Source organism: Heloderma suspectum, chromosome 4 (assembly GCF_057233095.1).
Source record: "Heloderma suspectum isolate Gila_16-S chromosome 4, 16-S_ref, whole genome shotgun sequence".
NCBI classification, from domain to species: domain Eukaryota; kingdom Metazoa; phylum Chordata; class Lepidosauria; order Squamata; family Helodermatidae; genus Heloderma; species Heloderma suspectum.
In genome coordinates, this window is record NC_139461.1 from 298,460,549 (window position 1) to 298,532,637 (window position 72,089).

The window sequence follows — 72,089 nt, forward strand, 5'->3', positions numbered from 1 at the left end:
AACCCGTACTTTGGAAAGCAAAAGTAGGCAATGCTGCAGAAGACCGGATTGCGATCATTAATTCAATATACTGACTGTTGAGAATGATGGACAATTATACGTAAATATGCTACAGTAACCACGAAATTAAAGGACACTTGCTCCTTGGGAGGAAAGCTATGGCTAGGGATGGCGGAGAATTTCTCCCCGAAATTTCGGGGGGCTGAGCGCCAATGTGTTCGGCCCCCCAAACAAGTTTCGGGGAGAAATTCTAAGCCCCCCCGCCCCCCCCAGGACGGGACTTACCTTTGCCGAATGTCCCTCCCGGCGGCGGGTCCGGCCGGCGGTTCGGCAGGTGTTCGTCCTGGGCGGGGGCAGCAGCCGATCTTTCGACCGGCTGCCGCCGCCACCATTGCAATAAAAGAAAAAAAAACGCCCCCGTGATAGGCTACGTGACGATTAACGTAGCCTATCATGGCTAGATTTGCAAAGTCAGCCATGATAGGTTACGTCAATCATCACGTAGCCTATCACGGGTGACTTTAAAAAAAAAAGCGCGTACGGATAATGGCGGCTCCCATAGGGAGCCGCCATTCCCGTTCCTTATTTGGTTGCTGTAGTCTACATAAAGATTTACGTAGACTACAGCAACCAAATAAGGAACGCGAATGGCGGCTCCCTATGGGGGCCGCCATTAGCGTATGCGCTTTTTTTTTAAGTCACCCGTGATAGGCTACGTGACGATTTACATAGCCTATCACGGCTGACTTTGCAGATCTAGCCATGATAGGCTACGTTAATCGTCACGTAGCCTATCATGGGGGCGTTTTTTTTTTTTTTAACTTTCGAGTTCGCGGCTGGGCGAGGCGGGAAGCCTCCTCCCCAGCCTGAATTTCGGCCGGGCGAGGCGGGAAGCCTCCCCCCTGGCCTGAATTTCGGCCGGGCGAGGCGGGAAGCCTCCCCCCCCAGCCTGAACTTCGCAGGGGGAGCAGCGAAGCGCCTCCCCCCCACCGTGAACAAGCTTCGAGGACAGGTAAGTCACTTTCGTCCACCCCTAGCTATGGCACACCTAGACAGCATAGTAAGAAGCAGATTCATTACCTTGCCAACAAAGGTTCGTATCATCAAAGCTATGGTTTTCCCAGTAGCAATGTATGGCTGTGAGAGCTGGACTATAAGGAAGGCTGAGCGCCGAAGAATCGATGCTTTCAAACTGTGGTGCTGGAGAAGACTCTTACGAGTCCCCTGGACTGCAAGGAGGTCAAATCAGTCCATCCTAAAGGAAATCAGCCCTGAGTGCTCATTGGAAGGACAGATACTGAAGCTGAAGCTCAAATATTTTGGCCACCTAATGCGAAGAGAAGAATCCCTGGAAAAGACCCTGATGCTGGGAAAGACTGAGGGCAAAAGGAGAAGGGAATGGCAGAGGATGAGATGGCTAGATAGCATCACCAATGCAATGAATATGAACTTGAGCACGCTCCGGGAGAGAGCGGAGGACAGGGAGGCCTGGCGTGCTATGGTCCATGGGGTCACGAAGAGTCGGACATGACTTAACGACTGAACAACAACAACAACAACATGCTACAGTGAAGTGGACTGCAAAGCAGACATGTGCTGTGAGAAGGAAAAGCTTGGAGCATAATTTTATACAGCTCCTGCGATAAGTGATTTGCATTCTTGTAAAAATACTTCTGCAGGGAGGAAAGTGTTGCTAGGCTTGTTCAGAAGTTTGTTAAAATTGGATGTTATACAGCCTAACATGATGGATAGTACTAATCTCTGTTTGAATTTACACAACCACTGTTTTCGTTTGGAGGATGAGGATCAAAAGGGAATGGAACAGGGCTGTCAACTGGTCAGCTGGCATGGCCTGCTCCTGTGACTTTAGCAGAGGCCTGGTATGTTGGAATCAGTTGGTGAAGAGAAATATTAACCCTCTTTAGACATCAATGTCTATTTGTAGGGTGAAATTAAGGATAGCGAAGGGGACCATGGCTCCTGGCCCAACCTCTGACCAGGGCTCAGCGAGCAGTTCTCTTGTTACCCACAGCCATACATCCTCCAAGCGAGCCTCAATTTTAAAGCAAGATGGGACTCTGATTTTTCATAGATCTAATGTTGCACACAATGGCAGCCATAAAGGGCTGTTTTCCCAACAGTACAGCCGCCGTTGCGTGCAACACTAACATAAGATGGGGCTCTTTCTTTTTCATAGATCTAATGTTGAGCACAACGGTGGCGATAAAGGGCCATTTCCCCAACATCACGGCTGCCATTGTGCACAACATTAGATCTACAAAAATGACAGAGCCCCATCTTGTGTCAAAATAGAGGCTCGATTACAGTATGGGTGGCTGTGGGGTGTGAGCAGACAGCCCAGGCGAGTGTCGGCTGCTCATGCGGGGTGGTGGTGGCTTACTGAGCCAAGTTTGGGGGCATGAGTGGGGTGGGTGGGAGTGTGATGGTCTCCTGGACCCAATTGGGCACCCACACCATCCCTAATTTTAACATCATGTGTAGTTTCACCCTCAGATTATCACTGTACGGTAAGTGAACTTGTATGGGGGCAGGCTGGGGATCATGGCAGTGCATCTGTCCTGCCCTCAAACTATGGATGCTCAGTACATTACATAAACAGGGGCTATGTATGTAGAAATGGAGCAGATGAGACCTTCAAGCTGCTGTGACATCATTGAATTTTTACCCACTAGGCAAGGAGAGGTGGCAGACTGGTAGATTTTTGGCTGTCTGTCCGTGAGTGCATGGTGGCCTGGGCATTACCAGGAAGAGAAAGAGGCACTCTTACCATCTCCAAGGATGGCTCAGCCTTAAAATACTTTAGCCTGGAGCAAAACACAAACATTCGGGGCGGGGGAGATGCTCCCTACCATCTATACAACCCTTGTCTTGATGCCTATTATATAACCTGCTACCATTGCTGAGTGTGGGAGGAGTAGGGCCAGCAGCCCCCAGCACCAGGAAAGAAACAACAACTGACTAGAGGGAAAACCTGGATCAGCTCCAAGTCTCTCAATCCTTCAGCCAGACAGCAATACTATGTAGGTTACAAGATTTCATATAGCCACAACAAACTTGATATGGAGCCATTTCCTGTCCCTATTTTGCGTTTGACCTGTCTAGTTAACTGAATACAATGTTGGACTTGAGCCAAAAGCAGACCTGCTCAAAACACTGCTCAGTCAAGGTGGTTCTGGGCAAGACACTCTCTGCATGGCCTACCTAATAGGGTTTTTGTGAAGATAAAATGGAACATCCCTGTATATTCCACCCTGAGCTCCTTGAAGCAAGGGTAGGATATCAGTGTGCTAGATAGTTGGACAGATAGATATAGATGGATAGATGGGTAGCTAGACAGACAGACAGACAAACAGACAGACATAATTAAATAGATAGTTGGTAGAGATATGCTGTCCTGAAACCACATCAGTGTGTGTGTGTGTGTGTGTGTGTGTTTATGAAGCATGCTGCCTATTCCCTGGGACAAGAACATTGATGAGGGTGTCTGTCCGAAATGTGGGTGGGTCTACCATACCCAATACCCTCTTCATGCAACCAGTAATACGCCTGGCAATATTCAGGGTGAGGCTTATTAGCATGGCCATGAGTCCTCTTTTACAGAGGAGATTTCTCTATTTTAAGAAATCTGTCAGAGACTATCCTCTATTTTGAAGGCATACTTTAGTTGAAGACCTGTCCAGTCCAAGTCTGATATGACGATCAAGAACTATCAGAAGGAAGAGCTGGGCCTTGAAGTTGCCCATCAACAGCACCTGGACAGCAGACTGAGCAAGGCACAGAGATCACAGTCTGCCCCACTCATGGTGAGAGGTACTGTATGTCTATTTAAATTATAACAATTATAACTTAATGCAAGTATGCAAATTTTATGCAAATTGGAGTCCTCTTTTGTCTTCTTTTTTGCCTTTTGTCTTCTTTTTTGGTGATTCATGATCTCTTTTAGGGCAATTCATAAGTGACCACCTTCGACTTGGTTTTTTCTTGGCTTTCATCCCCAGGGCAAAAGTGATAGTGCTCTCTGAGCTGCCTTTATACTCCCTGAGCATTTGACCTCTCCCCCCTGCACATATCCTGAGTATCACCCCCTGATGGCTCACTAGTTTCAAGAAGCCTCATTGCCAGGATGTCCTGGGTTCTACTCCCCCCCACACACACACACAAAGCAGGAAGGCCAAAGCATTGTATCATCTCAGCAGCAGCTACTCCCCTGGGGTGTCTGGAAGTGCCACTTGGAGGTTCAAAAGTATGAATGGCAGAGGATACCTGGAGATCCAAGCCAGTTTCAGAAACGAATGGACAAGCCCAGATGTGAGGAAGTGCCTCCTCAAGTCTTCCCAACATTCTTTGGGCTTCCATTGCAGTTCCTCTTTTTTGTCACCTGAGGACATCAAGGGTAGGTATGGTCGGGCACCTGCTGAGGGCCCACATGCCAGCAGGGGCCCAATGACAAGAGCCCCCTGGAGTTGCTCCTCCTTTTCACCACTGCAACTTGCTTGTTCACCTGCCTCTCGCTCTGGTCTAGACAACGGTGGTGGTGAGAAGGAGGAGCAGGAGATGCCACAGCCCTCCTTGCTCACTGGCTCTTTGTCTGTCAAGCAAGCAAGTGCTAACAAGGATGAGAAAGAGGATGAGATGAAAAAGTGGCTGGTGACAAGGAGAAAGTAGACTCACTGAGGAAAGTGGTCGACGGAGGGTGTCTTGCCCAAGGCCCTCCAAAACTGGAGTTGGCACTGCCTGAGAAGGATCTCCAAGTGCTCTTCTCAATGTGCTATGGGTGAAATTTCAGAGGCAGCTCCTCTACTTTGAACTGGCACCAGAGAAGTGGCTGATTGCACTTTAGAAGCAGACACATGGCTTTTGTTTTGAGCTCGTCTCTCTTCCTTTTAGAAGTCTGCTGAAGAGGAGGCCGGTGCTTCTTCACACTCCTGGTCTGGCACTGGAAACTATTTAAAGTAGGCACTAGCAATAGAGAGATATAGGACACGCCCTTGCCAAATGTTTTCAAGTGTTCTATATTTGCTGAAATCTCTCCTCTCTTTTTTTGCCGGTTTAAATAAGAACCCCAGCTATGCCACTTATCCACCCAGCTGAGAGCACTTCAAATCTGCTTAGCTCCAGAAATTATTTGTCTGTTCCTTCTAATTTTATACCACATTCCAAAAGTCCATTTACTGCTTGCTGATTGTTAGCTCCTTGATTTAATAATGAAACATACGAGGAGAGGTAACATTACCTCCCTTTTAACTTGGGCCAATCATTCTAGGGTCGCCATCTTTTGGGCCAGCCAGCACAGTCTGATCTGCAGGTGAGAATAGCCCTCTTCAGATTAGGGATGCTGGGGAAATTTGAGACAGATTAAAATGAGCTCAGATTTCTAAGAATCTGATCTGCAGAATCTACTGCAGAGTGCCCCCCTCAGGCCATGCGGAGTCCGTGGACTTTCAGATGATTTGTTGACTTTCCCGAAATTTATGCATATAAATCCATAGAAAAATACTATGCTTCTGATGAGGAAATGTTGAATGGAATGGGGGACAAAACACTAAATGTTACATGATGAGGTAATTATGTAAATACTTACATAAATGCTTACGTAAATGCTTATGTAATTATTTCTGTAATTTTTCTCTGGATGAAAAAAAATAGTCACATCCGTCTGTGGGCGGATGACAGAACAGAAGGCGCCTGACAATCTGTGAAACACAGACGGAATGGATTTTACACATCCCTACTTCAGATGTTTCTGACCACATGTAGGATTGGACTCGATGGCCTTGTAGGCCCCTTCCAACCCTACTATTCTATGATTCTAGGATTCTAGGATGAAGCACATGGGCAGTGGATGTGACTGCACCTCGTACAGTGGTGGTATCATGTCAGAATTTGGGGGTAAAAGTCCAGAGCCCCACTCAGTAGAAGAAGCAGCAGGGCTAGCTTACCACATTTTAAAATAAGTAAAGTCATAGCATCTAAAGGGAGTGGGGTATCAAAAAACCATTAAGCCCAGAGTCTAAAATTACCCAATTGAACCACTGGCCTCCTAGCCACATGATTGATGCTGTGCACCCCCAGCTCTACTCCTTGGATGTCCATGTGTTGATCACAACAACTGCAAAGGGGGAACTTATGTATGTACAACTGGACTAGGGTGGACAACTGTCCTACTTTACAGAGGATAGGCCTCTATCTGAACAGCTGTCAGAGGACAGCCCTTTATTTGAAGGTGTCCTCTATTTGATGGGGTGTTTGGTCCAAATCTAGGGATGTATGGTTTTTGTAAACTCCATTTGGTCTGTGTTTCGCATACTGCCAGGTGCCTTTCATTCTACTGTCCGCTCATTGAGAGAATTAGATTATTTTCCCAATTTCCTGAATTTGTGCAAATTTGCATTTGCGTGATTTCTCATGTGCAAAAATGTGCAAATCCTCCCCAGAATGTGTATATCCCCCCCACACACACACAAATGTGCATTTTCATTCTTTAGCCTATGGGGGAAGTATGTATTTTTAGCCAATGGGGTTTTTGTTTGTTTTTTTTTAAGTATTTTTCTACAACTAAATTTCATAAAATTCCAGAACGTTTTTTTTTTAAATGGTCCACAAGTCCACGGAATCCATGCAACTCAAGAAAAGCTGGTCTGCTGCAGAATCAAGAGGTCAGATTCATAGAAATGTGAACTCATTTGATTCCATTGTGGATTTCTCCAACATCCCTATTAGGGATGGGGGAGAATTTCTCCCCGAAACTTCGGGGGGCCGAGTGCCAATGTATTCGGCCCCCCGAAGTAGTTTTGTGGAGAAATTCTCCCCCCCGCCTCCCCCGGGATGGGACTTACCTTTCCTGAATGTCCCTCCCGGCGGCGGGTCCGGCCGGCGGTTCGGCAGGTCTTCGTCAAGGGCGGGGGCGGCTGCCGCTGCCGCCATTCCAAGAAAAGTAAAAAAAAACAAAAACGCCCCCGTGATAGGCTACGTGATGATTAACGTAGCCTATCATGGCTAGATTTGCAAAGTCAGCCATGATAGGCTACGTAAATCGTCACGTAGCCTATCACGGGTGACTTTAAAAAAAAATAAAAGCGCGTACGGCTAATGGCGGCCCCCATAGGGAGCTGCCATTCGCGTTCCTTGTTTGGTCGCTGTAGTCTACGTAAAGATTACGTAGACTACGGTGAAAATAAGGGCAACACTATTTGCGTTGCCCTTATTTTCGCCGTAGTCTACGTAAAGATTTACGTAGACTACAGGGACCAAATAAGGAACGCGAATGGCAGCTCCCTATGGGGGCCGCCATTTGCATACGCGCTTTTTTCTTTTTTTAAAGTCGCCCGTGATAGGCTACGTGACGATTAACGTAGCCTATCACGGCTGACTTTGCAGATCTAGCCGTGATAGGCTACGTAAATCGTCACGTAGCCTATCACGGGGGCGTTTTTTTTTTTAACTTTGTATTTCGCAGCCGGGTGAGGCGAGGCGCCTCCTCCCCGGCCTGAATTTCGGCCGGGCAAGTAGGGAAGCCTCCCCCCCGGCCTGAACTTTGGGGGGAGCAGCGAAACGCCTCCCCCCCACCTCCAAGCAAGCTGCGAGACCAGGTAAGTGACTTTCTATTAAACTACAGTAATTATTTCTCATGGACTTGAGCACACTCCAGGAGAGAGTGCAGGACAGGAAGGCCTGGCGTGCTATGGTCCATGGGGTCATGAAGAGTCGGACATGACTGAACGACTGAACAACAACAACAATTATTTCTAGGGACGTCAGAGAATTCCACGACAGATCTCGGTGAGGCCGAATGCAAATGCATTCGGCCCCCCGAAATCCATCGCAGAACGAAGCCCCCACCCCCCCAACCCATGAATGTCATGCGAGACGGAGCACTTACCTGCTTCCGTCGGTGCCGACTTGTGACTCGCTTCTTCTTCACAGCCATGATAGGCTACGTAAATACATATGTAGCCTATCATGACTAACGCAGGGACGCCTTTTGCGTCCCTCTGGAGGCCGTGATAGGCTATGTAAGTATTTACATAGCCTATCACGGCAGGCTTAAAAAAAAAAGTGTATGCAAATGGCAGCGGCTATGGCGGCTGCCATTTGCGTTCTGTATTTTTCGCCGTTTTAGCCTACGTAAATATTTACGTAAGCTATTACGGCCAAAAAAAGAGGAACGCAAATGACGCCCACTACGTCATTTGCGTTCCCCTTTATTTCTCCATAATAGCCTACATAAATATTTACATAGGCTAAAACAGCGAAAAATACAGAACGCAAATGGCGGCCACTGTAGCCGCTGCCATACACATTTTTTTTTAAGCCTGTCATGATAGGCTACGTAAATATTTATGTAGCCTATCACGGCTCAGTACAGGGATGCAAGTGGCGGTGGCTATGGCCGCCGCCATTTGCATCCCTGCTGCACAGTGGCCGGATGTCCGGCCATGGGCGGAGCCGGCCGGCAGCTCTGCGGAATCACCGTGGAGCGGAGCTGGCCGGGCAGGATTCCGGGGGTGTGTGACCGGAGCGCCTCCCCCCCATCAAGGATTCCAGGGGGAGGGACAGATCGCCTCCCCCCCACCATGAATGAATCCGCAAAACGGTAAGTGACTTTCGTACATCCCTAATTATTTCTAAATTTGCATCTCTCTGTATAAATGAGCATGTGCAAGTATTATGCAACTTTGTCACCCGTTTCTTCCTCTTTTTTGATGATGCATTTCCTCTGTTTTTGGCACTGCATAATTGGCCACCAAAAGAGAACACATGTAGCTTTCAGCACCACCAGAAACCTTGTGCAACTGGAATTTGTGTGAAAGCCTACATGCATTCAACTGTACATGCTTAAGCTTCCCCTTTGCACATGATGCGCTCAATGCACCAACATCCAGGGCAAGGATGTGCACAATGTCAGGGGTAGGGATATATGAAAATTTCATTTCTGTTTGCAAATCATGTGAATATGTCCTGTTCGCAATCCTGAACAGGACCATGAGCAGGAGTGCTTCTTTTCAAGAAATGTTTCAAAATTCCCGAATTAGCAATCACATTATAACATTATTTATAAAAAAATGTGTGCTTTAAAGTGTGCTTTGAAGAAAGTAAGAAAAAAGCATTTCCACACTTTAGTCAATGGGGGGTGGAAAGTGTGTACTTCTGAAAAGTCTTGGATTGAACTGGGGACCTGATTCAGTCAGGGCCCAGTCAAAGTAGATTTTTTGGATTGCCAAGATGAAACAAAGCCACTTGCTCAAAAGGATGACAGTTTATTGATAGAAAATAGATGCAGAATAAATAAGCAAAGGAAGTTCACACCTCTCATCACCCAAAGAAGCTGTCATAGCTGGCTGTCTACCTGGGTCCCCAAGATAGACGAGAAGTCATTCTTAGAGCCACACATTTCTCCAGGCTGGTAGCATGCTTTCCCCCTTGGAGCAAGATCAAATGAGTTCACTTTGTGTCAGGGATGGTGCGGGCGCTCAACTGGGTCTCAGAGTCCAGCAGACTCCTCCATGTCTGCACCCACGAGCAGTGCCCACCAAGCCCCTGGCCCCACTTGACACTAGGGATGTATGAAAGTTCTGCCACGGATCTCGGGGAGGCTGAATGCCAGCGCATTCGCCCCCCCGAAATTGGTGGCGGAATGGCCCCCCACCCCCCCGGGACCGGACTTACCTGGGGCGGATCTTCCTGGCGGCGGCGGCTCCGGCGGCAGCTCTGGCGACAGTTCGGCGGTGGCAGCTGCGGCGGCAGGTCTTCCAACCGGCTGCCGCCACGGCCATTTCCAAGTTTTAAAAAAAATAAAAATGTGATAGGCTATGTAAAGATTTACGTAGCCTATCACAGCTAAATTTTAAAAAACACCGTGATAGGCTACGTAAATCTTTACATAGCCTATCATGGCTGATTAAAAAAACAAAAAACAAAACGTGTGTACGCAAATGGTGGCGTCCATGGGCACCACCATTTGCGTTCCTTATTTTGGCATATCTTAGTCTACGTAAACATTTATGTAGACTACGGCGAAAATAAGGGGAACGCAAATAGCCCTTAGTAGACGCTACGCTATTTGCGTTCCCCTTATTTTCGCTGTAGTCTACGTAAATGTTTATGTAGACTAAGACATGCCAAAATAAGGAACGCAAATGGCAGCGCCCTTTTCCATATGCCCATGTTTTTTTTTTCTTTTCAATCAGCCGTGATAGGCTATGTAAACATTTACGTAGCCTATCATGGCTGACTGCAAGGACGCAAACGGCGGCGGCTACAGCCGCCGCCATTTGTGTCCCTGCTAGCCAGCGGCCGGATGTCCGGTCGCTGGTGGAGCCGGCCGGCGGCTCCGCAGAATCACTGCAGAGCGGAGCCGGTCGGCCAGGATTTGGGGGGGGGGAGGGACGGAGCGCCTCCCCCCCGGCCAGAATTTCGGGGGGAAGGATGGAGCGCCTCCCCCCCAGCATCAGCATAATCCACGAACAGGTAAGTGACTTTCGTACATCACTACTTGACACCTCCATCCCCGCACTCTTTCCAAGCCACCTGCGCTCACCCGGGGCTGGGGCGCATCCTCTAGCACTGTGATCACCATTTGCAAAAACATGGCTATTATGAATACATGCACATCTAGTTGTACACAAAATGGTGCCATGAATCACCCATATATGCAAGATTACAGTTGTAGGTGGACCATTTACGCCTGTAATCTTGTGGATATGGAGATTCACTCTGTGCCATTTTGTGCAAAATGGCGATCGCAGTGCTGGAGGATGCATCCCGCATGAGTGCAGGTGGCTTGGCAAGTGTTGGGGAGCTCAACCGTGGGTCCAGGGGCATGCGAGTGGGGGCAGGGGATGGGCAGGCACCCGGAGAACCCAGACATGGGGGCGCCCTATTTTGTGCTAAGCCTATATGGTTCCCTCCTTCCCAAGGGTGTGTGAAGCAGCACAGCCTGGGAAATCAACCACCCTTTCCCTGAGAACAGGGCCCCAACATTCCAGCATGGAAGGGGAAGTTACTCAGCTCCTCTGTGAGAATCAAGACACAACAGCCTTATCTTAAGGATGAGGTAGCTTGGCATACACCTTGCGGCTGTATGGTAAGTTGACACATAGAGCTGTACTTGCTTGATACCAATTACCTTATGTGAGAGGCCCACTTTGGGTAGGTCAAGCCTGCTAAAATCGACTCACTATTTATTTAAGCAATGCCAGTCTCTATGCATTCAAACAGCAAATAAGGCATGGCATCAGTTCAAACAGCTGACTCATCGCCAGTTTCTCCGGTGTCAAACCAATGACAAATATGCACAGAGATGCACACTTTCCCCATTCAAACACACTGAACAACAGGTTGGAAAAAAAGGGAGAGAGCTAAAATGATCTTCAGAGTGATTTTTGGAGAGTGTATGAAGAATCCCAGGAAACAGGGTGACTAACATCAAACTCTTTGATATGTCCAAGAGCAGCCATTTTGATTTTAATTCCTTAAAAAAAAAGTTTAAAAACACCAACAACACAGGAGTTGCTCAAGTTCTTAAGTGGGCCTAGCTGACTGCTTACCAGTTAGCTGTGTAAATGGATTCACAGTCCTTGCTGCCTGTATGGGTCTCCGAATCCCACCCTCGTCGCCACAAGACGTTGTATTGGTAGTAAGAATGACTGCAAGAATCAGCCGGCCTCAAACACAATTGTCTTTTATTGATCTCAAACAGAACTGCAGAACTTAGCGGAAACTCCACCCACTGTTGCTGCTCCCAATTCTACAGGAGCTGCCAAGGTTCAAAAACAATAACTAACCCATGGTACCCCCTAGAATACATAGAAGTAGGCAAGCTCAAAAATTGCTGGTTCTCCCAAAGGGGATTGGGCTTCCCGGCTGAAGCAGGCAGGGGTAATGGCACCTCCTTGAGCACCCACTGAGCTTGGACAGGGGTGAGTCCATCCATCCCTAGCTCAAATACATCACTTGGAGTTCTTTATAAAAGTGTAATGGCAGCCACTGGAAAGCCCAATCAAGGAAAGGACCATGGCGCACAGGGAGAGGGGTGTTCTCCCACACCATGCCCCCAGTAAAAAATCCTCACTCAGAACACCTATCTGGCACATAGTTGCCAATGGCAGCTTCCCTCCCATGCCAAATAGCAGCTCTATGTATCCATGTTAGGGATGGGTAAGAATTTTGTTGGGCTTATTTTTTCATAAGAACTTAGCAAGTTTGCACATTTCTTCATAAATGGGACAGAAAAAAACCTTGAGATAAAAAATAATCAAATATGAGGGAAAGAGAAACTGACAAGATTCATCTGTCTAGGCTGGGGATATACAGATTTTGTTAAATCCATTCCTTCTGTGTTTTTGGGATTGTCAGATGTGTTTTGTCCTGTCATCTGCTCATTGATGGAAGCAGATTTTTTTAAAACCAGAATTTGGTTCTATTTGTGCAAATGCACTGATCTGCGTTAGTTAATCGGCAAGTATGCATTAATGTGAATTAGTGCCAATCCACCCCCCCTTTTTAAAAAATAGACTGCAATTCTGTAGGATCCTCAATAGAGTCACCTCAGTCCATCCTTGCCAGGCACTTGCCGAACCTCTGCCGTTGCCGCCCGCTGCACCTAGGGATGTTAGAGAATTCCACCATGGACTCCAATGAGGCCAGATTCTTTAGAATCCAGCCCCCCGGAGTCCGTGGCAGAATGGAGCAATCCCCACCACCACCCTGCGAAATTTCCCTGGGACAGACCCTACCTGTTGTTGGCCATCCGGTCCATCCGCTGCCCCGGTCTGCAGCCGCCATTTGCCTCCCTACTTTAGTTGTGATAGGCTACATAAGTATTTATGTAGCCTACCATGGCAAAGAGCAGGGACACAAATAGCGTCTGCTATGCCATTTGCTTCCTTGCCTTTTGCCGTGAGAGGCTACATAAATACTTACGTAGCCTATCACGTAAAGAGCAGGGACGCAAATGGCGTAGTGGGCACCATTTATGTCCCTGCTCTTTGCCGTGATAGCCTATGTAAATATATTCGTAGCCTATCACGGCTAACACAGGTACGCAAATAGCGTCCGCTATGCCATTTGCATCCCTGCCTTTTGTCATGATAGGCTACCTAAATATATACGTAGCCTATCATGGCAAAAGCAGGGACGCAAATGGCAGTCGCTATGCCATTTGTGTCCCTGCTCTTTGCCTTGATAGGCTACATAAATATATACGTAGCCTATTATGGCTAACGTAGGGATGGAAATGGTGACCGCTATGGCAGCCGCCATTTGCGGCCACAGCCTGGCAGCAGATGGAAGTCTGGCTGTGGGCGGGCCCGGCCAGCAGCTCTGCGGGCTTGCCATGGAGTGCAGCTGGCCAGGGAGGATTCAAGGGGGGAGGGATGGATTGCTTCCCCCCCCCCCAGCAGATGGCCCCACCCGGAACAGGGTGAGTAATCCATACACCCCTAGCTGCACCACACGAGCTGCTGGATGGCCTGGCGAGCACCCAGCAAGCGCCTGGCAGCCGCCCATCCCCTTAGTGAGCTGCCATTTTGCATGAAAATGGTGGGTCAGGTTTTCCTGTAAAAGGAATGTTGTGTAAATGACAGCTGTAAGGGCGCCATTTACACAACATTACAGGAGTAAATGAACCATTTATGCCTGTAATGTTGCACAAATGACCCCTTTACAGCCGCCATTTATGCAACATCACTTTTAAGGAAGAACCCAAGCCACCATTTTTTCACAAAATGGCAGCTTGGTGAGGGGACAGGTGGCCACCAGGCACTCACAGACTGTGCAGTGAATAAGCTAGTAAGTGAGTGGCGGCTTGGCGAGCGGGTCCAGGAGGCTGAGTGTGTGTGTGTGTGTGGGGAGTCCGCCCGACTCCACTCATCTTGGACTCCCGCAACATCCCTAATCTGCACCACTTCGAAAAGCTGGTTTGCTATGGGATCCGCAGATCAGATTCATAAAGATCCAAACTCATTTGAATCCACTGCAGATTTCTCTGACATCCCTACTCTAGGCAGAAGGTTTTGAGTGGTTAGCTCTTAAAAGTTTGGCTTTGAATCACTGTATTTTCAGCCATGTTTCTGGTGCTGGATTGCTGGATTAGGGATTGTCATCTCTTTTTCCTGACAGACTTGCAGATGGGCAAGAATTTTGTTCAATATTTTAAATAAGAATTTACCAAAAATCTGCAAATTTCTTCATAAACAGCGCAGAAAGAAGGTGTGTGTGTGTGTGTGTGTGTGTGTTTAAATGGAATGTGGGATGAAGCAAAACCAGCAGATTTTTTCCATTCCTAGTGTTTTTATTTTTTAGGACAACAACACTGGGGGGAAGAGTTAACCTCTCTTCCTTAGGTACTATGGTCATGATCCTAATTAGTCTGCACAGTGGCTGTTATTTGTACTTCTTACAATATTTGTGAAACTCCAAGTAACTCTGTTAACATTATGTGTTGTTTGTCCCTGAAAAAGACTTACGTTTCTGTCTTTCTAGGGAGAGAAGAAGCTGGGAATGAAAAGATAACGTATGACATGTTTTTCCAGTATTTTCCAACATTAGCTGTGTTCACACATAACTACAAAGAGGCAGAAGACATTTGCAAGATGTCAGCAATCATATTTGTGAGCTGCTGCAAAAGAGCAACCATACTGTTAAGAGAAATTAATTGGAGACAGAGAGAAATCTTTGTTCCTGTTGCCTTAGAACTATAGGCACAGTTACTTTTCTTTCTTTCTTTTTGGCAGATCCAGTCATTTTATTTTTGGCTATCTCAATTTTAGCAACAAAACTTTGCTTTTGTGAAAAATACAATAGCTGAACTCAGTTTCGAATGTTCAGCTTAGAGAACAGAGAGCTGTGGGTACTGCTGAAAGACATTGCCGCTATAAGTAGTTAGTTCTCACTCCTCGCTAAAAGGGGAGGAGGAGAGAAAGTCAGGAAATTAGGCCTTTTTTGTTGTTCTCAGGGGTTTTACCCCCTCTTGCTATTAACAAGTCGCTGCTTATAGAAAAGCTGCTTGCACAGTTTTATCCTATTAATAATCTCATATTTATGACATCACCTCATTCCCAGGATTACACACGGTGCTTCAATTACTGCATTAGACTCTTGTGGCACATTTGATGGAGAGAGCCATTAAAATGGACAAAATAGAAGCAATCATTATAGAAGGGCCAGGGAATCAATGTGACTGATGGCTCTCCTTTCATGAGATGGAAGTTTCAGGCAGCCTGAAATTATTTTATAGCTACAATGGCCCTGCGCCCTACTTTACAGAGGACAGTCCTCTACTTGAAGGACCTCCCAGTCCAAGTCCAGTTTAAAGATAAAGAACCATAAGAAGGGAGATCTGGGCCTTAAAATTAACCACCCAGCGTAAGCACCGGGGTAGCAGACTGAGCAGGCACATAGGAGACCTGGTCACAGTCTTCCCTGCTATGGTGAGAGATACTGCATTCGTATTTAAATTCCAGTTGTTGTTCAGTCGTTCAGTCGTGTCCGACTCTTCGTGACCCCATGGACCATAGCACGCCAGGCCTTCCTGTACTGCGCTCTCTCCCGGAGCGTGCTCAAGTCCATAAATTCCAGTAATTATTTCTAAATTTGTCCATTGTACAATGCCTAGAGAACTCATATGTAAGGCATTTAATAAATGTAGTAAACAAAAGAAATCTATACATGCAAATTAGCATGTGCAACTTTTGTGCAAACTTGCACACTCTTTGGTCCTCTTTTGCGAGGGTGATGTATTTCCTCGTTTTGGCAATGCGTAAGTGGCCACGCAGCTTATAGCTGCTCAGAGGTGAAAAAATGTACAGGGGCAGGTTTAATAGCCACCAAGCTAGCTAGGGTTACCAGGCTGCAACCCAGAGAATTGGTTGTGCTGTTAATTCCCCCATGGGAGGTATACTTGACGCTGCATGACCTTTTAGTCCTGTCACTCACACTGTGATATGGGGAAAGATGTAGGTTTCGTTGGCTTAAGTAGGTGGGGAGCAGGGGGAGTGCCAGGTTCCAAGGAGAGACAGGGAAGCATGAGAAATTCATTTCGGTTCATTTTTTTATCAGGATTTTACCCAGTTTTCATTTTTCCCTCTGAACTCAGACACAATATGCGGTCAAAGTCTGTACGTTTGCGTTTCTGAGCTTGCAATGTGATTTGCAGACCAAAAAAAAAAAAAAAAAGACCAAAGCATTCAACAGCATGCATGCATTTCAAAAATGTAGGGGAAAGTTGAGCAGGAGTCATGCCAGCAGCCCTGCCAGCAGGAGTCTTGCAGGGTCACAACTAGTGATGTATGCACTGTGTAAAATCCTTTCTGTCTGTGTTTTGCGGATTGTCAGGTGCCTTTCGTTCCATCGTCTGCCCACAGATGGATGTGAATATTTTTTTTCATCATGCGGAAAAATACGGAAATAATTACCTAAGTATTTACGTAAGTATTTACATAATTTACCCCAGTACGTAACATTTAGTGTATTGTCCTCTCTTCCATTCTATGTTTCATCAGCAGAAACGTACATATTTTTCTACGGATTTATATTAGGGATGTACGAAAGTCACTTACCTTTTCGCAGGGGTGATTCGCGGTGGGGGCAGGCGCTTCGCTTCTCCCCCTGAATTTCAGGTGAGGGGGGGGAGGCGCCCCGCCTCGCCCGGCCGAAATTCAGGCCAGGGAGAAGCGCCCCGTCTCCCCGGCTGTGAAAGAAAAAGTAAAAAACAAACAAACAAACAAAAACCCTGTGATAGGCTACGTAACGATTAACGTAGCCTATCACAGCTAGATTTCCAAAGTCAGCCATGATAGGCTACGTTAATCGTCACGTAGCCTATCACGGGTGGCTTTGGAAAAAAAAAAGTGCGTACGCAAATGGCGGCGGCCCATGGGCACTGCCGTTTGCGTTCCTTATTTTGGCACGTCTAGTCTACGTAAAGGTTTACGTAGACTATGGCGAAAATACGGGAACGCTATTTGCGTTGCCCTTATTTTCTCCGTAGTCTACGTAAATCTTTACGTAGACTAGACGTGCCAAAATAAGGAACGCAAATGGCGGCGCCCATGGGCCGCCGCCATTTGCGTACGCGCTTTTTTCCCCCCCAAAGTCACCCGTGATAGGCTACGTGACGATTTACGTAGCCTATCAAGGCTGACTTTGGAAATCTAGCCATGATAGGCTACGTAAATCGTCACGTAGCCTATCATGGGTGTGTGTGTGTTTTTTACTTTTTTATTTTGTAATGGCAGCGGTGGCAGCCGGTCGGGAGACTGGTCCCCGCCCCCAATGAAACGCCGCCAAACCGCCACTGGGACCCGCCGCTGAAAGGGACATTCGCTGAAGGTAAGTCCCATCCCGCGGGGGGGGGGCGGGGGGCCGGCGGAGAATTTTCCCAACACTTTCGGGGGGCCGAATCCCTCGGCACTTGGCCTCCAGAAGATTCGTGGAGAAATTCTCTGCCATCCCTAATTTATATGCGTAAATTTCGGGAAAGTAAAAAAATAATCCGAAAGTCCACAGACTCTGCAGGGCCTGAGGGGGTCGCTCTGTAGTGGATTCCGCAGATTGGATTCTTAGATATCCAGGCTCATTTTAATCCATCTCAAATTTCTCCAGCATCCCTAATCACAACCTGGCAGCTCTAAACAATGCCCTTTCTGGTTTGTGATGCAGTCGGCAGACTGTTTGGCTTCAAGGAGGCCATTTCAGATGCCAGTAGAGTGAGCAAGAGTTTTAGCACGGTCTGATGACCTATGCTTGGATATGTTCTTGTGCTCTACCAAACATTTTGCTTGCATATTTTTCTGCACATTGGGGTGGGGGGAGTGAAAGGGGATGAAAACGCTGAAGTCATTTGGGGGAGGGGGCAGGAGAAAGTCACACAGTTTTCACACACACGTGCCCTTCTTGAGTAAACCAACATTTTCTGCACTGCCTGAAGCAGTATGTCCCAGTCCTCTGCCAACAGAAAGCACCATCTCAGCCAGGTGGTTGAGGTTTCAGCAGCATAGTATGCCATTTTAAATGAAAGTGGTTCCCTACAGCCCTTTATTAGCTTTGAGTAGCAGCGAGCTGAACCAATCAGATCCCGCCTTTGCAGGCATGTATCCAATGAAGGAACCACTCCGGTGCCTAGTGATGTATGAACCTCGCACTGTCCGGTCCTGGAGGAGGGCTCATAGAGGGGCCATCCATGCTACTCAGGGCCCCCCCAAAGTTCTCCAAAGCTGCTCTGTGTCCGGGACAGTATGCGGAGTGGCTCTCCGGCTCCCTATACAAGGCGATACATTAATGGCAGCTGCCATTAGACTATCACTGGGAAAAATACAGACACAAATGGTGTATTGGACGCCACTTGCAGCCATAAAGCCCTGACTTTGACCTAATTGCAGCCGCCATTAGTGTATCCCCTTGTATAGGGAGCCAGAGAGCCGCTCCGCACCAAATCCTCTAGAGCTGAAGGTAAGTGGTGCCATTCCGCTGCAGAATCTGGAGGTCAGATCCCCTGGAATCCGGCCTCATTTGAGTCTGCGGCAGAATTCTCTGCCATCCCTCATTGTCTGTGTCCCCCAAAGGCAGCATCTGATTGCTTCTGCTTGGTGCTACTTAAAGTTTGACAAAAGCCCCCCCCCTTCAAATGTTGCACTGCGTGAAGCTGTAGTATTGACCAGCCAGCTGCCTCAGTGCTTCCTTTTAACAGGATGGCAGCAGCAGGAGGAGTACTTTTGCTCACAGTGCCATTTGTCAGAGGGGTTGGGGGGGACTACCTAGACTTCAAGGCCCCAGACGTGCACCCTATGGTCCAGCCCTGGTGGCACTACTGGCTGGGTGCCCCAAAGCAGTGGAGGCTGGCGGAGCCAATTTCAGTGGGGTGTGTGAATCCATTCTAGGTTTCAGTCAGAACCAGCCAGAACTCTAAAGGAGCTATCCAAAGTGCTGAACCTGTCCCCTCAAATAGATTCAGCACCTTGGATAGTTCCTTTGGAGGTCTGCCTGGCTCTGCCTGAAGTCCAGAGTGGATTCACAGCCCCACTGAAATCAGAGCCATTAACCTCCACTGGTCCAAAGTTCTCCTGCAAGGCGCTGCTTCTCAAGTGACAGGTGTCCCCCCTGCTATAGGGAAATGACAAATTATCCCAGAAGCTTCTGTGGTGACCTCAAATTTTCAAATGGGTAGGGACTGTTGGTTTTTCCAGCTTGGGGTGCAGAGCACAAACTGATGATGTCATATAAGTGGGTCCAATTCCTCAGCAGCTGAAGGAGTTGGAATTTCTGAGTTAGCGCTATCTGGAGAGCTGCTTCTGTTTTGAAAGCAGTAAACTCTCCACAACCAAGTCGCCCATTTGCCTCTAGTGGCACCTTTATGGCAACAAAATTGGGAATACATCCCCCACTGAGCAGCTCATTGGGAAACTATATATAGACCTTAAGGCGTGTAGGGCAAGTAAAACTGAAAGCTTAATTGACAAATTTGGATTTGTATGTCATGTACTAAGCTATTATGCCTTATACAAACCAATTTCTAGGATACACGTTAGAAGCCACACATCACCCAACCACATTCTTCACATGATGTTTACTCTGAACTGTGGTGTTTGCTAGAGCTCAACTCTTCCCAATGCCGCACACAGGAGCCATCATTAACAGAGGATTTAATGGGAGATATTTGTCTGAGCACCAAAGTCGTTTACACTTATATAAGGCTGCCATTTACGACAAGAAGTATAATAGCATCTTTGAGCTTTTTAATTAAAAATTAATTAGGAGATTTAAGAACAAACTCATCGGGGGTTACTGTACAATGGCATGTTTACAAAATCAGGCCTGGCTCCCCCCCCCCTTTCCTGTTTCTGCTAAGTGTTTCAATCAATTCCATGTCTATTAAATATAATTATGTATGATGCTTCTTCAAAATTATAATGTAGCATTTAAAGAGCAGCTGGGAAAAAGTCTGCAATTTTTACTTTGGAATGAAGGTAGCCATTAAAATGCAAATAGGTGTAAGGAGCAGTTTGTTGAAGAAGAAAAACCTCAGCATAAACATTTTTACCCATTAATCTTGCATTTACAATACCTTTCTGTTAACTGGTATTTATTATCTTGCCTGTTCTGGCACTGCTATGAAATGTATTGGCAGAATCGCTCAAGAATATACACAGATATTTACACTTAAGATATAAATGTACTAGAGCTGAGCAGAGATAACACACTGTTTTCTCAATGATTTTCAGCTATATCCTTCCCCCTTTGGTTTTCTTCTTCGCATTCACTTGTTCATTTACATCACCCTCAATTGCCCTCAGTGTTGCCATCAGGTAGCTAGATTGGATTGGCTGTATAGAATTGTGATGTCAGTAATGACTGGGTGGGGCCACTCATGTGGCTAACTAAGGAAGGAGGAAGAAGCAGCAGGCAGGAGAAATATGGAAGCTGAAACTGCCCATCTAAGGGAACAATGGGTGAATATTCACCAAGCTGAAGCATCTGTGTCAATACCTCCAGTGAAGGAGAGTTCTCCACCTCTCGAAACAGTCTGTTCTACTGTCAAACAGCTCTTACCATTAGGAAGTTTCTCCTAATGTTTGGTTGAAATCTGCTTCCCTGGAATTTCCCTCCATTGGTTGGGCCTAGGGGTGTACAAACCCCCGCTTACCTGGCTCTGCCGGTTCCGCTGGGGGGGAGGCGCTCTGTCCCTCCCCCTGGAATCCTGGCCGGCCGGCTTCACTCCGTGAGGATTCCACGGAGCCGCCAGCCTGCTCCGCCAGCAGTCGGACATCCGGCCGCTGGCTAGCAGGGATGCAAATGGCGGCGGCTGTAGCTGCCGCCGTTTGCATCCCTGAATTCAGCCATGATAGGCTACGTAAAGACTTACATAGCCTATCACGTCTGGGTTAAAAAAAAAAACATGTACGCAAATGGTGGTGGCTACGGCCGCTGCTATTTGTGTTCCTTATTTTTGGTAGGGATGTACGAAAGTCACTTACCTTTTCACAGGGGTGATTCGCGGTGGGGAGGAGGCGTTTCACTTCTCCCCCCGAAGTTCAGGTGAGGGGGGGGAGGCACCCTGCCTCGCCCAGCCGAAATTCAGGCCGGGGAGAAGCGCCCCGTCTCCCCGGCCGCGAAAGAAAAAGTGGGAAAAAAACCAAAACCCTGTGATAGGCTACGTAACGATTAACGTAGCCTATCACGGCTAGATTTCCAAAGTCAGCTGTGATAGGCTACGTTAATCATCATGTAGCTTATCATGGGTGACTTTGGGGAAAAAAAAGTGCGTACGCAAATGGCGGCGGCCCATGGGCGCCGCCATTTGCATTCCTTATTTTGGCACGTCTAGTCTATGTAAAGATTTACATAGACTACGGAGAAAATAAGGGCACGCTATATGCGTTGACCTTATTTTCGCCGTAGTCTACGTAAATCTTTTCATAGACTAGATGTGCCAAACTAAGGAACACAAATGGCGGTGCCCATGGGCCGCCACCATTTGCGTATGCACTTCCCCCCCCCCAAAGTCACCTGTGATAGGCTACGTGACGATTTACGTAGCCTATCACGGCTGACTTTGGAAATCTAGCCGTGATAGGCTACGTAAATCGTCACGTAGCCTATCACGGGTGTGTGTGTGTGTTTTTTTTACTGTTTTATTTTGTAATGGTGGCGGCGGCAGCCAGTCGGGAGACCGGCCGTCACCCCCGTCCCCGCCAAACCGCCGCCAAACCGCCGCCGGGACCCGCCTCCAAGAGGAACGTTCGGCCACGGTAAGTCCCATCCCAGGGGGGGTGGGGAGCTGGCGGAGAATTTCCCCAACACTTTCGGGGGGCCGAATGCCTCGGCGCTCGGCCTCCCGGAGATTCGTGGAGAAATTCTCCACCATCCCTATTTTTTGGCTGTCTTAGTCTACATAAATATTTACGTAGACTAAGATGAAGACAAGAAAAGGGAACGCAAATAGCGTAGCGGATGCTATTTGCGTTCCCCTTTATTTTCTCCATCTTACTCTACGTAAATATTTACATAGACTAAGACAGCGAAAATAAAGGGGAATGCAAATAGCGTCCGCTACGCTATTTGCGTTCCCCCTTATTTTTGCTCTCTTAGTCTACGTAAATATTTACATAGACTAAGACGGCCAAAAATAAGGAACGCAAATGGCAGTGGCCGTAGCCGCTGCCATTTGTGTACATTTTTTTTTTAACCCAGATGTGATAGGCTACGTAAGTCTTTACATAGCCTATCACGAATGGGGGGGGGGAAACAGACTGCAAATGGTGGCAGCGGCGGCAGCCGGTCAGAAGACCAGCTGCCACCGCCGCCTCCAAAGCTGCCGCTGGAGCCGCCGCCATCCAGAACATCCGCCCCAGGTAAGTCTTGTCCTGGGGGGGATCTGCGGGGGGTGGGGCGGGGGGGTGGCAGGCCATTCCACCATGGAGTTCGGGGGGCCGAATGCACTGGCATTCAGCCTCACTGAGATCCATGGCGGAATTCTCTGACATCCCTACCTGGGCCTCTGGAACAACAGAGAACAAGTGTGGCAATCTTTCAGATGCTTGAAGACATCTGTTAGATCTCCCATTAACCTTTTCTTCTGCAGGCCAAACACACCCAGCTCTTTCAATTGCACTCATGTTTGACAATGTCCTTCTTAAAATGTGATAGTCATAACTGGACAAAATACTTCAGATGTAGCCTCAGTGACACCAAATAGAGTGGAACTACTTTTTTCTAATCTAGACACTGTGCTTCTCTTAATGCAGCCTAAGATTGTATTGGCTTTGTTTTGAACTTCAGCATTACAGGGATCCATTTAGAGAGAAAGCCTACAGTCCTTGGGTGAACATCTCAGGGATAGGATGGCTCAGAAAACCCCTTCCAAAGTCAGAGACAGTGCCAGGGGGACTTGGAGATCTGACCCCCAACCCCTCACAGACAACATGGAGAGAACCATGCCAGCTGCGTTTCCAAGGTCAGAAAATTGACCTCAGAGAGGGGAAGGAGGAGACCAGAGAGACTGGGATATGATTTATCTTGATCCTCCACCAGTCTCCTTCCCAATCCCTTCCACTCCAAAGTGCCCTTGCTAGATGGGATGAAAAGTGTATCTAGTGAAAATATAGGAGATTGGAGGACAAAGATAACTTCTGCCGCCCTTCCTGCCCTGCTGCCAGCTTCAGGCATAGAAATCTAGGAAGCCTTCGAGTTTGGGGGCTTGCAAGCAGCTAGGGTGCAGCCCATAGAATTGCTCTGTAAGACACTTAGATCCTTTTCACACATACTGCTGGGCATGGTATGAATCAGATGACACGGAACAAGCATCATTTCTTTGTGGTGTGTACTATCATCTAATGGTAAATCTTGTAAAAACAGGTTCTGCAAGGGTTTTTTGTGTGTGTGTCTAGTGCTTCAGAAACCTGCAAAAACTTGTTTGAATTTTTATGTAATTTTTTTTTTGTCATCCCAGCCCACAGGGTAAGGAAGCTATGTCTGCACTTCCTAAGCCTTGTCCAAAAGGGCAAAGCTCAGGAAATCCCCTGAGGTCAGGGATAGGAGGGGATTATTCTGCATAACTCAGGGAGGTCGTCCCTAGGGTAGAGCCAGTGGCTCATCCCTGAAAATGAGGGATGAGGAAACAAACTCTGTTGAAAGTGTCCCCCATGAAGGCTCCTCCTCCCTCAACTGTTACCCCCACCAGCCATTAGGGATGCTGGAGAAATTTGAGATGGATTAAAATGAGCTCGGATTTCAAAGAATCTGATCTGCGGAATCTGCTGCAGAGTGCCCCCCTTAGGTTGAGTGGAGTCCATGGACTTTTGGATGATTCTTTTACTTTCCCGAAATTTCATGCATATTTCATGCAATTTTTCCCTAGAAAAATACATAAGTTTCTGCTGAATGTCTAGGGGTGAACGAAAGTCACTTACCTTTTCTCGCAGCTTTTTCGCGGTGTTTTTCGCAAAGTTCAGGCCGGGGGGGGGGAGGCTTCCCGCCTCGCCCGGCCGAAATTCAGGCTGTGGGGGGAGGCTTCCCGCCTCGCCCGGCCGAAATTCAGGCCGGGGAGGAGGCTTCCCGCCTCGTCCAGCCGCGAACACGGAAGTAAAAAAAAAAAAGTCCCCTGATAGGCTACGTGACGATTCACGTAGCCTATCATGGCTAGATCTGGAAAGTCAGCCGTGATAGGCTACGTGAATCGTCACGTAGCCTATCACGGGTGACTTAAAAAAAAAAAAAAAAAGCGCATACGCGAATGGCGGCCCCCATAGGGAGCCGCCATTCCCCTTCCTTATTTGGTCGCTGTAGTCTACGTCAATGTTTACATAGACTACGGCGAAAATAAGGGCAACGCTCCCTATGGGGGCTGCCATTATCCGTACACACTTTTTTTTTTTTTTAAAGTCACCCGTGATAGGCTACGTGACGATTCACGTAGCCTATCACGGCTGACTTTGCAAATCTTGCCGTGATAGGCTACGTGAATCGTCACGTAGCCTATCAGGGGACATGTGTTTTTTTTTTCTTTCATTGCAATGGCGGGGGCGGCAGCCGGTCGAAAGACCGGCTGCCGCTCCCGCCCCGCTCGAACACTGGACGAACCGCCAGCCGGACCCGCCGCCGGGAGGGACATTCAGGGAAGGTAAGTCCCGTCCTGGGGGGGGCGGGGGGCGGGGGGGGCAGAGGATTTCTCCCCGAAACTTGTTCGGGGGGCCGAACACGTTGGCGCTCGGCCCCCCGAAGTTTCCGGGAGAAATTCTCCGCCATCCCTAGGAAACATTGGAATGGGGGACAATACACTAAATGTTACATACTGAGGTAAATTATGTAAATACTTCCATAAATATTTACGTAAATATTTCTGTATTTTTCCGGATGATGAAAAAAAAATATTCGCATCCATCTGTGGGCGGATGACAGAATGAAAGGTGCCTGACAATCCACGAAATGCAGATGGAGCAGATTTTACACAGTCCTTACATCCCTACCAGCCATTACAGTAGGCTGAACTGAGGGAGGGAGAGGGGGAAGCAGGGCTATTCCACCAGCCCTGCTGAAAGAATTGTTTTCCCCCCTCTTCCCTCCCCATTCCTTTTTCCTTCTTTCTTGTGTCTTTTTTTAGATTGTAAGCCTGTGGGCAGAGACTATCTTGTTTAATTGATTATACGTCAGCCAATCTGGGAACCTTTTTGGCTGTCGAGCAGCATAAAAATGCTTCCAATAAATAATAATGAATAAATAAGTCAAAAGAATTGTGGTACACTTATGAATATTAAGAACTAATGCTAAGCCAAAGGTTCTCACACATGGGAAAAGCATAGCAAGGGGTGTGGGCTGACAAAGGCTAAAAGGCTTTTTTTTTTCTTTCATTGCAATGGCGGGGGCGGCAGCTGGTCGAAAGACCGGCTGCCGCTCCTGCCCCGCTCGAACACCGGACGAACCGCCAGCCGGACCCGCCGCCGGGAGGGACATTCAGGGAAGGTAAGTCCCGTCCTGGGGGGGGCGGGGGGCGGGGGGGGCAGAGGATTTCTCCCCGAAACTTAAAATGTGTTTTAATGGCAAATGTTAAAAGCCAGATACAAATGATCAGCAGGGCTAAAAGGCTTCGGAAAATGAAAGAATGGGGAAGTGAAAAAGGTCTTTGCTTGATCCTGAAAGATCAACAAAATAGGCACCAGGTAGACTTCTCTGGGGAGATAATTCCATAACTGGGGAACCACAGCTAAAAAGAGCCTCTCCCTAGTAACTATACAACTTGGCTTAGATGGTGGGGCCATCTGCAAAATGTCCCCCACTGAAAATCTTAAGATATGGATAGGCACAAACTAGGGGTGGACAGAGTCTCCTGAATCTGCTGCTGCCCAGTAGCGTGAGGCCTCTAAACATGTGGAAATGGCCCCTTATGGACACTGTTGTTGGCAATATTAAATACATGAAAAGCTAGAGCCTCCGTCTTGTGCTAAAATGGTGGCCCACGTGGAGGACAGGTGGCTCCTGGGCATGAGTGGATGGGTCCAGTAAGTCCCGGCCGCTTGTGTGGCATGGAGGGCAGGGGCTGCAGCTCCCTGAGCCAGGCTTGGGGTGGGGGGAGGGGGGAGAATCTGATGGATTCCCAGGCCCAGTCAGGCACCTGCAACATCCCTAGCATGTATGGAGATAGGTGACCCTTCAGTTATCATGATCCTAAGACATATAGGCTTTAGAGGTCAAAAGGTGTTAGGGCTCAATAGGCACAGGGCCAAGCTGGATGGGTATAGATCAGGGGTGGGGAACATCAGACCTGAGGACCAAATCTGTCCCTCCTGAGGTACCAATCCGGACTTCTGAAGTTCCTGAGATGACCACGCCTGCTTCCCCTGGCCTCACCCCCTTTTCCCCAACCACTGATTGTTTGATGGTTTCCCAGCTTTTATGCAGGTTTTTCTCCCACTCTAAAAGGTTGAAATGCCTCTCCTAAGGCCTGGTTATGGGAAGGAAGAGCTTTATGTTAAATTATTTATTTATTTACAACATTAGTACACCTCATCTAACCAGATTCCAGAGCAGTGAACAAGAGATACAAAGAATGAAACACAACATTAAAAAATATTCTTTAAAGAACAGAGTGCCAATACACTGGTGAACCAAGGAATAGGGATGAAGGAGAAATCCACCACAGACTCCAATGAGGCCAGATACTTTAGAATCCTGCCTCCCCAGAGTCCATGGTGGAATGGACTACTCACCACCCCCCTGAAATCCTCCCCGGACAGACCCTATCTGCTGCCGACCAGTCAGTCCGGGTCTGTCCACTGCCGTCTATCTGCTGCCCCGGACTGCGGATGCAAATGGTGTCCAGCGTAGCTGATGCCATTTGCATCCCTGCTCTTTGCTGTGATAGGCTACATTAATATTTATGTAGCCTATCACCAAAAAGCGCAGGGACACAAATGGCGTCAGCTACGCCAGACGCCATTTGTGTCTGCAGCCCTGCAGCGGACGCAAGTCCAGCTGCGAACGGGCCTGGCTGGCAGCTCCACGGACTCGCCGTGGAGTGGAGCCGGCAGGGGAGGATTCCGGGGGGAGGGACGGATTGCCTCCCCCCCCACACAGATGCCCCCAGTGGACCGGTGAGTATGTTTCGTACACCCCTACCAAGGAAGGCTTCCTGGAAAAGAGTTGTTTTCAGGAGGTACCGAAAACAATGCAGCATTGACACCTGCCTGACTTCCCGAGGCAGGGAGTTCCATAGGAAGGAAGCCACTACACTGAAGGCTCTTCTCCAGGTGGACTCCAGTCTGGCCATAGGTATGCTGACATTTTTGCCCCCTTTGCTTTCAGTCCCACCTACCACTGGAATGCAGCCCCAGAATTTAGGGGTGTACGGAACTCACCTTTCTGAGTCTGCCGGGGGTTCCGCGGTGGGGGGGGAGGCGATCCGTTCCTCCCACCGGAATCCTCCCCGGTTGGCTCCGCTCCGTAGCAAGTCTGCAGAGCTGCCAGCTGGGTCCGTCCGCTGCCAGACTGCCGGTCTTCAGATGCAAATGGCATCTGGCATAGCTGACACCATTTGAGTCCCTGCCTTTTGCCGTGATAGGCTACGTAAAGATTTACATGGCCTATCACGGCAAAGAGCAGGGACGCAAATGGCGTAGTGGATCTTTACGTAGCCGATCACACATCCCTACTCTTTGCATCCCTACTCTTTGCTGTGACAGGCTACGTAAAGATCACGGCAAAAAGCAGGGACGCAAATGGCATCCGCTATGCCAGACACCATTTGCATCCAAAGACAGGCAGCAGCGGACGGGACAGGCGGCAGTGGATGGCCATGGATGGATGGTGGCAGGTAGGATCCGGCTGGTGCGAATTCCCCTGGGTGGCGGAGGTGAGTCTTTCATTCTGCCATGGACTCTGAGGGGGGGGCAGATTTTTAGAATCCGGCCTCATTGGAGTCCGTGGCGGAATTCTCCACCATCCTTACCAGAATTGAATGTGGCCATCAAGCTGAAAGAGACTCCCCACCCTTGCATTAGAGGCCCAGGAACTCTAGAAACCAGTTTGGGGCTAGGACAGAGAAGGCACCCCTCTATTGCATTAGCTAGAACTAAATGAGCTAAATCAACATTGCTAGTTGCGGGCCGTTTCATTCTCTGATTTCCTAGTGATGGAAACCTCAGCAATAACCACCCCCATTGTGCTTCTGCTGTAAGCATCCCCTTGAAAGCCACTTGAACAGAGTTCCAACTGCAGGACAAATAATTGGCAGAACCTCCAGGGTCATGCATCTCTCAGCAAATATGCAGCTTTGTCTTTGAAGGAGTTTCTGCTGCATGGCTCATCCTTTAAGAGCCCTTCATTCCACTTAGAAACGCATTGCAGCCAAAGGTTAATTAAGCTTAAAGGGTCTAAGCTAGAGCGTGCAGTGACCTCATAAAAAATAATTAAGAGATATGCATGAAAACACTCTAAAGCAAATAATACAATAAAGGAGAGAACCAAAAAAGAAATGAACACAGGGAAACTGACTATAGAGGGAAAGACTTCAGCAGTTCTCTTACTGTATAATGGTTTTTAGGCTGTACCAAGAAATTACGGAGGATGTGGTTGGTATAGGGAGTTTCAGTCCTGCATTTTTCCCCTCCTCTCTCTGGCTATCATCTGGCTAATGAGAGCATGTGATGTGTGTGATGTCATTGCTCTGAGTTGGCTTGTCCACACTCCACTTCAATAACTGTTGTAGGGATGGTGGGGAATTCCGCCATGGACTCCAGTGAGGCTGGATTCTAAAGAATCTGCCCCCCCCCCGGAGTCTGTGGTGGAACGGAACACTTACCTCCACCTCCCTGTGGAATCCTCTTTGGCCGGATCCTCCAGCTCCAGATTGCCAGTGATATGGCCGCCATGCTATTAGGGATGGCGGAGAATTTCTCCACGAATCTTCGGGAGGCCGAGCGCCAAGGCATTTGGCCCCTCGAAAGTGTTGGGGAAATTCTCCGCCGGCCCCCCGCCCCCCCCGGGATGGGACTTACTGTGGCTGAATGTCCCTCTCGGCGGTGGGTCCTGGCGGCATTTCATGGGGGCGGGGGCGACGGCCGGTCTCCCGACCGGCTGCCGCCGCCACCATTACAAAAAAAAAAGTAAAAACAACAACAACACACACACACCCATGATAGGCTATGTGACGATTTACATACCCTATCACGGCTAGATTTCCAAAGTCAGCTGTGATAGGCCACATAAATCATCACGTAGCCTATCACGGGTGACTTTGGAAAAAAAAAAAAAGTGCGTACGCAAATGGCGGTGCCCCATGGGCGCCGCCATTTGTGTTCCTTATTTTGGCACGTCTAGTCTACGTAAAGATTTACATAGACTATCGCGAAAATAAGGGCAACGCAAATAGCGTTCCCTTATTTTCCCCGTAGTCTATGTAAATCTTTACGTAGACTACCCCTGTCCAAATAAGGAACGCGAATGGCAGCGCCCATGGGCCGCCGCCATTTGCGTATGCGCTTTTTTTCCCCCAAAGTCACCCGTGATAGGCTACGTGATGATTAACGTAGCCTATCACGGCTGACTTTGGAAATCTAGCCATGATAGGCTACGTTAATCGTTACGTAGCCTATCACGTTTTTTTCCCCCCAGTTTTTCTTTCGCGGCCGGGGAGACGGGGCGCTTCTCCCCGGCCTGAATTTCGGCCGGGCGAGGTGGGGCTACTCCCCCCCGGCATGAATTTTGGCCAGGCGAGGTGGGGTGCCTCCCCCCACTCGCCTGAACTTCAGGGGGAGAAGCGAAGTGCCTCCCCCCCACCGCGAAGCAAGCTGAGGGACAAGGTAAGTCCCTTTCGTACATCCCTACATGCTATATCGCTGGCTGAAGGGGATTGACTGCGGATACCAATGGAATCCAGGATGCCATTTGTGGCTGTAAAGGTCTTAGTTTAAGCCAAATGCAGCCATTTATGGCTGTATTTACCTTAGACTAAGACCTTTATGGCCGTCAATGGCATCCGGGACGCCATTTTCATCCCTGCTTGTCATTCACACGATAGGCTACGCAAATATTTATGGCTGCAAATGGTGTCCTGGATGCCATTGGTGTCTGCAGTCAATACCCCTCAGCCAGCGATACGGCATGGTGGCCGTATCGCTGGTGCTTCAGAGCCGGCCGACGGCTCCATGGAATTGCCACGGAGCGGAGCTGGCCAAAGAGGATTCCGGGGGGAGGAATGGATCGCCTTCCCCCTGCGGGCAGATTCCCCACTGACTGGCAGGTAGGGAATCCTCCCATCCCTAGTTACTTGTGGTTATGGGGAGATGTGCAACACCTAATGAACACTTCTCATCTTGCCCTTGAAAGGACATGAGAGAGTATGCATGGGTGAGTAGGGATCAACATGTTTAGTGTTTTTAATTAAAAATATACTCAGATGTCTTCTAATTTGGGATGGAAAGGACTTGAGATTTTAAGAAAAACTGAATGTGGGAGAAAGCGAAACAGATTCATCCACCCAGTTCCGGCTCTTTAAGTGCTTAGCCCCTAAAAGTCTGAGTCTCAGTCCCTGTATATTCAACCATTTTTTGTGGTGCTGAATTAGGGTCGCCACCTCTTTTTCTCTGATGGGCTCCTCATCTTTAACAGCTGTATGGCAGGCAGGTACATTGTGGTCCTCTCCATGCTGGGCATATTGAATTCAGCCAGTGCAGATAGATGAGCTCCCCCCCGCCAGTTCATTTTTGATAAGAACTGAACAAAATTCACAATGTCTTCATTTTGGGGATGGAAAGAATTTAGGATTTAAATCATTTGAAGCCAGGAGAAAGTGAAACTGATTCATCTGTCCCTATGAGAGAGTCAGGGGTTTGTTTCGACTAAGGTTTATTTACACGTATTCATTTTGGCTTTGGTTCAAATGATACTGAAGAGGGCAGACAAAAGATTAAAACTGCAAAAGAACACCACGCCCCTACCCAAAGCCCTTGGTTCTCTGACCAGTTGCAGTGGCTGGATTGCCTACTTCCCCTCTCTTCTGTAGTCCCGTGGCAACTGGCTTTGGGGGCAGCACATTCTGGGGGCAAGCAAACTCCATGCAACTCCTCCTTCTCTGGCTGTTGGTTGTGGCTAGCAGGTCTTCCCCTTGATGTACATTCTGCTTCTTTAGAGGCAGGGGGTTCAACTTCCATGGGGCATTAGTTCCTTTGACAGAAGACAAGCATCCTTCCCCTCATTTCTGTAGTCCCAGGGCAACTAAGCCCAGAATCTGTTGTCCAAGCCAGGGTTCAGCCCTGGGAGACTGTAAGTAATAATAAAGGAAATAGTGTCTCTGAGTATGTGCAGATGAATTTTGCTTAGCAATTAGACATGACAAGTAGCATCTACAGAGAGTAGGAGGGCATATGACTGTAAACTCTGGGATGCCACTGAAAATGACATCCCCTTATTGAATTCTGCCCCAGTCCCTTTAGTATATAGTGATAATTATGCTGTGATGTTACATCAGTGAGTAATTAATGCAATTAATTGTCCTGGCTGGCAGTAACCAATGAGACGCAGTATTGGTGGAGAGAACCATGGCTTGATGACAATACATCACAAGGTATATGTAACTATGTGTTTTCAGTAGGGGAGGAATCTGTCAGTTTTGGATTCTCTCTGTTTCTCATTTCTCCAATTTTAAGTGCATTTTGTCCCATTTCTTCATCAGTTTGTGACACAAAAGGAAAAAGAAATGTCCACATGAAAATTGGTATGCATGTTGGTGTGCATTTTTCCTAACGCATGCATTTTTGTATACACATTTGCTTAATATACACATTTTTGCAAACAAATTTCCTAAATATAATGCTTTTTGTGCATTTCCTTCACTAATATATGTACTTGGGCCACACTTGCCCCTAATATACACATTTTTGTGCACATCGTCCCAATACGTACACATTTTTGTATGCACTGGGGGATGGGGGGTGGAGAACTGCATCACAAAATTCTGAGACATGCAATACCAAATGCTAACGGCATTCTGGTGTGTATATTGATTCAGGAAGTGTGAACTTGCTAAGTTCTTATCAAAATGCAAACTGAACAAAATTCTTCCCCATCCCTACTTATGGGGGACTATATGGGGATGCCATTTTTTTTTTTTTATTGCACACCCATTTTTTAGGTAATGTGTAGTTCCAATCCTTACGTGTATGGAAGCTGGCTTGAGGGGGTTGGAACGATTTGCTCATCAGAGAACACAGCTTCCAAATCAAACAATTTCAGAATACGATCCAATGGCAAGGAAATATTCGGTGGACAGTTTTAATTAAGTTAACAAGTGAAACCAATTAAACTTGAAGAGTGGGAAAAAAGCCTACAGGTTTTAAAACATGAAAGAACTGTTTTGCTGATGTCAGTTTGGTTCTCTTATATAATTGTGCATTATATATTTATGAAGCAGAAATGGAAGAACAATTTTCCCACAATGCTAAGCTGTTCTTTTTATATATTCAGCATTTCCAATAAAGAAAAATTACTGAAGGAAATAATATTGCCTGTGTTTACCTCTCTCTATTTGGCCTTAGCTACTGATCAAACATGTAAAACTTAATTAGGCTTCAGATGACCCATAAATAGCAGAGACAGGAGGAAAAATAACAAATTGTTTTTCAAACTGAAGCTAATCTTTCTGTTCCTGCTAGGGTCACACTCCTATGAAACAAAGCAAAGAGGTAAACGTTTGTTCCAATAATGAAATCCCATTAAAACTAAGGCAGAGCTGAAAGCAAGAGCAATTTCACAAACATTATCCTCAGTGTTTTGATGATGGGGGAGAGGGCATGTCTGCAGAAGGCAACAAAATGTTTTTGTTCATTTGGTGAAAAATTGCCCTAAATAGGCTTTATCTTCCTTCAGTAATGTCACCAGTTTACTATACAATCCCTAATTAGGATCACCCATTTGACCAGTCCAGGAAGCAGTGCCCTTAGGTTAAATTGGCTGCATTTGCTCTAGTAACAAAAGTACATAGCCAGACCTTTCAGCTACTCAGCACCATGATGCAATCACATTCTCCATTTGGTCCCCAATTGGTTGGCATCGCTCTGGGTAGGGATGGGCAGATGCCCCAGAGTTTGGGTCCTTCAAGCACCTGCCAAGCTGCTGACACAGCTCTCATGCCCCAGGACCCGTGCTCAAGCTCCCCCTCCCACTTGCTGAGCCACCCACACTCACCCTGGACCTGTCCATGAGCGCCACGAGTGCCATTTCGCAAAAGAAAATGGCAATCGTGAATATACACACACCTAGTCTTATGGAAAATGGTGCTATGTATGGCCAATGTACGCAGAATTAGAGGTAGAAATGTCCAATGTTAGATGTGTGCGCTTTTGCAATCGCCACGTGGGATCCCCATACTTTAACCTGGCAAAGATTTCCAAAAACGTAATGCTTTATTTCGTAAATGCTTTGGGGTTCCTTTCCACCAAGAATTTCTTTGATAAGGATGCAACTTCCAATTCATGATGGTGGGTTCGGTTTTCCGGATCGAGCTACATAACATTGGGCCTATTTGCCGACTTGTACTAAATTTTGGTCTTTTCCACTTAGATTTGATTTTCCACCTTGGTCAGTGTTGGAATCTTTTTGTCTGGAACCGCTCCCTAAATGGATGGCATTAGCTTCTCACCATATCAAGGCCGATAGAGCTCCTCCCACAATTTTGGCAGTTAGGGATGTGTTTGACCCATTTTCCTGTGCCAAATTGACCTTATGGGGAAACCCAGATTTAAGAACTGGAAAGAAAATTTTCTTGTGGCGGATCCGGACAGATAAAATGATCTTTACCCTGGATCAATTACTGTGTTTTGATTATGAGTTTTTGCTATTTTCAACTTTGTGGGATAAATTTGATTTACCTGCTACAGCAGCATGGCAGTATTTGCAATTGAAACATTTGTTAGTATCTAGATTCGGTCCTGCTGCTTTTACTGCCTCAGAGTCTCCTTTGCTACTGGAAAAATGTATTGAAACTGACCAGATATATCAACCCGTGATTCATGTCTATAAATACTTATTTGTTGTTGTTCAGTCGTTCAGTCGTGTCCGACTCTTCGTGACCCCATGGACCATAGCACGCCAGGCCTTCCTGTCCTGCGCTCTCTCCCGGAGCGTGCTCAAGTTCATATTCATTGCATCCGTGATGCTATCTAGCCATCTCATCCTCTGCCGTCCCCTTCTCCTTTTACCTTCAGTCTTTCCCAGCATCAGGGTCTTTTCCAGGGAGTTTTCTTTTCGCATTAGGTGGCCAAAATATTGGAGCTTCAGCTTCATTATCTGTCCTTCCAATGAGCACTCAGGGTTGATTTCCTTTAGGATGGACTGATTTGACCTCCTTGCAGTCCAGGGGACTCGTAAGAGTCTTCTCCAGCACCACAGTTCGAAAGCATCAATTCTTCGGCGCTCAGCCTTCCTTATAGTCCAGCTCTCACAGCCATACATTACTACTGGGAAAACCATAGCTTTGATTAGACGGACCTTTGTCGGCAAGGTGATGTCTCTGCTTCTTACTATGCTGTCTAGGTTGGCCATAGCTTTCCTCCCAAGGAGCAAGCGTCTTTTAATTTCATGGCTACAGTCACCATCTGCCGTGATCTTGGAGCCCAAGAAAGTAAAATCTGTCACTGCTTCCATTTCTTCCCCTTCTATATGCCAGGAAGTGATGGGGCCAGATGCCATGATCTTCGTTTTTTTAATGTTGAGTTTCAAACCAGCTTTTGCACTCTCCTCTTTCACCCTCAACAAGAGGCTCTTGAGATCCTCTTCGCTTTCTGCCATTAGGGTGGTATCGTCTGCATATCGGAGGTTGTTGATAATTCTCCCAGCAATCTTAATTCCGACCTCTGATTCATCCAACCCGGCATTTCTCATGATGTACTCTGCATATAAGTTAAATAAGCAGGGTGACAATATGCAGCCTTGTCGTACTCCTTTCCCAATTTTGAACCACTCGGTTGTTCCATGTCTGGTTCTTACTGTTGCTTCTTGACCCTCATACAGGTTTCTCAGGAGACAGGTAAGGTGGTCTGGTACTCCCATCACTTTAAGAATTTGCCACAGTTTGTTGTGATCCACACAATCAAAGGCTTTAGCGTAGTCAATGAAGCAGAAATAGACGTTTTTCTGGAATTCTCTTGCTTTCTCCATGATGCAGCGAATGTTGGCGATTTGATCTCTAGTTCCTCTGCCTCTTCGAAACCCAGCTTGTACTTCCGGTAGTTCTCGGTTCGCATACTGCTGAAGCCTAGCTTGTAGGATTTTGAGCATCACCTTGCTGGCATGTGAAATGAGCGCAATGGTGCGGTAGTTTTAACACTCTTTGGCTTTGCCCTTCTTTGGAATTGGAATGTAAACTGACCTTTTCCAGTCTTGTGGCCACTGTTGAGTGTTCCAGATTCGTTGGCATATTGAATGCAGCACTTTAACAGCATCATCTTTTAGGATTTTAAATAGCTCGGCTGGAATACTGTCATCTCCGCTAGCTTTGTTGTTACTAATGCTTCCTAAGGCCCACTTGACTTCACTCTCTAGGATGTCCGGCTCAAGTTCAGTGACCGCACTATCATGGCTATCAGGGACATTCAGATCTTTCCTGTATAGTTCTTCTGTGTATTCTTGCCACCTCTTCTTAATGTCATCTGCTTCTGTTAGGTCCCTGCCTTCTTTGTCCTTTATCATGCCCGTCTTTGCACAAAACGTTCCCTTGAGATCTCCAATTTTCTTGAAGAGATCTCTAGTCTTTCCCATTCTGTTGTTTTCCTCGATTTCTTTGCATTGTTCATTTAAGAAGGCCTTCTTGTCTCTCCTTGATATTCTCTGGAACTCTGCATTCAGTTGGGTATATCTTCCCCTTTCTCCCTTGCTTTTCACTTCCCTTCTTTCGTGAGCTACTTGTAAAGCCTCATCAGACAGCCACTTTGCTTTCTTGCATTTCTTTTTCTTTGGGATGGATTTCGTTGCTGCCTCCTGAACAATGTTACGGACCTCCGTCCATAGTTCCTCAGGCACTCTGTCTATCAGGTCTAATCCCTGAAATCTATTCCTCACCTCCACTGTATATTCATCAGGGATATGATTTAGGTCATACCTGAATGGTTTAGTGGTTTTCCCGACGTTCTTCAATTTAAGCCGAAATTTTGCAAGAAGCAGCTCATGATCTGAGCCACAGTCAGCTCCAGGTCTTGTTTTTACTGACTGTATGGAGCTTCTCCATCTTTGGCTGCAAAGGACATAATCAATCTGATTTCGATATTGACCATCTGGTGACGTCCATGTGTAGAGTCGCCTCTTGTGCTGTTGGAAAAGACTGTTTGCTATGATCAGCATGTTCTCTTGGCAAATCTCTATTAGCTTTTGTCCTTCTTCATTTTGTACACCAAGGCCATGCCTGCCTGTTATCCCGGTGATTTCTTGACTTCCTACTTTAGCATTCCAATCCCCTATGATGAAGAGGACATCTTTTTTTGGTGTTAGTTCTAGAAGGTGTTGTAGGTCTTCATAGAACCCATCAACCTCAGCTTCTTCGGCCTCAGTGGTTGGGGCATAGACTTGAATTACTGTGATGTTGATGGTTTGCCTTGGATTCGTACTGAGATCATTCTATCATTTTTAAGATTGTACCCCAATACTGCTTTTCCCACCCTTTTGTTGACTATGAGTGCTACTCCATTTCTTCTAAGGGATTCTTGCCCACAATAGTAGATATGATGGTCACCTGAATTAAATTCGCCCATGCCTGTCCATTTTAGTTCGCTGATTCCCAAGATGTCGATGTTCAATCTTGCCATCTCATGTTTGACCACCTCCAGCTTACCTTGATTCATTGATCTTAAATTCCAGGTTCCTATTTACAGCATCGGATTTTCTTTTCACCACCAGACACATCCACAGCTGAGTGTCCTTTCGGCTTTGGCCCAGCCGCTTCACTCTTTCTGGCGCTACTTGGAAATACCCTCTGCTCTTCCCCAGTAGCATATTGGACACCTTCTGACCTGAGGGGCTCATCTTCCGGCGTCATCTCTTTTAGCCTTGTGATACGTTCCATGGGGTTTTCTTGGCAAGAATATTGGAGTGGGTTGCCATTTCCTTCTCCAGTGGACCACATTTTGTCGGAACTCTCTGCCATGACCTGTCCGTCTTGGGTGGCCCTGCACGGCATAGCTTATGGCTTCACTGAGTTACGCAAGCCCCTTCGCCACAACAAGGCAGTGATCCATGAAGGGGATAAATACTTATTATCAATGAATGAATGTGATACAAGTGGTCTACAGCAGGAATGGAACAGTCCTATTTTGTCTAATCAATGGACTGCTGTTATGGCGCCTGTATCAGATATCTGTATGGATCTTCAGTTACACCTCATTCAGCAAAAACTTTTGTTTTAGGTCTATCGGACACCACAACATCTCTTTAATAAAGGTTTGTCAAACTGGGCTAATTGTTGAAGGTGTAATGCAGACAGTTAATCCTTCTCATGTTCATACGTTGCCTCCTTTTGGGAGGACATTATTATACAGAAACATTTTTGTACTGGAAAGCTTTTTAATATTCACTGATGTAAATGTTGTCTTAAATTACTTACCTGCTTTTTGGAATGTAACACAAGGTCAGCGTAGATGGATTCTTCACGCCCTTTTGGCTGCTAAAAGATGATATTACAATACTGGAAGGATAAGAGCTCACCGCCTATAATGAAATGGATTGAAGACTTAACAATGCTAGCTACATTTGAAAGAGCGGTATATAGGTTAGGCATAACTTGCAAATGGACTTATATGTGGATATCTGGTCTGTTTTTACTGAAGTTTATGTGTAACTGTTCTTTCTCTGTGTTTTCTTCTTCTTAGAATATTGTAACATTTGAAACTGAGGATTTTAGAATATGCTGTTATATTTTAAATTATGTTTTGTATTGTTTTTTATTTGTGTTGTTTTGTTACAACTCACAAGTAAAAAATTGCGTCCACCATTTTCTTTTACAAAATGGTGCTCACAGTGTTCATGGAGGGGTCCAGGGTGAGTGCATGCAGCTCACCGAGCAGGGGAGGGGGTCTCAAGCTGGGGCTCAGCAGGCACAGCTTGGGGGCATAGGAAGGGGAAGTCATAGAATCATAGAATCATAGAATCATAGAGTAGTAGGGTTGGAAGGGGCCTACAAGGCCGTCGAGTCCAACCCCCTGCTCAATGCAGGAATCCAAGTCAGAGCATCCCTGACAGATGGCTGTCCAGCCTCATCTTGAATGCCTCCAGTGTGGGAGAGCCCACCACCTCCCTAGGTCATTGGTTCCATTGTCGCATTGCTCTTACAGTCAGGACGTTTTTCCTGATGTTCAGCCGGAATCTGGCTTCCTGTCACTTGAGCCCATTATTCCGTGTCCTGCACTCTGGGATGATCCACTGGACTCCTGGATCCAATTGGGTACCTATGCCAATCCTAACTCTGGGAAGGAGAAATAAACAAGAAAAAAAAGTTGACCACAAACTAGGTACACCCTCCTCCCTACACACATGTATTCTATACATACTTCCACATCATATGTTATAAATGCCCACTCTCTTCCTGAGGGAAGAGGCAGGGGAAATAAATGACAGCCAACAGGATTGTAAAAAGGTTAGGAATGTATGAGAAATTAATTTCAGCTTGTTTTTGATCAAGGTTTACCCAGTTTGCACCTTCCAGACTGATCATGGATTCAAATGCAATCTGCAATCAATGTCCATACATTTCTGAGCTTGCAATATGTTTCTAGAGATGTCACGGGCACCCAATTAAGTCCAGGAATCCAGCAGACCTGGTCCTGCCCGCACCTCAGAGCCCGGCTCGCTGAGCCCCTGCCCCTGCTAACCCCCTGCCGAGCTTCACGGTTGCCATATTCTCAGAAATAAAATGGCAATCGTAAAATTGGGCACACACAGAAATGCGCATTTTGCAAAGGCGAAGATGTGTGCATTTTGTGAATACATATATTTGCGTATGCGCAAAACTGCATATTTTACAAAAAATGCACATTTTCCTACACACACTAATGCATACCTTAGCAAAATGTGCGTTTCACACATGAGAATATGCGCATTTGCAAAAATGTGGTTTTTTGCACATACAAAAACATGCGCATTTTTGTGATCACTTTTTTTTTTTTTTAGAAATGGTGACCACAGAGCTTGATGAAGCTGATGGGGTGAGTACGGTCTGCTTGCCCATAGTGAGAGGGGCTCAAATGCAGTGCGGGGGACCGGTGAGCGGGGGCATGGGCTGGGCAGGAGTCCAGAGAACCTAGATGGGGGTTAGTTCACACATCCCTATGTGACTTGCAGACAAAAAAACCCATTTGACAGTGTGCATACATTTGAAAAATGTGCATGAAAAAGTGTATACTTCTGAAAAATATGCAGAAGCACCCTTTGATCAATGGGAGAAGAATGTGTACATTTCAAAATGTGCACAATTGATGCATACATTTGGAAAAATGCACATGAAAATACACATGGATTTTCATGTCAGAAGGAAAAATAAAGCTCACAATCTCATAAGGATCCAAGTTGGAATGAGCTTCGAGATGGAATTTGGAAAACTTCAGTGAGCTCAAGTTTTACTGATTCACCCGTAGGGTTGTATGGTTTGTGTAAAATCCATTCTGTCTGTGTTTTGTGGACTGTCAGGTGCCTTTTGTTCCATCGTCTGTTCACAAATGGATTTGATTTTTTTTCATTATGCAGAAAAATACGCAAATAATTCCATAAGAGGATTCGCAACAATTTACATAATTTACCTTAGTACGTAACACTTAGCATATTGTCCCCCATTCCATTCAACTTTTCCCCATGTGTATTTACCAGTCTCAGCAGAAAGATGCGTATTTTCCTACAAATAGATATGAATAAATTTCAGGAAAGTAAAAAAAAAAGAACATCCAAAATTCCATGGACTCCATGTGGCCTGAGGGGGCTCTCCACAGCAGATTCTGCAGGTCGGATTCTTAGAAATCTGAGCTCATTTTGGTCCATCTCGAATTTCTCCAGCATCCCTATTCACACATCCCTTAAAAAGTGAGCATTCACATATTTAAGGGCATATTTAGGAAATAGGATCATGGCAAAACCACTAATCTGCCACATGCATAACATTTTGTGATACCTGGGCATACACAGGTAAGTACTTAGACGAATAGGCCTATCTTATGTGATCCATCCACCCATTTCTATGACGTTAAAGCTATGTATGCATATATGCCACAGTCCTCATTTAAGCATATTTGTGTGGCTGTGTCCTATAACCTGTGTTGTTCAATTTATATTCTGAAGCTATATGAAGCACTTGTTGAACACATGGCTGGCATAAACATCGATGGAAAAATAAATCACACAGTTCAATATGCTGATGACACCAGAGTAACAGGCAATATATCCAACTTACAAAAATTACTAGATCAGATTAATAAAGTAAGTAATGAGTATGGTCTTAAAATGAATATCAAGAAAACAAAACCTATGGTGATAAGCAAAAAAAAACTTTTACTGCATTTAAAATTATGATAAATAATACGCCAATTGAGCAAATCACAAAATTCAAATACCTAGGAACTTGGCTCAATGAAAGAAATGAACAAACAAGACAGAAACACAAGAGTGGAGATGGCAAGAAATGAAACAATTATTATGTAATTGGGACCTTAATCTTGCATTAAAGATTCGGATGGTAAGATGCTAAATGTTCACAATATTATTTTATGGAGTGGAGGTCTGGACACTTAAGAAGAACGATCCAAAGAAAACTGAATCCTTCAAAATGTGGATATACCAACGCATGCTGAAAATATTGTGGACTGATCGAGTAATGAATGAGAACGTACTATGCAGAGTAAGTAAACAAACAGAATTGGTAAAGACCATCAAGAGAAGAAAGTTACAATTCCTTCATCATATTATCCCAGGCGAAAAATACACCATACTCCAACTACAAGGGAATATGGAAGGAAAAAGATCAATAGGAAGAAGATGAACATCATGGTTAAAGAATCTGAGGGAATGTTTCAGCTGTACTTCTATACACCTATTCAGAGCAGCAGCATCAAAAATGAAAATAGCCGTAATGATAGCTAACCTGCGATAGGAAATAGCACCTTAAGAAGAAAAAGTGTGGTGGGAAAGGGTGCAAGCCGATTGTATTTAAAATTAAAGGCACAATCTTATGCATGTTTAGACAGAAAAAAGTCCTATAACTCCCAGCATTCCCCATCCAGCAAAACATGTCCTACAACTTCCAGCATTCCCCAGCCAGCAAAAAAGACCTCCAACTCCCAGCATCCTCCAGCCAGACAGAAAAAAGTCCTACAAATCCCAGCTTTCCCCAGACAGCATGGCTGTCTCAACATGCATAGGATCGCACCCCTAAACACTGAAGGTGAAAGTACAGAAGACACACAATGTCCAGTGGATCCTGCCTCCCCCTCCCCCGCAACAACATTTCATAAGGCAAAAGCTCCTGTGAGAGGCTGAAACCTTTAGTGGCAGGCTGGGTGCAGGACAGGAGCAGCAGCCTCCATTACTTCTTGTCCTCTGGGCTTGTTTTTCTGCTCAGTATTGCACTTTGCCTTCAACCTGGGGCAAAAGTTATGGGTTCTTGCATCTCTCCCCCCCCCGGGTGTGTGTAAAAAGGAGCATAGGGGACAATTTTGAGCTCAAACCTCTTACCTCTTCCTGAAACTTCAGCTCAGAATTACAGTTTTTAAAAAAAACAAAACAAACACCAATTGCAATTGCATGAACGGCTTAAAAATAAATTGCAGGCACAGGAAGGGGGTAGCAATCCAGATCAGGACACTGGTGCGGTTGGTACAGGTTTTAAACCCTTTGCCCCAGCTGTGTTCTGATCTGGATCAGGGCCTCTGTGCCTGCTATTTGCATCAGGCAAAGGCTCCCATTGGAAAGAAAGGGAGGGCTTTTTGTGCTTGTTTTTCAGTTAAAAATAGCCCTGCAGGGGGATAAAGCCCCATGTTCCCCCATTCCAATATCCTGCTCTGGACTGAGTCCCCCACCCCAACTTGCAATTTGCTGTGAAATGCCGTTCGCACAGTGTGTCTAGTTTGGTCCTAAGATGAGACATCCTGGAGTACAGAGCTTGGCATTTCACAGAATGCAGATGGCAAGGTATATTTTGAACTGTACATAACTTCTTTTAGAAGAACTTTGTTTTTCTAGGATAGGTTTCATATGAGCAAACGTCTTTCCGGCTTTTAAATTATTGAAAGTCTAGCTATTGCAGAATACATGTGGATAGAGCCTTTGCTAACATACAATAGATTAGAGAGGGGTGGGGGGTCCCTCAAGCAGTGGTCCTTGGTATGAAAGTGATGTCACAAGTCCTATTTTCATCTGTTGGACTGTATACCAGATGCAAATGAAGATGGAGCTCCTGTACCTTCAACTGCTGTGTAGACGAAGGGATTTTAGCAGGGCAGCTTTTGTTCCTCCTATATGATAAACTATACGTATTCTCCCTACTTGCAAAACTCTTAAAAAAATATTAACCCTCTTCTCCTGGCCTCCTTACCTCCAAAAGGCTGTAATCATATTTTTTATGAAAGTGCACTCTAAAAAAACTCACAACTGAGATACTGAATCTGACAGCTTCCTCCCCGTTTTTGCTCATCAGTTTTATTCCTCAGATTAAGCAGTTATAAAGATCTAACAGAATACTTTCCAATGGAGCTCAAATCCAGGGCATGCACTCTATCCTAACCACGTGCCATCAAATTTTAATATCACTGTGATTACTGAGTCATTCCGAGTAGTGAAGGGATCACTCGACTCTTTCATCTGCCATCTTGAGCCCATCTGTCATTTGCATATTAGTTCTAATGCTATTACTGGACAGGAAGCCATTCAATGAAAAAAATAATGATGCTGTTGAAACCTGTGTGAAGTTTTCTGGACTTCAAAGTGGCATTAATTGAACCTACTTTGTATTTTTGTCTTTTGCTGCAAGACACTAGAACCCAGGGGGTAAAAAGGAGAGTCGTAGCATCCCCCCTCTAACATTAGTCATGGAATATTATAAATTTATATGAAGTTCTACAATGCCTCCACATTACGCATAACAGAATCCACAGAAAAATGTGCTTTAATGGTATCAACTCTCGGTTCAGCCATTGAATATTTGGAAACTGTTTGTATATGTAGGGATGAAAGGAAAGGAACAGTTCTGTTCTGTAATTGTTCTGGGATCCAAACATCCAGTTGCTTCTGCTCTGATTTAATTCTGGTTGAAATCCAGATTTCAGAGCATAGGTGGGAATATTCTGCACATGTTCCATTAAAAGACTTCCTCACAATTGCACAACTTCCTCACAATTGCACAATTGTGATTATAGCCCTTTCAGCCATGATAAAAAAGTGATGAAACTTCCCATGGGAGAAGGAACAAGGCCACGCCAAGTAGCCCCATGCCCCAACATCATGTCCTAATGAAGTTCCACCCATAGGCATCCACGTGTACAGTGTGAATGCCTGCAGTGAAGAGAGGCCTATGTACACAAAGCTGTGTGCACCTAAACTTGCACATGATTCAGAACCCTGCATGAGCAGTGTTCCAAGTTGTGTGGAAGCCTGTGGACATACAACTGTACATGTGGAGGCCTCCTTGCTGCAGGTGTTCACGCTGTATACATGGAAGCCTTTGGGAGGAGCTTCTTCATGATGTGACGCAGGGGTTCAGGGCTACGTGGCACAGCCCTGTTCCTGCTCATGTGATGGATTTCACCACTTTCGACCATACATGCATTGGGCTAATATCTCATTATATTTGATATAAAATATATATCCAGTGCTGAAGGAGTTGCACCGGCTACCAGTTGTTTTCTGGGCCAAATTCAAGGTGTTGGCTTTGACCTTCAAAACGCTATATGGTTCTGGCCCAGCCTATTTCAAGGAGCGCCTCCAGCAACACCAGGGGTACGGCTACCCTTGAAAGACCAGGTCCGCAGCCGGAGGGGTCATTTTAGACTCCCAGCTGTCTATGGAGTCTCAGGTGTCAGCTGTGAGCCAGACAGCACTGCACCAACTCCATCTGATACGGCGGCTGCGCCCCTACCTTCCTGACCATCTGCTCCCATCGGTAGTACATGGTCTGGTCTCCTCTCTTGTAGACTACTGTAATGTGCTCTACATGGGGTTACCCTTGAAGACAGTTCAGAAGCTGCAAGTGGTGCAGAACACGGCGGCTCGCCTGATTAAAGGCAGCCACCGACATGATCACATCACTCCAGTGCTGAAGGAGTTGCACTGGCTACTAGTTGTTTTCCGGGCCAAATTCAAGGTGTTGGTGTTGACCTTTAAAACCCTATATGGTTCCGGCCCTATCTCAGGGAGCGCCTCCAGCAACACCAGACAGGCCGCTCAACAAGATCAGCCTCGGATGGCCTTCCCTCTGTCCCATCAGCCAGGACAGCTAGGCTGGTGAGGACAAGGGAGAGGGCCTTCTCTGTGGTGGCCCCCACTCTGGAATTCCCTCCCTAGAGAACTCCGTCATGCCCCCTCTTTAATGAGCTTCTGCCACACATTGAAAACTTGGTTCTTCAGACAGGCATTTGGGGTGGGCTAGGGAAATTTTAGGAAATGAAGTTTTAATGTGAAATTTTATTGTTTTTGAACTGTTTGTATTATTGTGCATCACCCAGAGTGGCCGGGTGAGCTGCCAGATGGGCGATTAAGAAATTTAATAAATAAATGAAAATAAATAAAATGCCTGGTTGGAGCAAAAAACAACTCAACCCATCTATAGAGGGCTGCTTTTTCTCTCTCCCATTGATTATTTTGGTGTTTGTTTTTCAATATCTCCATATTGATTTCAATTGTGTTATTGCTGCCAGGGATAGGGGAGAATGTTGTTCAGTTTGCATTTTGATACAAACATACCAAATTTACCCTTCCTGAATCAACACATCAACTGGAATACACTTCTTAGGATTTTGCACTGCAATTCTGTGAACAAGAAATGCATACAAAGGGCAGAATCCAACAGGGCATCTACACCCCTGCTGATTCTCTTATGCCCCACCAGTTCTGTTGCACAGCCACCCCCAGGCTTGTGAAATGGTGGTTTAGTGCTTCCAACACTCATTTCTGGAAGGAGGCGGGTCAGCGGAGTTTGCATAAGGGAGCTCCACTGACCCGCCTCCTTTCAGAAATGAGCATTTCTGCTCCTTTGGGGGATTCCCCTAGGAAGTGCTACATCTCCCTTGTGTAAGTAATGGGTCCTGCTTGCATAACAGAATTGCTGGGACCCACTGCTTTTATTAATTTTTCCCTCCCACCTTCTTCCATACTTGTAAATCTAAGATTGGCAAGCAGCTATGGAACCCCCTTTGCAAGCAGAAGTTCACTTTGATTCTCCCTTTGTGCATAGTTTTAGGGTTGGTGAACCCACCCCCGTCCAGCTTCTCCGGGAGCCTACCCAGCCTCTGCCCCTGCTCGCCAGTCCCCAGACCAAGCTTGAGCCCCTCCCATGCTCGGGGAGCTGCCCGCACTCACCCTGGCAGCCTTGTCAAGCTCTGCGGTCACCATTTTTTGCAAAATAAAATGACCATTGCAAAAATGTGCATATCAATGTATGCGAAAATGTGCATTTCTGCAAATGCACGTATTTGCAGATGCATGAAAATGCACATTCTTTGCAAAGATTTGCATTTTTATGCATGCACAAATATGCACATTCACAAAATGCACATTTTCACAGTCACAAATATATGCACGTTTGTGATCGGCATATTATTTTTCCAAAAATGGCAACTGGAGAGGTTGACAAGGCTGCTGGGGTGAATATGGGCCACTTGTCAAGGGCGGGCAGGGGGCGAGCAGGGCCAGGGGCTCAGCAAGCGGGGCTTGGGGGTGCGGCCAGAGGGGGTTCCGCTGGATTCCTGGACGGAATCAGGTATCTGCACCATCCCTATCAGAACTTGATTTCCACTAGAGCAATGTCATTTGCACTTGTGTAATAACACCACTGGATACGACCCCTAGTTTGGAAGATGAGTTTATCCTGCTTGTAATGCTCTGCTTTTGTCAAAATCACCCAGAACATTGCTGTAAGTGAAATCTAGTGGCAACTGGTGAAAAGATCTATGAACTGTGTAGCCATGAATGCCTCTTAGTACATGGCTCCCCTTTCCTTTGTTATTCCAAAGCCAGAGCGTCTCTTCATCCTTTACAAAGTGAGGTTGTGATCTGGGCAGTCAAAAAAAAAAAAAATTAATGCGGCTGACCTTCCAAAGTGGCTTCATTCATTTTCCTTTTGAGCGACTATGTTGCTAAAAAATTGCTTCAAGGGTTTGAAGTTTCTCGCACTGAACAGGGCTTCTTGATAGGAAACTTTGCAGCCAAAGAAAAGGGGACTTAAAAGGAAGTTAGTAAAGTTCTGTACTGTGACCTGCAAGGCTTATATAAAAGTGAGGAGCATAATTAGTGAGGATAATGATAGGAGACGCAGGGCTTGCACTATGCTAGCTGGCATTCTTTCTTTAACTCTCATGTCATGCCTTAGCTTTGCAAGATGATTTGGATCAATTAAACTGGTACTTCACCTGCTGCCTACATTGTAAAGGAGCACTTCTAAAGGAGCCCGGTTTGCAACTGATCACAGAAGCTATTGTATCCCATCCTCAGATTTGGACCCTGCAGGAACCTGGGATTCTTTTAAGAGGTAAAATATTGCTCGTGTTCAAACTTTGGAGCTTTCTTTATATCAAGAATAATAATGAAAAGGAAAAACCACATTGAAATAAATGATTTAGGGCAAATTTTTAAAGAAGTTTCTAAGCAAGTCACTGAACGTTAATTTAGCGATGGAAGGTTAGATCAAGGAGTGCATTTGAAGCCTGGTTTCCATGAATTCACATCTTGTTCTGCATAGAAAGGTCTGTGGTCAGTGCTTTTGAACTCAGTGAAAGATTTGGGTCACACTTCTTTTGCGGCAGCAGGATCTGCCATTGCTCACGTTTGTCCCTTTCTACTCTTTGTCTTTTCTTCCCCGCCCTCTCATGTAACTTCCCCAAACTCTATTGGATTGTAAGCTCTTTCCATGAAGGAAACCTGTCTGTTTCCTGCTTTTCGAAACATTTACAGTATTGGCACTTGGATAACAACAAGGGTCAGTATTTGTCAGGGCCCAGTGTCAGCACTCCAGTGGGCCTTGGAGTTTATAGCTAGGATTCGATTAAAAGTAGTTTGGAAAGGTCTGGGCCTATTCACCCTGTGGAATGTCACAATCTGTGTGACTTTATCTCTGTCAGTGTTCTCAGAGCAGAGCTGGGGGGAATCTACCTACTTCTAGGGATGGCGGAGAATTTCTCCCCGAAACTTCGGGGGGCCGAGCGCCAACGGATTCGGCCCCCCGAACAAGTTTCGGGGAGAAATCCTCCGCCCCCCCGCCCCCCGCCCCCCCCGGGACGGGACTTACCTTCCCTGAATGTCCCTCCCGGCGGCGGGTCCGGCTGGCGGTTCGTCCGGTGTTCGAGCGGGGCGGGAGCGGCAGCCGGTCTTTCGACCAGCTGCCGCCCCCGCCATTGCAATGAAAGAAAAAAAAAACACGTCCCCTGATAGGCTACGTGACGATTGACGTAGCCTATCACGGCTAGATTTGCAAAGTCAGCCGTGATAGGCTACGTGAATCGTCACGTAGCCTATCACGGGTGACTTTAAAGGAAAAAAAAAAAAGTGTGTACGGATAATGGCGGCCCCCATAGGGAGCCGCCATTCGCGTTCCTTATTTGGTCGCTGTAGTCTACGTCAATGTTTACATAGACTACGGCGAAAATAAGGGCAACGCTATTTGCGTTGCCCTTATTTTCGCCGTAGTCTACGTAAACATTGACGTAGACTACAGCAACTAAATAAGGAACGCGAATGGCGGCTCCCTATGGGGGCCGCCATTCGCGTACGCGCTTTTTTTTTTAAAGTCACCCGTGATAGGCTACGTGACGATTCACGTAGCCTATCATGGCTGACTTTCCAGATCTAGCCGTGATAGGCTATGTGAATCGTCACGTAGCCTATCAGGGGACTTTTTTTTTTTTTTGTTACTTTCGTGTTCGCGGCCGGGCGAGGCGGGAAGCCTCCTCCCCGGCCTGAATTTTGGCCGGGCGAGGCGGGAAGCCTCCCCCCCCGGCCTGAATTTTGGCCGGGTTGAGGCGGGAAGCCTCCCCCCCTGGCCTGAACTTCGCGGGGGGAGCAGCGAAGCGCTCCCCCCCACCGCGAAAAAGCTGCGAGAAAAGGTAAGTGACTTTCGTTCACCCCAGCCTACTTCCTGCATCCACCTGCTGGATTGGCCTTCACAAGGAGCAAGGCTGGAAGCCCTCTGTGAGAACCTGACAGAAGTGGGGTGGGGTTTGCAGAAGGGTCACCCAAGTTGAGCATCCTCACCAGAGCATCCTCACCAGAGGGCTGAGCAGTGACACCCTTGCTGAAAGGCCAAAACCCCTTTTCCATCAAGGTTCTGGAGGAGGTGTCACTCTTTCCCCTTTTCAGCTAATGAAAAGGTGAGGAGGCTTTGCTAGAAACATCTCATCTTCATTGCCCAAGACGCTTTCTGTTTGGATCCATCATTGTCTTAGCTTCTGGAAGAACCCTGCACATTGATTGTCTTGCTAATGGGAATTTTGGATTGCTAAGGACTTGCCATCAGAAGTACAGTGATGCTTTCATAGACAAAGTTCCCCAAGATATCCTGATGAGCAAACTAGCTCAAAGTGGGCTAGATGAAACAACTATCAGGTGGATCCACAGTTGGCTACAGAATCGGACTCAAAGAGTGCTTATCAATGGGATCTTCTCAAACTGGGGGGAGGTAATGAGCGGGGTACCACAGGGCTCAGTTCTGGGTCCAGTGCTCTTCAACAGTTTTATTAATGACTTGGATGAGGAGGTGCGGGGAATGCTGATCAGATTTGCAGATGACACAAAATTGGGTGGGATAGCTAATACCTTGGAAGACAGTAACAAAATGCAAAGTGGTCTTGATAGACTGGAGTGTTGGGCAGAAAACAACAGAATGAAATTTAATAGGGATAATGCCAAGTTCTGCACCTAGGAAAAAGAAACCAAATGCACAGTTACAAGATTGGCGATACTTGGCTCAACAACACTACAAGCGAGAAGGATCTTGGAATTGTTGTCAATCACAAGCTGAATATGAGCCAACAATGTGATGTGGCTGCAAAAAAGGCAAATGCTCTTTTGGGCTGCATTAATAGAAGCATAGCTTCCAAATCCTGGGAAGTACTAGTTCCCCTCTACTCAGCACTGGTTAGGCATCATCTGGAGTACTGTGCCCAGTTCTGAAGTATGCGTCCTTTAAGAAGGATGCAGACAAGTTGGAGAGGGTTCAGAGAAGGGCAACCAAGATGATCAGGGGACTGGAAACAAAGCCCTATGAAGAGAGACTGAAAGAACTGGGCATGTTTAGCCTTGAGAAGAGAAGACTGAGGGGAGATATGATAGCGCTCTTCAAGTACTTGAAAGGTTGTCACAGAGAAGAAGGCCAGGATCTCTTCTCGATCACCCCAGAGTGCAGGACATGGAATAATGGGCTCAAGTGACAGGAAGCCAGATTCCGGCTGAACATCAGGAAAAACGTCCTGACTGTTAGAGCAATACGACAACAGAACCCATTACCTAGGGAGGTAGTGGGCTCTCCCATGCTGGAGGCATTCAAGACGAGGCTGGGCAGCCATCTGTCAGGGATGCTCTGACTTGGATTCCTGCACTGACAGGGGGTTGGACTTGATGGTCTTATAGGCCCCTTCCAACCCTACTATTCTATGATTCTATGATTTTATGACTTTGAACTCTTGTTTTACTGTGGACTGTGTGTCTTCTTTGTTGTCAGCCCAGAGTCCTGGGAGGCTGGGTTTGGTCTTGACTCTGGGACTTTTCTCTGCCTGGACCCATGCAGCATGGAGTTACCAAGGCGAACACTATGGCATGGAACTCTCTGTTCGTGTGGACTTACACTTGGACTTAGTAGGCCTTGCTATAGTGTAAAGATCCCAATGAAGATTTGAGATTGGACAAAGTCTTTCTGTGTGTGGATGTTTTCAGGCCTTTCTAGAACCCTTATCTTTGATTGCCTGGGAAGCTTGATCCCATAAACCATTCAGGTTACTGTTCCTCATCTTTGATTGCCTGGAATGGCTTATGCCAGGAATCATTCGATCCCCTTTCCCTGTGTATTGAGCTACAGAGATTTCAATGGGGAACCTGTTGTGTGGATCTCTGTTACAGTTCTAGTTTTAGCTTTTGACTGTACTGGAATTACATACAGCCTATAGCTACTGACCATCACCTACATGTTGGCGAGCAAATGTTGGTGATTTGATCTCTAGTTCCTCTGCCTCTTCGAAACCCAGCTTGTACTTCCGGTAGTTCTCGGTTCGCATACTGCTGAAGCCTAGCTTGTAGGATTTTGAGCATCACCTTGCTGGCATGTGAAATGAGTGCAATTGTATGGTAGTTTGAACACTCGTTGGCATTGCCCTTCTTTGGAATTGGAATGTAAACTCATCTTTTCCAGTCTTGTGGCCACTGTTGAGTGTTCCAAATTTGTTGGCATATTGAGCGCAGCACTTTAACAGCATCATCTTTTAGGATTTTAAATAGCTCGGCTGGAATACTGTCATCTCCGCTAGCTTTGTTGTTACTAATGCTTCCTAAGGCCCACTTGACTTCACTCTCGAGGATGTGCGGCTCCGGCTCCAGTTAAGTGACCACAAGATCATGGCTATCAGGCACATTAAGATCTTTCCTGTATAGCTCTTCTGTGTATTCTTTCCACCTCTTCTTAATCTCATCTGCTTCTGTTAGGTCCCTGCCTTCTTTGTCCTTTATCATGCCCATCTTTGCACAAAACGTTCCCTTGAGATCTCCGATTTTCTTGAAGAGATCTCTAGTCTTTCCCATTCTGTTGTTTTCCTCGACTGCTTTGCATTGTTCATATAAGAAAGCCTTCTTGTCTCTCCTTGCTATTCTCTGGAACTCTGCATTCAGTTGGGTATATCTTCCCCTTTCTCCCTTGCTTTTCGCTTCCCTTCTTTCCTCAGCTACTTGTAAAGCCTCATCAGACAGCCACTTGGCTTTCTTGCATTTCTTTTTCTTTGGGATGAATTTAGTTGCTGCCTCCTGAACAATGTTACAGACCTCCGTCCATAGTTCCTCAGGCACTCTGTCTATTAGGTCTAATCCCTTAAATCTATTCCTCACCTCCACTGTATATTCATAAGGGATATGATTTAGGTCATACCTGAATGGTTTAGTGGTTTTCCCTACATTCTTCAATTTAAGCCTGAATTTTGCAAGAAGCAGCTCATGATCTGAGCCACAGTCAGCTCCAGGTCTTGTTTTGACTGACTGTATAGAGCTTCTCCATCTTTGGCTGCAAAGGACATAATCAATCTGATTTTGATATTGACCAACTGGTGATGTCCATGTGTAGAGTCGCCTCTTGTGCTGTTGGAAAAGAGTGTTTGCTATGATCAGCGTGTTCTCTTGGCAAAACTCTATTAGCCTTTGTCCTGCTTCATTTTGTACACCAAGGCCATGCTTGCCTGTTATCCCGGTGTTTCTTGACTTCCTACTTTAGCATTCCAATCCCCTATGATGAAGAGGACATTTTTTTTTTGGTGTTAGTTCTAGAAGGTGTTGTAGGTCTTCATAGAACCGATCAACCTCAGCTTCTTCAGCATCAGTGGTTGGGGCATGGCTCCCCCCATTGCCCGGAACAAGACAGCTGCTGGAGTCTATGTAGAGGGCCTAGGACCTGGTGGAATGGTGAGCTCTGCTCCTGGCCTGACTCACTGTGAGCTCTGCTGCTGGCCTGACTCAAGCCATCATGGGCTCCTCACAAGCAAGGAATCCATGAAGGCTTGAGCAGAAGTAGGAGTCAGCCTCCAGCCAGGCGCCTTCCCCTCCTTGCAAGGGAGAGTGAGAGGGCACAGTTGGCGGGCGACTCCTGCCCTCGTGCCTGTCCAATCTGCATGGTCTCCTTCCATGCAAGGAAGGTGGCCGTGCAGGCTTGACAGGCGGCTGGTGCCTCCCGCCAATCGCCCGCTTGGCGATTGGCGATTGGGCAGACTGCGGTGGGCGGTGGTGGCAGTGGCAGCAGTGGCTCCCCTGGTGGCGGCAGCCTCCCCCCCCCCATGGAACAAGGGCCCAAGTAAGCTGCTGAGGGCTGGGTGGCGTGTTGGGAGTGGGGCAAAGCAGGATCCGGATGTTTGAATCCTGCTTTGGGGCTGAGGTACATCGCCCCCACCCCAAATTAGCCCGAGTCGAATTGGGCCTGCCTCAGAGGCCCTGAATCAGCCTCTGAGTTGGATCGGGGGTGGGGTCCATGCACAGCCCTAATTTTCGTGTACATTTTTCAAATAAACACATGCTGTCGGACACTTTTTTTGAGGGAAGATTGTCACATTGTAAGCTCAGGCATGGATGGACTTCAACTGCAGATCCTGAATAAAAACAGGACAGAAATGAATTTCTCATACATCCCTTGTTAAGAGGATAAAAAGAGAGAGAAAGAGAGAGAGAGAGACAGAGACAGAGACAGATACAACAATACATGGCTGACATAATTAAGAAATGGTCCAGATATAAGAACGCATCATAGAAGCACCAGAAAAGGTTGATTGTTTCATTACCCGCCTCTTGGACAATACTGCCTCTTGCTAAACAGAATGGTGGCAATGCTGAATGTTTCACAGTTACTGTAGTTGTTTTACACATTTTAACAAATGACAATTTCCTTTGCCTGCTTCCTATGGTTTCCCCAATTCTCTGTCAATTGTGTGTAGAATTTGCATTCACTGATCTTGAAGACCAAGAGTGCAACAAGAAAAAAAAAGGATTCAAACTATTTCACGTATTCCAGCTTGTTAGAACGTGATCATTATACCTTGCCATAATGATCTCCCTGCATGAGTTCGTTGACTTGCTTTCGGAGCTTTACTTGATACTGCAAGACTCAATTAAAACAAATTTGACTAGCTGTCCAAACCAGTTCAAAATCACATCATAATTTGATACTGTTGATTTGACATCTGACCTAGCTGGAGTCGGGGTGGACGGGCGGGAAGTTGCTAAGTTTTGTGAGCTAAAAATATGATTCGTTATATTGCTCAAGAAGCTGCAGCATGCCAATGAGTAAAAGAGGCCACTAAAAGGCAGGAGAAGTGGATCTAGATACATGTTTTGGTAGATAAATATCTAGATTTCCTCCATTCTCCATAAGGGGGGAACAACAAAATAAAATAAAAGATCTGTTGAAATCAAGTATTATAAAATCCTATGTCCCAGATGGAGGTCAGATGGCCCATTTCTCTTTGAGACTATCTGGGCAGCCTACGCCCTGCAGGCACAGTTTATCACTCACCAGTACAAATTGTGTGATCCCATAGAAATGAATGGGAACTGTGCAAGCTTTCTTATGCAGCTGAATTGAAACAATTTCTCTCATTTCATGTTCTCTCTAGTGAAACCTTTTAAGAGGGTTGAAAAGTGACTCCCATCTTGGTGATTCTGAGGAACTTCTTGCAAATAGATTCATATTCTTTCAGTGCAGTCCTTCCAGGCCCCGTTTCCCTCTTTTTCATCTTCTTCTTTGACCTCGTAGGGCTCTGCTTCATTTGCCCAAATTATTATTTAACACATAGGGAACTTTTGGCCCACGTAGTGTAGTGTAGTGGCTAGTGTGTTGGACTGGGAGGGAGATCTGGGTTCTAGTCCCCACTCGGCCATGGAAGCTCACTGGATGACTTTGGGCAAGTCACAGACTTCTAGCCCAACCAATCTCACAGGGTTGTTGTTATGAGGATAAAATAGAGAGGAGGAGGATTAGGTACACTGCCCTGGGTTTCTTAAGGAGGAATAAAGGTGGGATATAAATAAATAAATAAATAAATATGCCCATGGAGCCAACTACTGGGACTCGGGGAGGTGGGAGAGGAATCCCAGCTGTTATCCCAATCTGTGATTAAAACAACCACCACAACCTAATGCAGGAGTAATCAGGATTTCCAAACTATTTAAATTAAAAACAAAACAAGAAAGAAAGAAAAAAGTTGAGCAGTAAAGAAGAAAGAAAAAGGAAAACCCTCTAACTGGGTGTCCCCCTGAAACACTTGCATTAGAATTTTTCCAAAGCACTCAAGAATGAGAAAAAATCCCCCACGCCCAGCTTTTGTAACCCAGAGAACGTTGCTGACAGAGCGAGGAGGTGCACTCTAATTTGGTGCTGTGCTGATATTTTTGATCTATCTCTTTTCAATCATGGGCAGGGTGAGGGGGGGTCAAAAAGAAAGCACATACAAAATTTGTGGGTAAGGAGAGAGAATTTTCTGAAAAGATTCCTGGGGCGTGGGGCTTCGCCCCTTACCTTACTGCTGCGAAGTGGCCAAGAGGTGTGTGTGTTTTCTTCTTCACACAATTTGCCTGCTTTCCACCCTGCACTTGCAAAGGCCCTTCTCTCCTAGCTTGGCCAGGGTGGTGGCTACTGCTGCTTCCCTCAGGAACAGGGAGAGAAGGGCCTTTGCAAGCACAGTGGCACCAGCTCAGAGATTTGCAACCACAAGTCATGCCAGCTGATAGCCGGTGCACCCCGCACTTGCAAAGCTTCACTTTTTCTTTCCCTACCAGACAGGCTGCCTGGTGTCTGAAAGCCAGGCAATTTTCTTTTTCTGAAGTTAAAAAAATGTCCTTTTAGCCCTAGGGGGAAATGTTCTTGGCTTTCAGTCTTGGCAACTTCTCCTGGGTCTTGGAATGCCGAGGGGATAACCTTGAGACATAACATCCTCCCCTGGGCATATCCAGGAAATGTGAATCTGGGGCAGTTTTCTGGGGGTGGGGTGGGGGAAACCAAGGTTTTTTTTAAAAAAAGTTTAAAGAAAGAAAACCATCACCTTCGGCCACCTCAGAACTTTATTGCAACAAGCCCCACTCCTGAAATTTCCTGAAGGAACCCCCCTCCATGAAAAGAGCTAGAAAAAACAACTGACTCTTTTGCAGGAGGTGAAAAGTTTCTCAAAATTGGGGTATACATTTCATCACAGCACTACTCTGGTTAATCTTCCATAGCTCATGTCTCGGCCCCCCGAACAAGTTTCGGGGAGAAATTCTCTGCCCCCCCGCACCCCCTCCGGGACGGGACGGGACGGGACGGGATCTGACTTTGCAGATCTAGCCGTGATAGGCTACGTTAATCGTCATGTAGCCTATCACAGGGCGTTTTTTTTTTTTAACTTTTTAGTTCGCAGCCGGGCGAGGTGAGGCGCCTCCTCCCCAGCCTGAATTTCGGCCGGGCGAGGCGGGAAGCCTCCCCCCCGGCCTGAATTTCGGCCGGGCAAGGCGGGAAGCCTCCCCCCCCGGCCTGAACTTCGCGGGGGGAGCAGCGAAGCGCCTCCCCCCCACTGCGAAAAGCTTCGAGGACAGGTAAGGGACTTTCGTGCACCCCTACCTACCTGTAACACTCCCTCCATGTCCACAGAATTTCCTGGCAGATGGTGCATCCATTGCCTCATTCGTATAGGCCATAAGCGATTTCTCTGTGTGCTTTCCGACGTGCCCTGCCACTGGCAACGTTATTCCAAATCCATGCCTTCCGGTGAGGACTGCAATAGGCTACTTCCGGCCAGGTATGCCGGACCACCTGCATCTCAACCAAGGCCTGTTCGATCAGGTCCTTGCCTGGCTTACAGCCGAAGTCATTCCTCTCAATGTGCAGCACCTGGACCTGTGGAGGAAGACTGACAAACTTTGGTGGAACAAGGTGAGGAGGGGACTCCCACCGTATGCCTCATCTGTAAAGCCACTGGATCTTAATATGATGGGGTGACAGAAGCTGAAGTCTGAAGACGACATACAAGCCCTTCGTGCAGCTCAATACATCATAACGTGCCCATGTAAGAGCACCCGTTCTGGCGTACGATGAGTCTGCTGGTCTAAGGAGTAAGCACATTAGGGGAAGCAAAGCGAGAATTGTGTCAGGAAGAAGCAGACAACTCGCGAACGCAGGCCGGAATGCTGTGAAGCCCCATTTTCAAACTGCCATAACGTGCCTGTGAGAGAAACCTCCAGTGGCTACCATGGAGACCACTTCAATGTAACAACAGTGGGTTCAGAGCTGCAAATTACCTAGGCCTAGCGGGGTAGAGCTAATGTAACAACTGCCCCAATTGCCCTTATGTCAACAGTAAGCCGTTGAAGTGATAAAACGGAGGCCCCTCTTCAGACCCACGGCATTCATAAACCCATAAGGTCCTGACGGGGCATAACCCATTGACTTGCATTTGGCCGTGGGCCCCTACTGTGCCCTTGCCATACCAATCGGTTTGATCACCAAATACGTAAGTGGGTTACATTGGGCCAGACCTGTACCTTGAAGTATCTCAAGGCCCTCCAGAACAAGTCGGACTTGAGAGCCCAGACCAACCCTGAATTCCTAAGGGGGGACTTGCAGAAGGCCGTTAAGGCTGCTGCGTGGAACAGGGAAATGTCTTACTGAAAAGTGCAAATGGAGGGCCATTACCCCGAAGCCCAAAGGGGGTATCCGGAGAGATAGGGTGGCTAAATTTACTAAAACAGGCGACAACTGTGCCCAATCCTATTGCACTCCGAACCCTAAAATCTGATGTGGAGTTAGTGAATCCCAGCATTGTGGGCCGGAAGGCTAAATGGCCAGGTTGCGACTTATGGTCCCAGATAGTCTGTTGTTCCTTAAGGAGGCGCGAAATTGTGGCCAATGATCTATAGGTAAGGGCCATGATTCCTGTTGCCAAAGCTTTTCCTATTGCGCGGCAAACCCTACCTGATCTGTCACAGGCGGCTAGTGTACTGAGAGCTATGGAATGCAGGATGGCATGCCTGGCTTCAGTCTCCCAGTCTCCCATAGTACTGTAGGATGGGATCTGGGAATGGATGCACTAGCGGGGCTAAGGCCTGGAAGTCGTTGACCTAATTTCATGACAAAGTATCGACAATTGGGTTTGCCTAACCCGGCACATGGCAGACCCAGAACCAGATGTTGTAACACCGACGCTGGAGCGCAAACACACTGACACATGACATGACCCTCTGATTTCAGGAGGATGGGGAATGAATAATGTCATCACGTTGTCATACCGAAGGGGGGGGGTTACTGACTTGGCTATGAGGTCAATTCAAAATGTGCTTGGCGGCGGCAGCCTCCACTCTACAGGCCAATACCCACAGCACGATCAGACCTGCCCTATGAGTCTGAACCCCCCCTGGGGTAGTGGCGGAACCCCGAGAATCCGCAGTCCGGCTTTGAGGAGCAGCTCACGCCTCCAGAAGGAGGTGCCATTAAAGCCCTACTAAGTTGAAGCCATGCCCATGGATATGTGCGCACAGCAGAAGTGACCCTGGGTCAATGGTGCGGAGCCGCAGTCCCAGCACTGCCCAAACTGAAATGGCGCGAGAAGGCACAGCCAGGGGCTGCTACCCTAACTGTGAAAAGAAGTAGCCCAACAATATCTTTCATGGCCCCCCACGGGAAACCTTAGGAAGATGTATAACTGCTTGGAGCTGTGCCCAAAAGACCTGAAAGTTGTCCTGAGGGAGGCGAGAATAATGCCTAAGGGTATCAGATTGGCTTCACCTAATGTTGATGTTGGAGACGGGCCCTCAGCCTTTTGTGAGCTAAGGGACCCCGAGGTAAAAGGAAAGGGAAGCAATATTTGCGTTAGGTCAGAACATTGACCACCATCTTTGGACTCCATGTAGCATATGCCCAACAGGGACCCGTGGCCGGGATCCCAAACCAAGACAACTGCCACATCGACGAGGTATATCTAGGGATGTACGAAAGGGACTTACCTTGTCCCGCAGCTTGCTTCGCGGTGGGGTGGAGGCGCTTCGCTTCTCCCCCCGAAGTTCATGCGAGGGGGGGAGGCACCCCGCCTCGCCCGGCTGAAATTCAGGTAGGGATGGCGGAGAATTTCTCCCCGAAACTTCGGGGGGCTGAGCGCCAACGTGTTCGGCCCCCCAAACAAGTTTCGGGGAGAAATCCTCCGCACCCCCCCGCACCCCGCATCCCCCCCGGGACGGGACTTACCTTCGCCGAATGTCCCTCCTGGCGGCGGGTCCGGCTGGCGGTTCGGCGGGTGTTCGAGCGGGGCGGCAGCGGCAGCCGGTCTTTCGACCGGCTGCCGCCACCGCCATTCCAATAAAAACAACAACAACAAACGCCCCCGTGATAGGCTACGTGACCATTAACGTAGCCTATCACGGCTAGATTTGCAAAGTCAGCCATGATAGGCTACGTTAATCGTCACGTAGCCTATCACGGGTGACTTAAAAAAAAAAAGCGCGTACGGATAATGGCGGCCCCCATAGGGAGCCGCCATTCCCGTTCCTTATTTGGTCGCTGTAGTCTACGTAAAGATTTATGTAGACTACGGCGAAAATAAGGGCACGCTATTTGTTGACCTAGAAAAAGGGGGAGGGGTCCTAGAAGCTAGCATGAAATGGTGTTCCAAGTTAAAACGTGTTCCCCCAGTTGGGGTAGCATCTTAAAGCCGGAGTAGGGGCGCCAACCTAACCAGGCCTGGGCCCACCGGAGGGAGCTATAGCCTGCCCCCGGGCTTCCTACTGCCTTGGCCTTTCCAAGGGGGACCCTACAGTCCCCAAGCATTGGACAAGAGGTGCACGAGTGCTGATTGCTACAAGGCAGCACTCACGACAGAAAGGCATGGGTTCTGGGAGTATGTGCCCTTGAGGCTGTATTCCCAGTACAGACAGCGGTGCTGAAGCAGCAGACCTGCCATAGGCTGAGGGCCAGTGCGGGAGACAGCCTGGGGAATGTGGCCACTGTCAGATCTGTCACCAAAACATGTCCAGGAAGGAGTCAAAATTGGAGCGAAAGGTCCTGGTTCATCAGGTCCCTGTGCAGACAAGGGTCAATGGCGGCCCTCCTGCAGAAGGCCTCGACATAAGCCAGCTGCACACCTCCTCAGGTGAAAGCCATTACGAGAAGGAGTAGTCCTGGTGGCCTTGCAACTCGCCAGATTAGCGTAGGGATCTGATATGCCACTTACGTGGATGCCCGAGCAGGCAGGACTGAACCCAGTGTGGCCGTGCTCTGATCCCCGACTGGAAAACGGATGTTGCTTCTGCACTTGGGGAAGAGGAGGCCGAAGAATGGAGGAGCTCCACTGTAGGCATTGAGCCATCTAGAAGAGCCGAGGAAGAGGAGATGGAGGCTTCAACAGCCTCCAGACAAGCTGAAATAGAAAGAAGTAGTGAGCGTTGGGTCAGCTGTCGCGTTCGCTTAAGCTGGACCACTGAGGGTTTCTTAGGCCTGGCTGCGGGAGGGGGAAGGGATCCCTGAAGAACTCTCAGCAGCTTCCAGATGAGAAGAATTGACGCCACTACCGGGTCTGCTTCATCATCAGACTCGGACTCAGGCCTAGGCAGCGATCTGTTGGGGAGGGGAGGCGGTGCCCTACCCTTCCCATTCTTTCAACCTTGGCCATTCTTGGGGGGCATGCTGTAGAAAGTGAGATAAGCTTGGCATGATATTGGTAAGAAGAATGAAGGGCCCGGGTCCCTGGACCCAGTCCAACGCTCCAACCACCACCCTTAGAAGTAAAAGTGGCAAGGGTCGGAGCACACAGCAGGAGGTTCCAGTGGGCTACTCGCTGGGCACCCAAGGCAACAGGCAGTAGCGCCGCCGTTACCACTAGACAGGAGGGGCACCCTCTGCGTCCGGCAGCGGTTAGATAGGTGAGCGCAAAACATTGATCCTCTTTCTGTATGGCTCTGTGTGTTCACATTTAAGACACCGTGTGTCTAGCCATTAACTTTATTCGTTTATAGGGCAGGGGTGGAGAATCTGTGGCCCGCCAATGACTCTGCCAGGGGTTCAGGTAGGGGTTTTTCTAGCCCTACCAGGAGATGCCAGGGACTGGACTTGGCACCTTTTGCATGCCCAGCAGGGGACTAGCATTGAACTATGCCCCCAGAAAGGCGACTAGAACCAGGGTCTCTCAAGCCCCGGTTCAACACTGGAGCCACCAGGCCACAGTGGCTTTAAAAGGTTGCCACCCGCTGCAAGCCCGGTGCCCAAGAGGCGCAGCCAGGGCCAATGGCCACGGAAGCCGTGCCTGAGCGCAGGCACCCCCTGCCAAAAGCGCCTGCGACTCAGGAGTCACGGTGGGCACACAACAGGGAGCAGCGGCTGCTGGGTGTGTGTGTGTTTTCTTAATATTATTTTATTTTTATTTTATTTTTATTTTTTTAAGTGTGTGGGGGGGGCGCACATTTTTTTTTTGGTGGGGGGCACATGAGTGCCTGTGAGTAAAGAACCGGGGCGAGCACGCCACCGCTGTAAGCGCCGGGCCAGCACCCCCTAAGGCCGGTAAGCGCCAGCAGCCACCGGCGCTGCGCACGAGCTCGCGCCGCCACACAAACGCCGGCACTCGCACCAGCCCAGCCAGCTGTGGCCAGGAGGGGCGGTGCACGAAGACGCACGCCCCGCCGAGAGCATCGGGGACCCGGGGCCGCAGCAAGGGGGGGCACCGAGCCGCTGCAATCGCTGGTGCCCCCGCAGGGGAGCGGGGCAACAGGCGCCACACCTGGGCGCGTGCCGGCACAGCCGCCGGCGCTCCTGCTGGGGCGGCAAACGTCGGCTGAGGGGGGCAGCACCCACACAGATGCGCCCCCACCGTGAGTGCCGGCAACCCCGGGGCTGTGGCGGTGCAGGCACGTCGCAACCAACAGAGGAGTTGAGAGAGAGAGAGGGGCGGGTGCTTGGCCTCCGCAAGTGCTGGGGCCCCAGCAGGGGAGCGAACAACAGGCGCCGCAGCCAGGCGCGTGCCAGCAGCACGTGCACCCCCGCCACGTGCGCTGGCAAACCTGGAGCCGCTGCAGGCGTGCTGAGCTAAAAGCGAAGCGAGGAGAAGGAGGGGGGGCAGGCGCGCTGCAGCCTTAACCGCCGAGGCCCACAGGCGCAGTGCCCTAACGCGTTCCGCCACCAACGCTGGCGCCTCCGCCGGCAGGGCAGGTGCTGGCCACGATGGAGCCGCGCCGGAGCGCATGTGCCCCGCTGCGAGCATCTGCGAGGCTTTGGGCGTGCAGATTGCACGCCGAGTCCAAGTGGCTGGGAAGACGACGAAGCCGGTCTTCCGCAGGCAGGTGTCCTTTGTGGTTTCCAGGCGGAGCTGAAGCCCTCACTAGCTGCGTCGAGCCAGAGAACTGAGATTGGGAGGGGGGCTGAGTTTAAGGCAACTCGGCCTGCCCCTCCTTGCATAGTGGTGCCACTGGGGTGCACCAATCAGAGGCCCCTATGTCTTGTCACCCCAACTGCCTGCAATGCCCCCCCCTTTCAGCCAGACAAGCTGGCGTCGGGGTTAGGGCATTTTCAGCAAAACTGTGTTGCTACTTGTGAATAACGAAGTGTTTTTACAGCTCTTGATCTGAGTGTAGGTGTATATGCATGTTTTGTGGTTTTCTCCGCCAACCACCTTTAATGGAATGTATGCATGCAGTTTAAATATGCATGGCACTGAAATATGCTGAACGGGGTTCCTTGTCTCCCTTCTTACCTAGTGCATATATGTTATGAGCAGCATCTTGCTTTTATAGGTGTTAACATATTCACAGGCAATTTTAGCTTCTCATTGGGTGGAGTGTGATGTAGTTTTTTTTTTCCCCTTCCCCAAAGCTGCAAACAAGGAGATCCATTTATAAATTCATCCTGAATGTGTCATTAAATATGTTCCTAGGGATGGTGACAATCGCTGACATGACAACGTTATCTCAGTAAGTATGTTTGCTTGAAATGGGCCTTCTCAGTTTGCTGGGAAGATTATGCTCTTGGGCAATCCATCATAAAAGGTTCTATTCATGAAACTTCAGTGAAATACAGAGGAAACCATTTGCTGGCTGCTATATATGGTAGATCATAAGAGTTGAAATTTATTGGGAGGGATTGCCTGAAATACTGCATGCTGGAGAAGAGATGGAGGAATTGGTATTATTTTTTATCCTTTCTTTGACCGACTTCATTTAATAGCTGGAACTCTCCCAGTGTAATTGTCATGTTAGCTAACAGTGCAATCCTATGGTCCCTGGGAGGGTGTCCCAGGGGCCATAGGATATGTTGGATGTCCCCCTCCAAGGGTGCAGAGAGAGGTCCATCCTCAGGGGACAAGATCCGACCTTGGAAACCCCTCCTTTCAGTCACTGTGGAAACCTCTGCAGATGATCTTTTTCCAGGGTGTTCTGGGAGAGACAGTGGATCCATAGGATCCACAGCCTTCCTGGTTCCTAGACACCCCCCCCCAATGGCTGCTGACACCTGGAGCTGGTGTAGATTAATTCCTTCTCTTTGGAACCAAGGGGAGGGTATTTGTAGGGGAAAAAAAATAAGAAGCATCTGGGTAGATGAAAAAAAAAAACCCCAGACAAACAGAGGAAACACTGCTCCTCCCTCACTTCTGCCCTGCTGGCATGAACCTGGCGTGGTTTTGGATGAGTTAGTTTGTCCACCTTTGGATTTCCACTCAGCACCAGGCAGGATTGCTCTGTAAATCTGGCAATGGCTACATAACACAATGTCTCAGAGGGCACAACCTTTGTGTGCAATCCAGAGGTCGCTAAACACCCACTCTTACCAATGAGAGACTGGTGGTCTTGTTTTATAAATTTCAAACAGGAATTTCAAGCAGTTAATTCAAGTTTCAGCAAAAGTTAAAGTAGGGCTGTGCAAACTTCTTGAGCTTCTCCAAATTCCCCCTTGAAGCTCTGTATGTGTCCATATCAGATTGCTAGCTTCGTTTGTTTATTTTCATATGACAATTCATGTGCCTTTTTGTGCACATTCTCCAAATGTACTCATCGAATGTGCACAACTTTGAAATGGATGCATTTTCTTCCATTGATTAAAACATGTTTGTGCATATTTTTTAAAAGCATGGGTTTTTAAAAATCCTTTTTGTTCCATCAATTACATCGCAAGTTCACAAATGTGCGGACATCAGCAACAGATTGTGCTGAGGTCTATGTTCAGTTCTGGGAAGTACAAATTGGTAAATTTTGGTAAAAAAACAAACTGAAATGAATGTCTCAAACATCCCTTGTTATTATTAGGATGATAGATCTGTCTAGGGATGGATGGATCTGTCAATTTCAGTTTGTCTCAGTTTCTCATTTTTCCAACCTTAACTTAACTTTATCTTGAACTTTGAGAATTTTTCCAATCATACATTCAGTTCATCCTGAACTCTGATAATTTTTTTAAGTTCGTATGAAAATTTGTATGCATTTTTCTGTGTATATCTCCTAATACGTGCATTTTGCATGCCTAATATACCCATTTTTGCAAGAGATTTCCCTAATATGATGCATGTCTGGCATTATTTTCACCAATGCATTCATTTTTGTGTGCATTTTCCCCTAAATATACACAATTCTGTACACAATTTTGATTGGAGAACCACACTCCACAATTCAAAGAAATGCAAAATTTCAAGGATAACTGAGTTTCATTTGACATATTGCTTTGAAAGTGCAAAATTAGGTAAATGTATTTCTCCCCATCCCTGGATCTGCTCCCCATTTTATTTCTAATCTGTTTTTAAGCCAATTGCCTTTGTCACATCTCATGGCCAACAGTTCCATAAATTAGAGATGCTTTACATGAAGAAATTCTTCATGTTACATTAAAGATTAAATAAAGATGTGGCCCTAGTTAACCCAATGAAACATATTTCATCTCATTATTCCTAGTCTGGTTGCAAATGCAGCTAAATGCAAATGTAGGTTTAAAAAATATTGCAGGTTAATTTGGAAATGGGGCAGAATTAGGGGTGCACGAAAGTCCCTTACTTGTCCTCGAAGCTTTTCGCGGTGGGGGGGAGGTGCTTTGTTGCTCCCCCTGTGAAGTTCAGGCCGGGGGGGGGGGAGGCTTCCCACCTCACCCGGCCGAAATTCAGGCCAGGGGGGAGGCTTCCCGCCTCGCCCGGCCGAAATTCAGGCCGGGGAGGAGGCGCCTTGCCTCGCCCGGCCGTGAACTAAACAGTTAAAAAAAAAAATGCCCCCGTGATAGGCTACGTGACGATTAACGTAGCCTATCACGGCTAGATCTGCAAAGTCAGCTGTGATAGGCTACGTAAATCACCACGTAGCCTATTTCGGGTGACTTAAAAAAAAAAAAGCGCGTACGCAAATGGCGGCCCCCATAGGGAGCCGCCATTCGCGTTCCTTATTTGGTCGCTGTAGTCTACATAAATCTTTACGTAGACTACGGCGAAAATGAGGGTAACGTTATTTGCGTTGCCCTTATTTTCGCCGTAGTCTACGTAAAGATTTACGTAGACTACAGCGACCAAATAAGGAACGCGAATGGCGGCTCCCTATGGGGGCCGCCATTTGCGTACGTGCTTTTTTTTTTAAGTCACCCGTGATAGGCTACGTGACGATTTACGTAGCCTATCCCGGCTGACTTTGCAAATCTAGCCGTGATAGGCTACGTTGATCATCACGTAGCCTATCACGGGGGTGTTTTTCTTTTTTCTTTTATTGGAATGGCGGTGGCGGCAGCCGGTCGAAAGATCGGCTGCCGCCCCCGCCCCTGACGAAGACCCGACGAACCGCTGGCCGGACCCGACGCCGGGAGGGATATTCGGCAAAGGTAAGTCCCATCCCAGGGGGGGTGCGGGGTGCGGGGGGAGTGCGGAGAATTTCTCCCCGAAACTTGTTCGGGGGGCTGAACACGTTGGCGCTCGGCCCCCCGAAGTTTCGGGGAGAAATTCTCCGCCAACCCTAGGCAGAATGGAAGAGACATACAGTACATGAAGATATGTTTAAGTGCCACAGACTGGATATAGGCTGATGTGTATATTCCTCGTATACTTGTTTGACTGATTAGATGATTTAAAAAATATCTAAAGATAAAGTATTTTAAAACAACAGCATGTACCTTCCTTTTTCCTTCTGCTTAATTGCCTTCTATCTCTGCTTGTTTTTGTCATTCCTAGGGACACAACAAAGGACAATTTGACACATACAAGCCCAGATGAGTGAGTTACTGCTAATAGTAACTAATGGTTACTAATGTCTCAGAGAATCACCAGTAATCAGTTGAACACAGCAAGAGGGAAAAGATAGAAGCAGTTGTACCAAGGAAATCTTCCAAAAGAGATAGTGTGGTTGAAAGTAGAAATGCCACTGAAGTCCATAATATGAACGTGTCTAGTTCATCATGCTTGGATATATTAATATAAGTCAAGCATTAACTTCTCCCTGAAATTATTTCTGCTTCAGAATGTAAATTGAGATTTTGCACATTTGATCTCTTAGTTGTCACATTTATATCCCATTTTTTTCTCCAAGGAACCCAAGGCAGTGTACATGATCCTCCTCCTCTCCATTTTATCTTCGTAACAATGCTGTGAGGTAGGTTAGGCAGTGACTGGACAAAAGTCACCCAGTGAGCTTCATAGCTGAGTGGGACCTGAACCCAGATCTCCCCAGTCTAACACTATAACCACCATGGTAGTCAAAACCATATCCATGCTTTGGTTTGGAGTTAGGCTGCTCTGTAGGAATATGTGCTAACGTTGTTTAATATCAGCATCTTTCTCTCAACAAACTCTTGATGATTATCAAGCTCATGAATTCCAAAGCTCTCTGCAGCTGTTTAATATTAAAACCCCTGTTTGTCAATGGAAGTCTCATTGATTGCTGCAAGCTACATGGCCAGACCACACAGCCAACCAGCCATTGGTTGGGTATTTTCTGTATTTGTGTCCATCAACAAAGGAGTGAGAAAGAACACTTTTGCCTCTGCCATTCATTCTCATGCTCACCTGCCTGCTCTCCCTGCTGCTGCTCTTATTCCTGTTCATCACTGGATTCAGCCAGAAGTAGACATGAGCAGAGAGGGTAAGAAGGAGAAGTGGGCATAGATAGCACCAAGGAAGAGAAGTTGCTTAATGGGGAGGGCCCATAGCTCAGTGACAGAGCACATGGTTTGAATATGAAAGGTCCCAGATTCAATCCACAGCATTTCCAGGAAGGACTAGGGAAGAATCCTGCCTGAAATTCTGGGGAGCCTGCTGCCCATCACTCTCAACAATACTGTGCTTGATGGATCAATGGTCTAACTCACAGAATCATAGAATAGTGGTGTTGGAAGAGGCCCATAAGACTATCGAGTCCAACCCCCTGCTCAATGCAGGAATCCAAGTCAGAGCATCCCTGACAGATGGCTGTCCAGCCTCATCTTGAATGCTCCAGTGTGGGAGAGCCCACCACCTCCCTAGGTAAGTGGTTCCATTGTCATATTACTCTTAACAGTAGGGTTGGTGGAGAATTTCTCCCCGAAACTTCGGGGGGCCGAGCGCCAACGTGTTCGGCCCCCCGAACAAGTTTCGGGGAGAAATTCTCCGTACTCCCCCGCCCCCCGCACCCCCCCGGGACGGGACTTACCTTTGGTGAATGTCCCTCCCGGCGGCGGGTCCGGCCGGCGGTTTGGCGGGTGTTCGTGCAGGGCGGGAGCGGCAGCCGGTCTTTCGACCGGCTGCCGCCGCCGCCATTCCAATCAAAGAAAAAAAAACAAAAACGCCCCCGTGATAGGCTACGTGACGATTAACGTAGCCTATCACGGCTAGATCTGCAAATTCAGCCGTGATAGGCTACGTAAATCGTCACGTAGCCTATCACAGGTGACTTAAAAAAAAAAAAAAAGCGCGTACGGATAATGGCGGCCCCCATAGGGAGCCGCCATTCCCGTTCCTTATTTGGTTGCTGTAGTCTATGTAAATCTTTACGTAGACTACAGCGACCAAATAAGGAACGGGAATGGCGGCTCCCTATGGGGGCTGCCATTATCCGTACGCGCTTTTTTTTTTTAAGTCACCTGTGATAGGCTACGTGACGATTTACGTAGCCTATCACGGCTGACTTTGCAGATCTAGCCGTGATAGGCTACATTAATCGTCACGTAGCCTATCACGGGGGCGTTTTGTTTTTTTTTTAAACTTTGGATTTCGCGGCTGGACGAGGCGGGAAGCCTCCTCCCCGGCCTGAATTTCGGCTGGGTGAGGCGGGAAGCCTCCCCCCCGGCCTGAATTTTGGCCTGAACTTCGCGGGGGGAGCAGCGAAGCGCCTCCCCCCCACCGCGAACAAGCTTCGACGACAGATAAGTGACTTTCGTCCACCCCTATTTAACAGTCAGGAAGTTTTTCCTGGTGTTCAGCCGGAATCTGGCTTCCTGTAACTTCAGCCCATGATTCCGTGTCCTGCATTCTGGGGTGACCAAGAAGAGATGCTGGCCTTCCTCTCTGTGACAACCTTTCAAGTACTTGAAGAGCGCTATCATATCTCCCCTCAGTCTTCTCTTCTCAAGGCTAAACATGCCCAGTTCTTTCAGTCTCTCTTCATAGGGCTTTGTTTCCAGTCCCCTGATCATCTTTGTTGCCCTCCTCTGAACACTCTTCAGTTTGTCTGTGTCAGTCTTAAAGTGTGGTGCCCAGGACACAGTACTCCAGATGAGGCCTAAGCAGTGCTGAGTAGAGGGGAACTAGTACTTTCTGGGATTTGTAAGCTATGCTTCTATGAATGCAGCCCAAAAGAGCATTTGCCATTTTTGCAGCCACATCACATTGTTGGCTTATATTTGCTTGTGATCTACAATAATTCCAAGACCCTCAGTACAAGGCAGTTTCCTAACAGGAACAGCAGCTGCTACTACCAACACTTGTGCAGGAAAAGTGAGCTGATCAAATATCTTTGCTATGGAGAGTGGACAAGACTATCCATTAACAGCTAGGGATGGGTGAATTCCCCAGCATCTGGTCAGGATGGGTGAATCCTAGGGATGTACGAAAGGCACTTACCTTTCGTGGATTCTGTTTATGGTTGGGGGGGAGGCATTCCGTCTCTCCCCCAGAATCCTCACCGGGGGGGAGGCGCTCTGTTCCTCCCCCCCCCCAGAATCCTGGCCAGCCAGCTGTGCTCCGCAGGGATTCTGCGGAGCCGCCAGCCGGCTCTGCCAGCAGCCGGACATCCGGCCACTGGCTAGCAGGGACGCAAATGGCGGCGGTCGTAGCCGCCACTGTTTGCGTCCCTGAAGTCAGCCGTGATAGGCTACGTAAATGTTTATGTAGCCTATCATGGCTGACTTAAAAAAAGACAAACAACGCGCGTACGCAAATGGCGGTGGCCACGGCTGCCGCCATTTGCGTTCCTTATTTTGGCATGTCTTAGTCTACGTAAACATTTACGTAGACTAAGATGGCAAAAATAAGGGGAACGCAAATAATATAGTGTCTACCCTATTTGGTTCCGCTTATTTTTGCTGTCTTAGTCTACGTAAATGTTTATGTAGACTAAGATGTGCCAAAATAAGGAACGCTAATGGCGGCGGCAATGGCTGCCGCCATTTGCATGTGTGCGTTTTTTTTTAAAAGTCAGCCGTGATAGGCTACGTAAACATTTACTTAGTCTATCACGTTTTTTAAAAAAAACCTAGCCGTGATAGGCTACGTAAATCTTTACGTAGCCTATCACGTTTTTTTGTTTTGTTTTGTTTTTAAACTGGAAATGGTGGCAGCGGCAGCCAGTTGGAAGACCGGCCGCTGCTGCCGCCGCACCGCCACTGGAGCTGCCACCGGAGCTGCCGCCGCCAGGAAGATCCGCCCAAGGTAAGTCTCGTCCCGGGGGGGCGGGCTGTTCCGCCACCGTTTTCAGGGGGCTGAATGCACTGGCATTCGGCCTCCCCGAGATCCATGGCAGAATTTTCGTACATCCCTAGTGAATCCCTCAGCAACTCCTTCAGCACTGGAGTGATGTGATCTCGCCGGCAGCTGCCTTTAGTCAGGCGAGCCGCCGCGTTCTGTACCAGCTGTAGCTTCCAAACTGACTTCAAGGGTAACCCCATGTAGAGTGCATTACAGCAGTCTAAATGAGAGGAGACGAGGGTGTGTGCTACCAATAGGAGCAGATGGTTAGGAAGGTAGGCGTGCAGCCACCGTATCAGTTGGAGTTGATACAGTGCTGTCCTGCTCATGTAATTAAGGAGTGTTTTCTTATCCTTAATAATCAACCCTTTAAAGTTTGTTAATCTATCTATCTATCTATCTATCTATCTATCTATCTATCTATCTTAGGGTCAAGGGGTAACTCCCCTGCAAATTTTATTAAGTGCTATTCACACTTCTTGCCAATATCTCTTAGCCTGTCTATACTGCCACCAACAATGGTAACTCCACCTCTCTATTACATTTCCAGCACTTTGCTTTCGACAAAGTGCCCCATGATATCCCGATTAGCAAACTAGCACAAAGTGGGCTAGATGAAACAACTATCAGGTAGATCCACAGTTAGCTACAGAATTGGACTCGAAGAGCGCTTATCAATGGGATCTTCTCAAACTTGGGAGAGGTAACAAGCGGGGTACCGCGGGGCTCAGTTCTGGGCCCAGTGCTCTTCAACATTTTTATTAATGACTTGGAGAAGGAGGTGCAGGGAATGCTGATCAGACTTGCAGATGACACAAAATTGGACAGGATAGCTGATACCCTGGAAGGCAGAAATAAAATTCAAAGTGATTTTGATAGGCTGGAGGGCTGGGCAGAAAACAACAGAATGAAGTTTAATAGGGATAAATGCCAAGTTCTGCACCTAGGAAAAAGAAAACAAATGCACAGTTCCAAGATGGGCAATACTTGGCTCAACAACACTACAAGCGAGAAGGATCTTGGAATTGCTGGAACTCACAAGCTGAATATGAGCCAACAATGTGATGTGGCTGCAAAAAAGGCAATGCTCTTTTGGGCTGCATTAATAAAAGCATAGCTTCCAAATCCCGAGAACTACTAGTTCCCCTCTACTCAGCACTGGTTAGGCCTCATCTGGAATACTGTGTCCAGTTCTGGGCACCACACCTTAAGAAAGATGTAGACAAGCTGGAGAGGGTTCAGAGGAGGGCAACCAGGATGAGCAGGGGACTGGAAACAAAGCCGTATGAGGAGAGACTGAAAGAAATGGGCATGTTTAGCCTTGAGAAGAGAAGACTGAGGGGAGATATGATAGCACTCTTCAAGTACTTGATCTTATCGATCATCACTTGATCTTATCAATCATCACTTGATCTTACCAATCATCACTTGATCTTATCGATCATCACAGATCAAGTACTTGATCTTATTGATCATCACAGAATGCAGGACATGGAATAATGGGCTCAAGTGACAGGAAGCCAGATTCTGGCTGAACATCAGGAAAAACTTCCTGACTGTTAAAGCAATACAATAATGGAACCAGTGACCTAGGGAGGTAGTGGGCTCTCCCACACTGCAGGCATTCAAGATGAAGCTGGACAGCCCCTTGTCAGGGATGCTCTGACTTGGATTTCTGCATTGAGCGAGGGGTTGGACTCAATGGCCTTGTAGCCCCCTTCCAACCCTACTATTCTATGATTCTAATATTTGCAAACCTCATTAGGGTTCCATACTGTTGTACCCACATTTCCCCAGATTTTTCATTCTGAAAATTAGCTATTGTGCATTGATCCACCTGTTTCCAAAGAGAAACTAGGGGTGTATTAAACCCCGCTTACCTGGCTCTGCCAGGTTCTGCTGGGGGGGAGGCGCTCCGTCCTTCCCCCCGGAATCCTCGACGGGGGGGAGGCGATCCGGTCCTCCCTCCTGGAATCCTCAAAAGCCGGCTGTGCTCCACGGCGGCTCCGCGGAGCAGCCGGCCAGGCCCAGGCCAGGGCCATCTGCAGCTGGATTTCCGGCCGTGGAGGGCTCTGGGTAAAGGGGAAAAAAATGCATACACAAATGGTGGCAGCTACGGCCGCCGCCATTTGCATTCCTTATTTTTCTTCGTCTTAGTCTATGTAAATATTTACATAGACTAAGATGAAGAAAAATAAGGAATGCAAATGGCGGCGGCTGTAGCCGCTGCCATTTGCGTACACCTTTTTTTTTTTTTTACCCAGACTTTTAGGCTATATAAAAACTTATGTATCCTATCACGTCTGGGTAAAAAAAAGAAGAAGACAAGACTGCAAATGGCGGTGGCGGCAGCCAGTCGGAAGACCAGCCGCCACAGCTGCTGCCGCCTCAGCCGCCGCCGCCCCTGTCCGGAACATCTGCCCCAGGTAAGTCTTTCCCGGGGGGGATCTGCGGGGTGGCGGGGGGTGGTGGTGGCAGGCCATTCCGCCACAGATTTCGGTGGCCGAATGCACTGGCATTCAGCTTCACCGAGATCCGTGGCGGAATTCTCTGACATCCCTAAGAGAAACCAACATTTTGGAAGGGGTGTCAAAATACAAACAGAACGATGCATATACCTTGTATGAAAACTGCAAACACTATTGCTTTTCTGGTAAACCATTGAGTAGACTTATGAGAAGTTGGATGTATTTGACAAATTTAACTGATACAGTCTTGATTCTGAATCAGAGTTCCCTTGACCCCAAACTTGGGATTGGATCAATGAGGTTAATTAGTCTAATTGTAGTGGTTTAAAGAAATCATCAGCTCCCTTTCTATAAATGAGCCAGCAAGCTCATATTATGCCAGTACTTTTTCAGCTGCACTGGCTGCCAGTCCATTTCTGGGCCCGATTCAAAGTGCTGGTATTAACATTCAAAGCCCTTAATGGCTTGGGGCCAGGTTATCTGAAGGATCGCCTCCTCCCATATATGCCTTCCTGGACCTTAAGATCATCCTCAGCAGCCCTACTCCATGAGCCCCTGCCAAAGGAAGTGAGGAGGGTGGCTACTAGGAGGAAGGCTTTTTCTGCTGTGGCACCCCAGCTGTGGAATGAGCTCCCTAGTGAGGTTCGCCTGGCACCTACATTGTATTCCTTTCAGCGCCAGGTGAAGACCTCTTTATTTTCCCAGGCATTTTAGCATTTTAGCTTTCTAGACTTTTAGCTTTGCTGTTTTAAATCTGTATTTTAAACTCCTGCACTGCTGCTAGGTTTTACTGCGGTTGTACTGTTATATTGTGGTTTTAATGTTGAATATATTTCAAATTTTTTTATTGTGTGGCATTTGGTTTTAATTT